This window comes from Lepisma saccharinum, chromosome 22, assembly GCF_977018435.1.
Source record: "Lepisma saccharinum chromosome 22, izLepSacc3.1, whole genome shotgun sequence".
Taxonomy (NCBI): Eukaryota; Metazoa; Arthropoda; class Insecta; order Zygentoma; family Lepismatidae; genus Lepisma; species Lepisma saccharinum.
In genome coordinates this window covers 30,731,035-30,791,982 of record NC_139250.1, presented here as the reverse complement: position 1 = coordinate 30,791,982, position 60,948 = coordinate 30,731,035, and the positions used below count along the sequence as shown (strand labels likewise).

The 60,948-nt window shown below is 40.4% G+C and overlaps 1 protein-coding gene across 1 annotated transcript; it reads right to left on the bottom strand.

The window, feature by feature from the left end:
• Positions 1-1,406: 1,406 nt before the first annotated feature.
• LOC146004800 (pickpocket protein 28-like) lies at positions 1,407-29,415 on the bottom strand. The gene is made up of 5 exons (XM_083143824.1): positions 29,299-29,415; positions 27,475-27,602; positions 24,812-25,082; positions 22,609-22,674; positions 1,407-1,546 (listed from the first exon to the last, which is right to left on the bottom strand). The coding sequence occupies exons 1-5, from the start codon at positions 29,303-29,305 to the stop codon at positions 1,407-1,409; spliced, it is 612 nt and encodes a 203-aa protein (XP_082999950.1). The 5' UTR covers positions 29,306-29,415.
• Positions 29,416-60,948: the final 31,533 nt, after the last annotated feature.

Genomic DNA, 60,948 nt, shown 5'->3' with positions numbered 1-60,948 from the left:
ATAACAGCACATATTCATTATTAGCTTACCTGTAATTATGATCGGCATTGTTTATAAAAAACAAGTGCCTGGCAAAGAAATCAATGTCAAATAGATGCAGAATTTAATATTTATTGGAAAACAAAGAAGGATGATAGATCCAGTTTGCGAAAAGTAAAGTTTCTAATTAATATTATATGCATATTATAAAAAAGTAGTGTGGAAGCATACATTTTTGGTATGTTAGTATCCTTCAAAGTTATATGATCTCAATATAATCCTTGCCTTCCAATAATTTCAGAAAAAGAATTTAAAAACATCGATTTTACAACAAATATTAAGCAAGTATATTTTCATTATTTAATTTAAGTTCTTGCAAAGTCTTTAGGGAGCTCTGGACCCCATGCACCCCCAAAATAAGTCCCTACATAATAGTAATAGTAAATATTAACTAAAATTTCTCTTAGATATTCACGAATAATTATTTCCAAATACTTTTCTATAAAAGATGTGACCTGAGGAACGTAAGTGAACATTATCAGTAGGTGTGTCCTGACTTACAACAAACAAATTTAAAACATTGAAGCATATCAAGTCTAACTTACCTAGGAAATCAATCCAGTTGTAAATAATAGTTCTCTCTAAAGATTGGACCATGTTGTCTCTGAAGTAAACCCTCAATTTGGCAACCCTGAATAAAATAAGGATACTGTTAAATATGAATTTCTTGTACATTATTTTCATTCATGATTTTGTATAGTTCCTGGGGTGTAAAAAATGTTAAAGTGGTTCAATGAAATGACGATATTAAGCATCGGATAGTTGTGTTCGGATGCTAACCCTCGCATCGTATAAGGTCCACAAGATTTAGTTAGAATGGAATAGCAGTTGTGTTGATAAGAAAAAGTCATAGTTATCACTTGGGCATACTTTTACAGAGGAAGTGTATCTATAAGAATACAAGATGCAGATAATGTTTGGCATTGTAAAAGTTTATTTTTTGTTTATTATGAAAATATAAGTTTTAACTTAATCATAAAACATTAACGATTCAGAAATTTGCAATTTTCGCTGTATATAGCGTTAAATATATCACTATACACTCTGAGTGTACACTTAGCGAGAGATTAAGGAATCTTATATTGTAACGTTTGCACATATATCTGTATTTTTGTTATCATCTATTTCATTGATATTCTTTCTAGTCATATTGATGAATGTTAATGAACGTAAAGTTATACACAGTGGCGGCGATTAGAGGGGGCGGGAGGGGCATTTCCCCCCCACTTTTTGCCACTTTTGCCCCCGAACTATGCTAAACCTTATCTAGCACGGGGAAGTAAACTGTCCTCACCCCACAGTTTTAGCACCTTGCCCCAAACCCCAGTTTTGGAACCCAATCGCCGCCACTGGTTATCCAATATATATTACACTAAAAAGGAAGAATACCTTCCACTTTCATAAATGTCTTCAGTGCTTAGCTTCTTCCAGTACATGTCAACGCTGTACTTGAGTTCCGTGCAGGAGGGTAAACATTTAGAGCATCCGCGTTTCCTTGTGTGAAAATCTGTAATTAAAATGAACATAATTATTTGAATAGTATTAACATTTTATCAGCGTGAACATGGCACAGACTAATTCAAAAAGATCTTCACACTTTTACAAGGACATGAGTATGAAATACAGTTATGTACTGCACGAAAATAGAATACAAAACTCTCAAAGTTTCATTTCGTCGTCACATGATCACAAGAATGATTTATTACACGGTACACATCATCTACTTGTACTTTAGCAAAGGCAGAAGTAAGTTAGAGAAATCCAGAAAAAAAGTCACACGGGGTTAGGTCCGGAGTTCCTTGTAGCCAACTTCAGAGCGATAGGTCATATTGGGTAGAATGTCAAATCTGGCAGTCTGCTTCCAATCTGGATTCAAGTAATGGGACAGATCATGTTTGTGCAACAGTCGAAACATCTACTGTTGAAACATGTCGACATATCAGATGCTGTAATTGTCTCCAAAGAAATGGTTGTACACTTTTCTACTGAAAATACCCTAAAAAGCACTCGATTTCTAAAGACTCAATAGTGATGAGATGAGATGGAACAGTTTTAACAGTTTTCCTTTCTGTCCATGTTACTGTATTTTACGAGGGTCACTACTTATATTTTGAGCCTAACAATGAAAAAATAGGAATTTGGCATTGAAAACTGCTTTATTGTTTTTCGAAGTATTCTCCTTTATGGTCAATACACTTTTGCATTCGTTCGAACCATTTGTCAAAGCAGTTTTTCCAATCTTCTTGAGACACCTCCATAATATGGTTTTTGAAGTGCATCAACGGCGTCTTCCGCCGACGAAAATCGTTGTCCACGCAATTTATTCTTGACATTCGGGAACAAGAAGAAGTCATTGGGTGCCAAATCAGGACTGTACGGCGTATGACCCATCAATTCGATTTTTTGACTGTTCATAAAGTTGTTTGTTAGACGAGATGTGTGAGAGCTGGCATTGTCTTGATGAAGAATGATCCGACGGCGTTTGTTTGTTTTCCGTATTTGACCGAAGACCTCTGGCAAACAAATTGTTGTGTACCATTCAGAGTTGACCGTTCTACGTTCCTGTAAAGGCACAGTTGCCACATGACCAGTTTTTCCGAAAAAACAGGCGACCATTTGTTTCGATGTGCTTCGAGAGCGAACAACTTTTGTTGGATTGGGTTCATCTTGAAACACCCATACAGTCGACTGCTGTTTACGTTCCGGCTCATATGCATATATCCATGATTCGTCACCTGTTACAATCTTATATACGTCTTTTGAAGCACCACGATTGTATTTATTGAGCATTTGTTTGCACCAATTGACGCGAGCGTCTTTTGGAGTTTTGTCAAATTGTGTGAGATCCAACGAGAACATACGTACCTTTCTCACAGCTAAATGATCATGTAATATTTTATATATGCTGGTGGAACTAATGCCTATGGTTGCCTCAATCTCACAGTATGTCACATGACGATCTTGCAGTATTAGGTTTTGCACAGCATCAATGTTTTCTTGAACAACAACTGATTTTGGACGACCTTCGCGAATCTCGTCGGTGAGCGAATGGCGGCCACGATTAAATTCGTTATACCAGCGTTTCACAGTGGCAAAGGATGGGGCTTCATCGCCAAATGTGGAAGTAAGTTGATCGATGCACTCTTGTCTTGATAATCCACGTCGAAAATCGTAAAAAATCATCGCACGAAAATGTTCACGAGTTAATTCCATTTTATTGTTGTCGCGCAATCACCAAGGCAACATAAACAACACAAATGAAGCTATTGACAAAACATTTGAAGTACGACGATTCCGTGCAAACGTCAAATCGCGCCTAACTTCAATCAGTGTTGCCAAGGCTCAAAATATAAATAGTGACCCTCGTAATTGATTCCAGATTCATGGCGTTTTAAAGGTGTAAAAATATTTCTGAATAACCCCGCGTAGCTCTTTGGTGAGTAGTATAAGTTGGGGAGTTCTGCGCCATCAAGTGGAGATCGCCTTAATGGATTTCTCTCGTAAGGCAAAATCACCACTTGATGGCGCAGTGTTGCCAACTCCTTACTCGAAAAAATCACCAAGGTTTTTGGTCTAACCTAACCTAATGCCTTAATGGTTTGATCTTGTAAGGCATAAGCCCCCCCCCCTATTTTCTCGCAGTAGTACCAACTTCTTACTCGAAAAAATCACCAAGGTTTTTGGTCTAACCTAACCTAAAGTCTTAATGGTTTGCTCTTGTAAGGCATAAGCCTCCCCCCCTATTTTCTCGCAGTATTACCAACTCCTTACTCGAAAAAATCACCAAGGTTTTTGGTCTAACCTAACCTAAAGCAAGGAGCTGGCAACTTTGCTGGAGGCTTGCCTTACAGTGCATAAAGCAAGGTTGCCAACCTACTGGTACTTTTACCATGGCTTTTTACAAAAAAAAGAGAGAGGAGAGTGGGGGAAGAGTTAAACAACCGACAGGTTACCTACAGCTTTTTTTTCTAACCTAACCTCAAGCAAGGAGCTGGCAACTTTGCTGGAGGCTTGCCTTACAGTGCATAAAGCAATTTTTGCCAACCTGCACACACTGGGCAAGGAGAGCCGGCACTGCCGTAAAAGAGAGAGAGATGGGTGGATGGCAACACTGCACGGGTTCAACGTCAGAAAGTGGAGCTCGGTGGAGCTCATGCCTTACAAGAGAAAACCATTAAGGCATGAGCTCTATTTTCTCGCAGTGTTATTAATTCCTACCTACATTTTTTTTTACTTGGCAAGGGCTAGAAAGAAAGAAAAACCTATAGCTGGCAACGGCGGTGAGCGAATGCGCCATATCGTAATTTTCCAACTCCGACAATGTTTGTATATCGTGATCTTCGTAAACCTCTCTCTCTCGGGGGAACGATGTGCCACACACACACACGCACACACGCACGCACGCACGCGCGCGCGCGCCTGTATTGTGACGCAAGCAAGCAAATAATAATAATTGTTTTTTAGGATCCCTGGCCCCTATAACCTCGCCAGGGTGCGTGGTGCCCAACCAAAAAAGTAAAAGTTCTCTAACGGCTGCGGTTATAGATTACCGCACCTCTATAGAGTTTCACGTGTTTTTTTTTCTCTCAAACCTCCGTAATGCATGCAACGTGTACTAACGACTCTAGTGTTATTTGATGTTGTGATATTTTTGGATATAGAGTTTTATTGTGAGATATAGATAAAAATAAATTATGTTTATTATAATACTTTCTTGATGAAGATGGAGAATGTATGTGTGTGTGTTACAAATAAGGTTGCATGCTTTTTTTTCTAGTGTGTGTGTATGTGTTTTTGATGTTTCGACAGCATCTGAAACGATAAAAAAAAAATTTATTGTTAATTTTCACGTGTAAAAACAACAACAAATTTTGTGCAAATTTCTGATTGTCTCGCGTTATAGTGATGTAACTGATAATTGATGAAATTGATATTGTAACTGATCTGAACTAGTGAAATTCGTACTGTGCCATTGTAACTGATTGTGCTATTACAAAAATTTCTTATTGTGCAAGAAAATAGATGTTAAAAACCTGTTAAAACTGCTCTGTGACCCTCTCGTTCTTCACGTCGTAGGCGAAGGACTTCTCTGCAATCAGGATGACACTGCATAGGGTATCCTCGGGCAAGGCATCGTGGAACTCGCAGACGACCTTGATGTTGGTTCGATCGTTGACCACCACCTGCTTCCTCTTAGATGTGTTGATGACGAACATGGGTCTGCGTGCTTTGAATTCGCTGGGCGCGTAGTACACGTCCACGCTTCCCTCGGTCACGCGCTTGTAAGCCGTGTAAGCTTCGTAAAGTTTGAGGTAATCGTTTTTGGTCATGTCGAGGTTGTAATTCTCGCGCGGGAACACTTCGTTGCGTCCATTCTTGAGATAAACGTTCTTGATCTTGCAGTCGTCGAATTTGCTGGAATCTTTCTCCTGGTTGTTATCGCGCCCGGTCTGAAAGAGCACCACGACGAAATCTGGCATGTCGAACTGTATGTTGTTGAACTGCGTCGTCACGTCGAATTCCATGTGACTTCCCGACGCCATCTTCTGCACGCACTGGTAACCGTGAAAATGAATCGGCACCTGCGGACTTTTCAAGATCTCCGCTTTGTACTTGAGGGCGTAGTTCGTTTCGTATTCCACCACCGGCATTCTCAATTCCATGCTCCGGATGACGCACTTGGCCGCTTCGGGTAAAGTGTTGGCTATCGGCGTGGTGCCGTCCGGACCCAAAGTAGCGTATCGCATCAGTGCGTCGTTGTCGTTGGCCGCTCTTCGAAACGTGACGCGCAATCCTCCCTTCCACATGATCTCCTTGTAGTCCGAGAAGAAACCAGGCAGCAGACGCATGGGAAAGAGCACCGTGTGACTTGTCGTCGATATTTTGGTTCCCGCTTCGAACCCCCCGGCTTGATAGTACGCTGCGTCCGTTTTGGATAATTTCAACGTTCCCACTGCCGTCGACGTGATGCCTGGATAATCTATTCTGTCGATGACGGTGTTGTGTTTCCTCACCTTCACCTGCGAGAACAGGTGAGGCACGAAGTTGTCCACGAGTATCAAGTTTGCTGCTGCGGGAAACGCGTCTCCGCTTTCCTTCTTCACCACGTCGAATTGAAGGTAGAGGTCCGCTCTGTGAGGATGAATGAACCCGTCGCCTACGTCCACGTCGTATTCGATCTCCCTGTTCGCCTCGTTCAGATTGGCGAACGTGCGACGGTTGGGAGGGAAAGATTGCAATTCGTAACTTTCGATTTGCTCCATTTTACATGTATGGTTATTTATTATACGTTGATCTCCACGATGGCCGTCGTAGTGGCACCTGCGAAATCCACCACGTCTCCTTTCTCGTTCGTCACCACCAACTCTATGTCGTCTATGCGGTTGCGACATACTGGAAAATAGATCGGCGAAGAGGGCGTGTAGATGATCGGTTCCATGAACTCGGAACTTGGTTTGAACGTGGCTATGATTCCCGTCTGCTTGTGACTTCCTAATAATCCGTCCGAAGATTTCGTGATCATGCCTTCGGCCACGTTGCAGTGTACGTTCAGAGTCTCTATGGCCAAGAATTTAGGAATGTTGGTTGCCGTGTGCTTGATGCCAGCTTCGAGTTTGGTGTCGTTCTCGAAACCTAAAAGTTCTCCCATGGTGCCCAGGTCCACGGTCTCCGTCGCGGATAGGATTTCCACTCTGTGAGTGACCGAATTTTGAGAAAGGTACGTGCCTTTGGGTAATTGAGCTTGCAAAGTGGAAAGATTGTATTGTCCTGGCGTGACGACGATGTGTTCGCTTCCGACGCTAATTTTGTTGTTGTGCTGCGTGACGTTAGGTATGAGGTACATGCTGTAGAATGCACGCAGAGCCACGGATTTAGGATAGACGATGTCGTCGTGCAGCGTGAGTTTCAAGACCGAAGTCTCGCTGGTGAGATGGAACACTCCCATGGTGTTTTAGGTACCACAATGCTTTCTGAAAATGTTCCACCGACGGGTTATTTATTTTAGACATGTATGCGAGAACGGAAAGGCATAGGTGGCCGCAGTTAACATCGGTGAAACCCTGGATGCGTTTGTCATTGTAGTAGAGGTTGGCAACACTGAGATACTTCACCAACCTGGCAGGCGGTGTGCCACCGAACGAATCGAAAACAAACGCATTGTTATCGTTAATTTTGAGATAGCATATCCAATGTGTACCAGGATTTTTGTAACTGTCCAGGTTGACCACGCCATACTCCTTTTTCTTCACAGCAGAGGGTAGAGAATCGGACATGAAAACACCCCTGAAGTTCCTTATTCCCAACGGTTCGATCAGAGATTCAATATCGAAGTTGGACAGGGCTTTTTCTTTTTTTTATATTTCTTCAAAGCATCGAGGTTGCTTTTTTGCTTTTTGGTCACACCTTTCCCCTTCTTCTCCATGACCAGGTTGTGACGTTTCTGTTCTTCCAGCTCGGCCTTGTTCTTCTTCGAGTCGATGACGGTTTTCGCGATGGCGGCACTTCCGCCAGCCAAACTTCCAACGGCCCCCAATGCTGCCAGGATGGCCGGGATGCTGAATATGAAACCTCCGATCTTTTGCTGTTTCCGCGAACGCTGCAAGCGTCTCAATTGAGGTGTGCTGAGCAGCAATTTCATTCCGTGTCCTTTCGACAAGCAAGAACGTTTCTTCCCGCGTTGTTTCTTGGTGAGTAACCCATCGAGGGCACCTAGATTTTTCAGGTTGGAGTATGGTATCTGGTACACGACACCCTTGGGCTTCATGTTGATGTTCTATGTGTTATTTTTACGGTATGTTATTTATATATATTCTGAGATTTTTTTGTGTAGTTTTTTTTTTTTTACGGTATGTTATTTATATATAAATGTTCTGAGATTTCTTTTTTCACGGCCTCGCAGTCGTTACACAAATTCTATTACGTGCTTCGTTTTCTTGCCAAGAAGTTCCTTTGTCCCCTTGTACACGATTCGAGTTTTGTTCTCGATTAAAATAGATAGCTTCTCGTCGGATAACATGCTAGCGTATCGATCTGGTAAAAATAGACTGTATTGTGCGTTGAGCAACAGGCGTACCTTGGGACCATACTGGGTAGAAACGATTGAACCGGAAGTTATCGTGTAAGGTTTGTCGACTTCCAATTCTTGAATTTTTACATACTCGACTGACAAATTTAGCATTTGTTTTAATGCTTGGAGATCACTCATTTTTTCAGTCGTCATATCAAAAAAATTTTCAGAGTGTTAGAGAGAAATTTAATTTATTCACGATGTGTGTTATTTATAAATACCGAAGATTATTTTTTTTCACGAGATTTTTTTGTATCGAATATTTTTTTAACAGAGGAAGAAAGTTCGTGCTTCCAAAAACGCGATGATGTGCGTGATGATTTCTTCCGTTTCCTGTTGGGACTTACGCCAATCATCGGTGTCCCGTCTTCTCCCCTGCCTCGCCTCGTACAGTTCGTCCAACCTCTCGTCCAATTTCTCCCCCGCGGCCGACAGAAGAGTGTCGAGATCACCGCACCTCATTTCACTGATCTCCCGAAGACGGTCCTTGAGAACCATTTCACAAGGGGTGCGAAATGCTGGCGTTGTTTTAGCTACGATCACAAGTTTATTAACATCTCCGTTAACTACCTTTTTGAATATTTTAGATAGTAGTTCGTGCGGCAAATCAGTTATGCAAGCCATGTTGTTTTTTCACTGTATGTTATTTATATACCCCACCCCAATTTTTGTTTCGTGTTCATGGCGATGGTGGTACCCAGTGCGGCGACCCGTTCACCCAGCGATGCGTCTCTGCTCACGAACCTTTCGAAAGCTGCGTGCTCTAACTTTCTGTCTGCTTCGTGACGTGCGTCCAGATCCGTCTGCGTGGTGTTGTAGGCGATGTCGTGATCTTTGCATGCCGCATCCAACGGATTCACACCCTTGTCTCCTCTCTCCAATCTTTTCTCGAGTTTGGTACCCGGTCCGCAGTACTGGTAGCCAGGTAGATGCATCTCGAAAGGTAACTTGTTGATGATGTCGTTCACGAGCCCCTTTCCTTCGTCCACGTTCCAAAATTTCGGAGGCAGCCTGTTGATGATTTTGATGAGGTAACCTATGCCCTTGTCGTCGTTCACGATGAAGTTGGAAAGTTTCGTGCTGATCATGTCCACGATGCCAACCTTCTCGTTGTAGAAATTACGGTTGCCTGCATTCTCTTCGCCGGCTATCACCAACAATCGGTCCACGAGTTTCCTAACGTCGTCCACCCAAACGAATTCTTTGGGTAACGTGTTGTAGCGTTTGACGCCGCTGCCTGTTTTGACCTGGTTCCAAATCGGTTTGATGAGATTCCTGTACTTCTCGCCGCTGCTCGATTTCACCCTATTCTGCGAGGCGTCGTTGTTCTGGTACAAGGCATCCGTCATGATCAGAATTTCCTTGTAACTTTGGTAATCTTCGTCGGTGTAATCTTTCGGCTGCTTTTTGGCGACGAGTTCCCACAGTCCCACCGTACCCGGATACCTGTTCCAACTATCCTTGTCGCCTAAATTGACTTTAATGTCGTTGCCTTCGAAGGTCACCTTCGATTTCCCAATCTTCCACACCACACCGCCGAATTCGCTGGTTTCCATGCTGGGATACAATCCGAACAATTCATCCTTGTCGAATTTCCCCGTGCTCAGGTAGTCTCGTGCCAAAGGTCCCAACTCGATTTTATCCGAAGACGACGACGTGCTACCTATAGCTCGACGTCGTGCCGGTGCATCCTTCAGTTCGAACGGCGTCGAAGGAATGCTCGAAATAGGCGTGGGTACGGCGTAACTTTTAGCTGCGAGCGGTACGAGTTCGTTGATCAAATTTTTATTTTGTTCCGTGACACTTTTAATTTCTTTACCTAGACCGCTGATGGCATCGATCGCAGGTTGATCCTGACGTTTCTTCTCTTCGTAGAATCCGCGATTCTCGGATTTCCAACCTTTGAAGCGTTTCGCGAGGTATTTTCGCAACTCGAGATTTTCGTCTTCGATTTTTCGTTTCGTCATGACGTTATTTATACACGTCGTTTCTCACAACGTTGCAACGTTTAGAAAGTCGTTGATTTTGTTTCTGTATTTTCCGTCGTTGGGTTTCCTCGTCATGTCGATCGTAGCGAATCCGAAATCGTCACCGTTCCAGCAAGTAGAGCAGCAGCGTTCCGAAAATTGATTGTAGTTCATGTCTCCGCCTACGTAGTCATCGTACGCGTGCTTGAGGTTGGTGTGATCTTGACGAAACAAACATATGAAATTAGCGTTGTCGCGTACTAACTGTTTTGGAATTTTGGAAAACGTTTGAGCTAGGTAGAAGCAATCCATTCCTTTGTGACGACCTTGCGTGAAAAAGTTGCGAATTTCATTTTGATTTTCCAGGATGGCGTCGTCGAACACAACGACTGAATTTTCACGACAATCGTCGAGTGGTTTTATTTCCGAGGCGAACGTTGCAATGTCCAGACCATCGTACAGTTTCATCAGTTGCTGGTATTTGGATTGCTCCAAACTTTTCGAGAACACGTACAGGTGCCTGTTCTTCCAATCTAACCAATTCGGTGCGAGGAGAAAATTGTCCACGAGCAGTGTCGTTTTCCCACACCCCGAAGGTCCTACGATCAGACAGCGGATGCTGTCGGGAAGCAACTCACCGTTTCTTTTTCTCGTTTGACTTTCCGGATCCGGTAGACGCTTCACCACGTTCCACGTACTCACAAGATCACTTCGTTCGCGTCGATCCAACTCTTTTCCGGAAGTCCCAGCCATTTGACAAACAGTTTGTCGCCTTTTCTACGCAATACTTTCTCGATGAGGTACGTGTCGGGGTGTTTCGTTTTAGAGAGTTCCTCTTCGTAAAATCTTCCTTTCAAAATCTCGCCGCTACTATCTTTTATTATATACGTGTGTCGCTTTCCGGGTAAAACTCGAACCACCGTAAAGAGTTCCGTGCTCCAATTTTTTGTGAATCCCTTCTCGAAGGTGCGTTTGAATTTGCTGATCCTCACCTGGTCTCCAATTTTGTATTTAGCTTTTTTTGTCGTGGGTGTGTACTTTGGACAGTAAACGGTAGAAATTAAACGCTGCTCGTCAGACTTGGTAACGTCAACTGGCTTCATGCCTATCGTTCTGTGTACCGTATCATTATAGTCGGTAACTAGTTCCGGCAGGATGTCGACCCATTTGTAATTTCCCCGAAGCGTGAATCGTTTCCACATGTGTGTTTTCAAGGTTCGATTGAATCTTTCCACGATGCTGGCCTTGACGTCACTGAAGGTCGAGTAATGTCGAACGTCGTGTTTCCGAATAAACTTTTGGAATACGGCGTTGTAAAATTCCTTCCCCTTGTCCGTATGCAGAAACCGAGGTCGTCTGCCGCCGCTTTCGCGAAAAATTGTCTTGAATGCTTCCGTGACGCATGTTCCTGTTTTAGCCTTCAAAGGTAGAGCCCACGCGAATTTCGAAAACGTGTCTATGACGGTGAGGAGGTACTTGTTGCCCTTGTTCAATTTATGTACGTTTTTCAACTTGCCGCTACTCATCTCGACGAGGTCGCTTTCCCAGAGGTCGTCGATGCCCTTGGTTACCACCGCCAAACGTTCGTAGTTGCGGCGTGCAGGTTTATGCAATTCTTCGACGATGGCTTGCCTAGACATTTTTTAGAGATTACGTTTGAAGAGAAGCACCAGCGTGATGGGATTCAAAGAAGGTGGCACTTCGCTCGTGTTTTGAACGATCAGCTTATCGCCGGCACTCACGTCGAAAACGGTAAGATCTTCGTCTTCGTGTATTTCGTTGCGCGTTTCGTTCCAACGTGCCAGAGGAATGTTTCCTGCTTTCTGAACACCACGATTCGATATTAAGGTCATGGTGGGAACGCTAGCTTTTCTACCGTGAGACCAGTACGAAAATTCGTTTATCTGAATCGTGCCATCGAGGAGAAACTTGTAGTACGGATGATAAGGATGCAACATGTACAGTTTGTTACCTTCGACGAACGTGGAGATTCTCTGTTGATTGGGTACGCTGTTGATTTCGATGGCTTGCAGAGAATGCAGTTTAGCGAATTTAGTATCGACGCTTACGAGGTTGCTGTGAAGCTGACCCAGTGTGTTTTGTACGGGCAGCAAATGCTCGACTATGGTATCCGTTACGGCAGAAATCGACGGTTTGATTTTCACTTCCACGTTCAACTGTTTGTAGTTTTCGTTGAGTTCTTGCAACTTGGCACCGAAAGAGGCCAGCGTCGATTCCTGAGTGGATTCCAGCACTCCAACTTGATCTCTGATGTTGACGACAATGTTCTGAAGGTTCTCGACTTGATTCAATTTCGAGCTCTTCTCGGTAAGATCGTTCACGATGATTCGCATCTGTGTAAACTGCGTGTGAAGGTCGGCGACGCTCTGCGAAGTGGGCAGCGTCGACACCATCGAAGCAAGTTCGTCTCGAATCTGTTCCACATTCGCCGTTTCCGTTTCCAGTCGTTTCAGCATACGTGATATGTTTCTTTTCAAAGCGTGTAATTCTTTGGAGGTGGGGAGATTGGCCACCCTACTCTCGAGATCGCTCAACGAACTTTTGATGTTGCTCGATTCGGATAGTGCCGTCACCGCCGTTTTCAATTTTTCCAAATCTTCGCTCGAAGGCACGCTCGTCCGTAACGATTCCAAGTCACCCTGTATGTTGTCGAGTACGTGATGAAAATGAGCAAGGTTGGATTCGACGTTCAAATTTTCTAAATATTGGATCTTCTGCTGAACCGTGCTTAACGTGTCCTGAATACTCGTCAACGTACTTGCTTCAGCGTGAATATTTTTAATTTCTTCGTTGATCAACTCCAGAGACGCCTGAAGCGTAGCGATGGTGGTTTGAATGTGTTCGAAATCTTGATAAGCCTCCAGTTGAATTTTTATGTTCGCAACGCTTTTACCGATGACCTGCAGTTCGTCCGACGATGGTAGGTTCGTCATGGTATCTTCCAAAGTCTGCAACTTGGATTTAATTTCTTCCAACGTGCCGGTGAATTCTTCTTGTAATTTGGAAACGACGACGTGCAAGCGTTCTGCATCTATATCGTTCACGACGGTTTGAAGTTCAGAGAAATTCTTTTCGATTGCGGAAGTTCGTTCTTCGATTTCGAGTTTCAATTTTTCCAAATCTTCATTTTTGGATTGAAATTGCTGTAATTTGGCCAAATCATTTTGAAGCGAATCCACGCTCAACTGTATATTTTGAACGCTGTCGTAAGAAGGTACGTCGACGTAATTTTTTATCAGCGTTTTCAGTTCGGAATCGATTTTCAGAATGGGGTCGAGACATTGCGTTTGGAGCGTAGCGATTTCCGACTCTAAACTTTTGTTTAAGGTCTCCTGCAAAGCGATCAAATCGGTCCTCAACTTCTTAACACGAACGTCCAACATGAGAATCTCTTCTGCGTGGTCCACACGCTTGGTGTTGCCGAAAATGTCGTTAGGCATTTTTGGTTAACGGTTATTTATAATAGGATAGACGATTCGTAATTCTACGAAGAGAGGAATGAGTTTGTCATAATCTCCGAGGAGTTCCATGTAAAGATAATCTCCTGCTGAAACATCGTACGCCATGTTAGAAAGCATCTTGTCGTGCTTGATTCGAAAAATGTTCTTGCCGGTAGAAATTTTGATTTCGCCTGCGTTTTCCGGATTCACGGTGATCCGAAGTTTCCCGTCGATCGGAATTTCGTAAAAATGTAAATTGTTATTAAAAACATAAAAAATCTTACCCACATCATCATCCAATTTCGTCCAAATGCTGTTGAGGTGAATGATCAACAGACCGTTGAGTTTAGGTAACACGGAAGGTAAGACTTCATGATCTGGTATGGTTTCCATAATGATCTGTTTTTTGAAACCGAACAAATTCATAGGCATGCTGGTTATTTAAGAATACGGTCAAAGTTTTTTTTGTAATGACAGCCAAAGTGTTTTTTTTTGTTTTGTTTTGTTTTTATGAATCTTCTGTTGAAGATGGACATATGTCGCAGGTTTTGCTTTCTGCTAAGCGATAGTGACCCCACGGCAATGTGTGAATACCACACTCGAGGACGCACCTCTTATCGTCATCGGGATCCAGCGCAATTTTTCTAACTTTGTTTGTGGTGGTGATATGGTCGACGCTCTGGATGCGCTGTTCTGCTCTTAGAACCGACGACCTGGTCTTGAGGCAATCGACAAAGTCATCGAATGTGAGATGCTCCCGAACCACCTGTCTGCCGACACCCTTGGCCTTCTTGGTAACGCTGCCCTCGGCTTTGATGGCATAGGCCTTGGCGCGAAGACCTGCAAACTCGAGAATTACATCACCGTCCTTCTCGTCTTTGAGTTTGCCAGGCACCTTTTTGTTGCGGGCCAGGATATCGTACTTGTTCGGCTGGGGATAGCCCGAGGTGTCGAAAAGGTTAACCAAAGATGGAACTGTGGCTATATCCCCGTATGCGTCGGCTGTGCGAACGTGGTACACCAAGCTGTCCGTGTCCGTGTAGAGAAGCGAGATGTTGTCGTTATAGTGCTGGCGTAGTATCCCATAATATGTTTGAAACATGTGCAGCTTGCTCAGGTCTAATACTGAGGCACCAACATAAATTGGCTTGTTGAGCTTCACCTCGCTCTTCCTCATATGCACCAGAGCAAGCTGTTCATTATAAATGGTCCTCGATTTGAATAACGGGTTTGCTACGAGCCTGCGACATTGTGCTTTGCTTGATATTAGCCTCACATCTACACGATTCCGTACATTCTCCATGGTTTTGCCAAACACCGCATTGTTCATGAGCTTGAAGAAATCCTTATCAAGCTCGGACGTGGCTGCGGTGCGGTGTTTGGTGTTTACTTCAATATATGGACGCAGCCACGGAGAATGCTCGAACTTGAGGATGCGGTGAACTGCGTGGACCGTGATTTCTTGTTGCATCAACCACCGGAGATTCTGGTAGTGCAGGACGTAACGCTCTTTGGGCTCGAAATCCATGACGAGCTTCTTCTGGTTGGAATCGGGTGGACACTTGAACTCGGGTGCAGGGGGAAGATCGCAGAACAAATCATGCAGCTTCTCGGAGAATTGCAGATCAACCTCTGCGAAGAACCCATGTTCCGAATCGTCGAAACCTTCGACGTCGAAGTTGGAGGGGTCAGCCCACTCGAAGCCTCTAAAGGGGAGTGACTGCATCATGGAGTGTCCGTAGAGGTTATTGACGTCCGTGTACATGATGTAGCTGGACGGTTGTGAGGGGTCGTAGCCGGTGGCCATGTGTTGATTGTTGGCGTGCGAGTGTCGCTGCGACACCTGGACCATTCCACCCCGCACGGCACGTTCTACAAACAGCATCATGTCCACGTCCGAAAGAAGCTCCAACTCGATCCTCGTCACCAGAAGCATGGCCGACCACGCCAGTCCGGGGAGACTGTAGAAGTAGGCAGGGTCCAGCTTGTAGATGGTCTTCGCAGTTGCACGGAACGTCTGGAACACGTCGGCGAGGAGCGTCACATCAAGTCTGAGGTAGGCGTCGTGGTAGTCCCCGAGAGTTCGACAGCCCAGCTCGCGCCACATGGACTGGGCATGGTGATATTCCTCGTCGGTGATGCCCGAGCCTCGCAGCTGACTGTAGAACTTCGCCTGGGGAGGTAGCGACGTCTCCGCGAACTTGGAAGGGTCTGTGACGTATTCGTAGGGATAGACCCCCTTACGCCTGAAGAGGCCGGCGTCCAAGTTCGGAAAGTTTCCGGAGGTGATGAGCATTTGCTCGTCGCTAAGCTTCCCCGCGAGAGCATCGAGGCTGGCCGGGAGGAACCTCAGGGAGTCGAGGAAGCGAAGCTCGACGGGAGAGCGTGATCCTGGGATCGACACTCGTTTGCTCACACTGATGTAACGCTCCTCGTTCTGCGCCAGGACGTTGATTCCCTCGTTGTCGTACCCAAGATGCTTGATGAGGTGGTGGAAGTCGTACCCCGAGCCGTTGTGGAAGAAGATCGGAATAAATCGCGGGTCCGGGGCATTGAGGTTGCATCTGTCGCACCAAGGACCAACATACCCACCGTTAAAGTGATCGTGGTGTTGGACTTTACGGTTGTTGGCGGTATACTTCTTGTCGCAGACAGGGCAAGTGGTAGCCTCGTCGTGTCTATGTTGATCGTCGGGGGACAGTGGGAGCATAGACTTGGGGGTCAACAGTACCTTCCCTATCTCGTTGGCCTCGACAACCATCCTCTCGAGGAAGTGTTTGGCTGCGTCGGGACCACGGTACACGTAGGGCTCGGGGGCGATGTGCTGGTCACGTCGCACCACAACATATGCAAAACTGGATGCCTCGTGGAGTTGGTAAGGGGTGGTGGAAGAAACTTCGGGGTCGGGATCGCAAGTGGACAGGGGTTTGAGGAAGGCTTCGAAATCCGCGATGATGATAGCGGGATGCTCTACCATGGCGCCGTGCATGTGGAAACGCTCCACAGTGCCAGGTTTGGGCAAGACTGCCACACCTGGCTCGTTGGCATTGCAGTAGCGCTTGTGGTGAGCGAGCTTCTCTGCAGCGATGTTGGGACCTTTGATGTGCTGATAATCCTGCTGTTCTCGATTATCAAAAGTTGACAAGCACCTTCGACAAACTTCTATGCTACCATGATGTTTGCTTTTTTGGCTCGACACCAACCGAGAGAGCGAGCGAATGAGGGTGTAATGGTGATGGGTCTCGTCCTTGATGAGCAGAAGATGAATTTCTCGAGCATCATCGTCGTCTACGTCGCTCATCCGGATAGGGTACACCACATTTTTGTCAGTGAGGCCATAAACGTTGATGGCCAACCGAGGGTTGTGTGTACGGACCTCGAACTTTCGAATGTCCGGGACCTCCACCGGGTAGTCGATCCCAGCCATCGCATCTTCCAGCTCTGGCTCGTAGGGTAGGTAGTGGTTAACCCGATGTGGATGGTTTTTTCGCTCAACTGGGTGTAATGCTGCCAGAACACACCATACGAAGCACTTGGCGTCACTGTTCTGAATGTTCAGGACGGCCTTCTTTGCCGCAATAGTAGATGGTAAGGGGACGTAGCTGGAGGCGGAGAGAGGCACAAACTTGCAAAGTTTGACGCACAGTTCGTGAGGCTCGCCGCACAGCGAACCCCCCGAGCCCTTAGCTTGATGTTCTTCTTGTTTGGTCACCAGCTCCTCTGCAAACTTGTTGTAGATGGCCTCGAGGTTGTCGACATCCGCCAGATGCAACGTCTTCGCCTTGGTGTTGTGGCAGAAGCTGTAAATTTCATCAGACGGCTTCTTGTACTGGCAACGTAGCGATGCGTAGAATTTGGTAGAGTGCGTTGCAAGCGCAACGCCGAGGATGGAAACTATCTCTGCTCGCTTCTCCTCCAAAAAACTACGCACGTCGCATGAGCCCTCCGAAGTGATGACAAAATCCTCTAACAAACGCTCGAAAGCAGACTGGTTCGCTTTCGCCACAGGCTTGACGCGTTTGGCGGATGGTGGCGAGTCGGCTTCCGCTTTCCTCTTGGTCGAGCTGGTCGACGGTTGTGGAACAGGTGCTCCGACGACAACTTTGCATAATGTTATATGCCTCTTCAAATTATTAATGGTAATATGTTTACCGCACCTGGGACATGGTTTTGTAGCGGTCACACGCTTGCCTGGCACGCAGGTGCGACAATGTCTTGCAAAATGTTGGCTTGAAACACCAGTTTCACAAGTGGGACAAATTTTTACCGATTGCATTTTGTTGAAAAAAATAATATTTGTGGGGTATGTTATTTTATATATATAGTAGAGTGCCACAAAATAAATGCTGTGCAATAAAAAAATATTCGATGGCTAATTCGCTATAATAAAATATTTGTGGGGTATGTTATTTTATATATATATATAGTGGAGTGCCACAAAATAAATACTGCGCAATAATTCACAATAGTGCTGGGTTTGGTGTGAGTGTGGTATTTATGTATATGCTACTTCTTGCTTCTTAATGAATCCTGTAAATAATTAGAAAAAAAATAATTAAGCTTGTGTATAGAAAACACAAAAATATTATGTGTGCATAATTCTACCAAACAATCTTTTTTCTAACCCTCAGCCCTCTCGGCATATGAAGTATAAATCATAATTTCAGAAAAAAAACATAGTTATTTTCCGGTCGCCATTTTAAAAAATCAAACCATAACCATTATTTATGTTTATAGTATTCGTCGAGCGATAGCAGATAGAGCAAGAATCGTTTTCCTACAACCCATAGTTGATGAATTACAAAACATCTTAGAAATTACATCTTGAAATTTTAATCCAAAATAACTCGAAAACAGCAGGCAGTAGTCATCACCCCTCCAATAAGTTGTAGAGTACTTCTAATTTTGTATCGAATGCTATTAAAATTTTCGAATTAGGGCAAAAACTAAGCCTGCAAATCAAGTTTCTCAAAAAAATAAAAAAATTGTCTGTATTTCCGAAACTTCGAGGGGGTGGAATCGATTTTATTTGCCAGTCGAATAGTTCTCGTCGAATCCTATCCAACAAACCTAAAATCATCATTCTAGCTCAATTAGGAGTCGAGAAAATCAGTCTTAAAAAACGTCTTAAGATTTTTGTCTTAAGAAAATTTTCTTGACAGACCGGAAGTAACATCTTGAGATACCGGAAGTCGACTTTCTTAAAGATTGAGATATTTGTCTTAAGACGTTTTCCAAGACATTGATTTTCTCTTCTCCTATGGGGTCTAGAACCATGTAACTTTGGTCTATGTATATACCAGCACTTGCCCGACCCTGTGGCCGAGTGGTTAGCACATCGCGCTGCGATGTCAAGAGTCCCGGGTTCGAATCCCAGTCAGGCTTGGTTGTTTGTGAATATCTATTTCATCACTCATCCCTAATCTTCGCAAATTAGCCAAGAGGTACAAAACGTAAAGTAAAATAAACTAAATCAATCATTAAGTTCCGTGTTACAATCATGAAATTAAATTTTAATTAACTTTTTTTTTCATCCATCTCTCTCTCAAATCTATATAGCCTGCTCATATTTGGCATGTCAGCCATTTTGTTTACGTAGCAAAAAAAATCTCAAGCCATATTTTTTTGCGAATGCTCGTTGTAGCCATAAGTATAATTGGATATAATTGCCGGATTTTATTTAATTTTAGGTTTAAAATCAATAAGCGTACATAAAAAAAAAAACTAAATATTTTAAATAAATAAAATTCGAATAACTATGTACTTCCACTAGCGTTTGCGATGGCGCAGCGGTAGGTTTGTATTCAAGGGTTCGATACCCGCACAAGTGGTTCTTGAAACTGTAGGTCCAGTCCCGATTAGCCTTACTGTGCATAAAATAGACTTAAAACATCAAATCAATCAGTACTTCCACTAGCTTCTGCGTTAGCACAGCGATAGCCTTGTAATCAAGAGTTCGATACCCGCATAAGTGGTTCTTGAAACTGTAGGTCCAGTCCCGATTAGCCTTACTGTGCATAAAATGGACTTAAAACATCAAATCAATCAGTACTTCCACTAGCCTCTGCGATGACGTAGCGATAATGTTGTTGTCTTGTAATCAAGGGTTCGATACCCGGTGGGGGCATAAGTGGTTCTTGAAACTGTAGGTCCAGTCCAGATTAGCCTTACTGTGCATAAAGTGGACTTAAAAAAACGCCAACTCAATCAATCAATCAGTACTTCCACTAGATATCAAAAACACGCAACTCTCCTCCATTTTTCCCGTCTTCCTCTAACAATTTAACACATTTATTTTTTTGAAATATGCCCCGCACACATATTTCCTACCTACCAACAACGGCACACGGAAGAAAAAAATATTCCAGCTACCAAGATGCATGCTTCAAATATATAAAAGCAGAGAGAGACATGAAACACCTTCTATATTCTTTCTCTTTTTGCATGTTTTTGTGAGTATATTTTCTTCCACAAAAGCAATGCCATACTTATAAATCAAAGCCATCTCATGCAAGCTAAGAAACAAAGTTACTTACTTTTAGAAATTCTGTGGAAATGCTCTTCACTGACGTTGAAAATAAAACAGAACTTTCTGCACCAACGCTTTAAGTTTTTATACGGATTTCTAATAACGTTAAAAATGATATGTTAGCCAACGCAACGTGGACCAATAGAAATCCAGAAACCAAATTCTCTAGAACATTCTCTCTTTTCTCTCTCTCTCCACATTTTAGCCACGTTATTTTGCATCGCATCATTGTTACCTATGCTGTTAACTGGCGTCACTAAAAAACATGAAGTATAACTTCCGTCGTCCCAAGGCCTACGGCAGATGGCAATCTGTGACGCACGCAATGACTATCAGGGCTATGAAATAAATAACCGGAAATTCATTGTATTTTTTCTCTGCCACCAAGCATATAGAAAGCCAATTTCAAACCCACGCCTCTGCACGCAGATCGTTCATTTGTTTGTCACAAAGTTGATTACGAAAAAAGATTCTGAAAAATACACATCGTAGTCAGCAGTAGTGTGCACTTGACTACGTATTGTTGAATTTGCGTCATTGTGTCAACGTTGATAGCATATGCAGAGAGAGGGAACAAAATTGTCGTTTTTCTAGATATCCACAGGCAAAAGCGTAATATTTTTTTCAAATACAATATGACAGTCGCTTTTCGATACCCGAAAAACTAAATACAATAAGTATATATATATTTACAATATTAATATTTATTTAACAATATCTACCTACGAATTTGCCTCGAACAAAAACATGTCATAGAAAAACATTTTTTCCAGCCGTAAATTCAAAAATTTTGGCCCCGCGCGCGCGCGTGCGTGCGTGCGTGTGTGCGTGTGTGTGTGTGGCACATCGTTCCCCCGAGAGAGAGAGGTTTACGAAGGTCACAATATACAAACATTGTCGGAGTTGGAAAATTACGATATGGCGCATTCGCTCACCGCCGTTGCCAGCTATAGGTTTTTCTTTCTTTCTAGCCCTTGCCAAGTAAAAAAAAATGTAGGTAGGAATTAATAACACTGCGAGAAAATAGAGCTCATGCCTTAATGGTTTTCTCTTGTAAGGCATGAGCTCCACCGAGCTCCACTTTCTGACGTTGAACCCGTGCAGTGTTGCCATCCACCCATCTCTCTCTCTTTTACGGCAGTGCCGGCTCTCCTTGCCCAGTGTGTGCAGGTTGGCAAAAATTGCTTTATGCACTGTAAGGCAAGCCTCCAGCAAAGTTGCCAGCTCCTTGCTTGAGGTTAGGTTAGAAAAAAAAGCTGTAGGTAACCTGTCGGTTGTTTAACTCTTCCCCCACTCACCTCTCTCTTTTTTTGTAAAAAGCCATGGTAAAAGTACCAGTAGGTTGGCAACCTTACTTTATGCACTGTAAGGCAAGCCTCCAGCAAAGTTGCCAGCTCCTTGCTTTAGGTTAGGTTAGACCAAAAAAAGGTTGTAGGTAACCTGTCGGTTGTTTAACTCTTCCCCCACTCTCCTCTCTCTTTTTTTTGTAAAAAGCCATGGTAAAAGTACCAGTAGGTTGGCAACCTTGCTTTATGCACTGTAAGGCAAGCCTCCAGCAAAGTTGCCAGCTCCTTGCTTTAGGTTAGGTTAGACCAAAAACCTTGGTGATTTTTTCGAGTAAGGAGTTGGTAATACTGCGAGAAAATAGGGGGGAGGCTTATGCCTTACAAGAGCAAACCATTAAGACTTTAGGTTAGGTTAGACCAAAAACCTTGGTGATTTTTTCGAGTAAGAAGTTGGTACTACTGCGAGAAAATAGGGGGGGCTTATGCCTTACAAGAGCAAACCATTAAGGCATTAGGTTAGGTTAGACCAAAAACCTTGGTGATTTTTTCGAGTAAGGAGTTGGCAACACTGCGCCATCAAGTGGGGATTTTGCCTTACGAGAGAAATCCATTAAGGCGATCTCCACTTGATGGCGCAGAACTCCCCAACTTATACTACTTTGGTGCAAAATTTTCTTGTGGTTTACGAACATTTATAATGTTGAAAATACAAGAAAGTTACTAATCCTTATGTATATTTCCATTAGTTGATAAAGATATTTTAACACGTGGTTAACTAAGGCATAAAATCTACATCAATGTATTGGAATATATTATGTACTGAATAATATTTAACAATATCAAAAATAAAATAAAAATATTAATAATGCGTACTGGAATAATATTATTATAGATCGAGCACAAGGAAAAAACATTGCCCGAAAAGTCCCCGCGCAGCTTTGCCTTCTTGCCTTCAGTTAGGGCCATAAGGAAGAATGGTCCACTCTCCCCCTCCCCTCCTCGCGGGAGTACGGTGTACAGGAGTCGCGGGTCTGCGCAGGTTATTTTGCTTGTGGTTCCACTATACAGCGTGGATTCAAGTGAAGTAATTTCTGAATTTCATCCATTACAAATGTTCAGTTTGAATTATTAATGACAGTACAAGACATCTTATTTGTAGAGATGATATGGATATTTGACTTTTGCAAAATAGCTAATATTCCAGCAATATTTAACTTGTTATTCACTAAGATGGAATTTTATAATTAAGTAAAGTTACCTGCTAGAATATTTCTTCTACAGTGCAAGTCCTTAAATGCATTACAGTAAGGAACAGAACTTTTACCTGAAAAGCAATATAATATTTTAATGAAGAAATGGTTATATATATATATAATTTAATGAACCAAATCAGAAATTTGTGTATAGTCATGAAATATTTCTTGATTATGTTTTGAATTTTGAATACGATATCATCTAGTCAACGATAATCCAGATGGTTTCTACTATTAAAAAAATGGTTTCAGAAATTTCAAGTAGGTTCAGATTATTTAGTCTAGGTGCTGGGAATATATCTATAGGAATTTTGAGAGGAAAAAGAGAGTTTGTATCGTTGGCCATTTTCTACGTCTGTTGGAGGCATAAGTCACATGTTCTCATTGGTCTCCATTTTTAAAGAAAATGTCGCCTTGTTCAAGTTTTATCAAAATCGCCAATCGTGAAGCAATGTTGTGCCGTTCCTTTCCAATGTTTCTGGGTGAAAATTCCAAGCATACAACCAGAGGTAGATGTAGGGTTTGGCGAAATCGAGCCCCGCCAAGGGCGTCAAATCACCCTAAAAATCCGTCTATAATCACGTATACATGATCTTTAGTTTAGGAAAGAGACGAGAGATGAAGGGAACCAAAATGTTTGAAGCTTACAAGAACTTTTACATCTTAACAAGTTAAAAATCTGCAAAAATACAGAATCTGCGAGGCTCACATTATGCTGTAGAGTGAGATTACTTTCGTAACATCTCTGGAAGTTCTACATTTGCAGCTTGCGAGCGAGTCGTAACTTCTGAAGCAACCAATCCACAACCAAAGCAAGGACGTCATCTCAACCCAGTACCTATCGCTATGCATTTTGCTCACGCTTTAGACTGTTGGTAGGTTCACTAACTGGATTCGCGCTGTCAGCTGGAGTTGTTATAAAAATAATCTGACTCTACTAAAATACAGTAGTTCTGTTTCTGTAAGAGGATCATTATTTTCACTTTCAGATTTGTTAACATCACTGAAAGAAACCATTTATGTTAATTCAGCTTAGTTACTGATCTGTGGTGGTTGATTCAGGATGAGTTGTTTGGAAGTTTTAACAACTCAATTTGGTTACATACTCACATATTTATGTACACACACATGCACAGCGGTGCAAGGGATGAGACCCTTTCTCTAGACGCCTGGACCCAAAGCCTCTATGGGGCTTGTTTCTTGCGCTGTCTATATATGTGTGTTTGTGACTTTTCCTTCATCTATTTCATTTTATCATTATTCACCCTAACCTTGGCAATTAGCCAGAGAAGCATTTTTAAAAAATTATAAAAGCTTTGCAGCACAGTAGAGACATAGAAACTATGATTTTCTTACAGAAGAATAACGCATTTTGCATGAGCGTGAACGTTTGAAAAGTATTTTGCAAACATTGAAAGCAAAGGACAGTTTTATCAAGAAATTACATGAGTTTACAAAGACAGAGAAATACTAATTTTCACCGTCAAATAGTAACTTATTAAAGATGGTTTTGAAGGTTGAAATACCTTAAATGTTCTTGCATTTCTTAATTCATCTGAGGCTGCTTCCTCAAGGATCGAATTGGCCCGGTATGAACCGGTATGGCATACCGGTAGTTAATGAAGTTGCCGAAAAGCATACCGGAAGTAAATTTTAAAACTTGGTACTTATTTATTGGAGCTGAGCTGAAGTATCTAAGCAAATGCCAACAGTGTATGTCTAGAAACGCAACAAGAGTGCCGGGAATGTGCTAAAAAGTTCCAAATTGAACAAGAGAAATCACTTAACATACTCAATCAATAGCCATAGAATCAACAATCAACGTGTTTAGAATTGTATATAATATTCGTAAGAAAGGACGGGGCCTCTTACAGATTTACCACATGACTTGCAATAAATTTAACAATGTATCAGTTGGCAGGATAAATAACAGTGATCATGCATGTCAATTTTGTGGCTGATTTTTGTGGTCTTAGGAACTTCTGCAGTACTGAGTGGTTTAATGTATAATACATTATTAGTTAAATAAAAGACAAGCGCAATTAGTGGTGATAAAAAGAGCATGAGAATCGATAATAAATCGCACGAAGAAAAGAATGTATCAGAAGATAGGTCAGGCATAGGAGCATACCGGTAGTAATTTATTTGCAATTCAGCCACTGTATATATGCCACTGATATTGTTCTATCTTGATTGCGTTGTACTCACGCGGTAGGAAAATGCCAACGCATCCACACTCCCTCTCGGATATCTCCTCTAAGCACTCCGTCTGGCAATTGGTCTGTGTGTAAGTGTTGAAGTGCGAGAGCCTCATCTCGTCTGGAAACAGGCAGCCTCTCTCCCCAGAGGAGTAGCTCCTCAGGAGAGATTGAGCGGACGATATGGAAGGAGAAACAGCAATCCTCAGCGACTGATTCTCCGCCAACTGGACTGCATCTTCTAGAACATTCGGTAGCTCTGCAGGATTGTGTACAACTACCTGTACAAAATAAATAAAAACTTGGGGATAATTATTTTAATCTAATGTTTGGAAACGAGCTGTAGGCATGGGCGTTGGGAGGGGGTCGAACGGGTCGTTCATTTAAAGATATAAGAAAGCTGAAACTTTGTTACGCTTATTGTTAAGAACAGAAATAAAGTCCATTTACTTAGTATCAGAACAGAATAATCAAAGTAAAAATGTATTGGATCCAAAACATTGAGTGAAAAATAAAGCAGCAAGGTTATATTCTACAATTTCATCAAAAGAACAAATGGTTTCACAGTTTTCAAAATTCTAATAATTACAGTTTATGAAAAAAAAACAACTAACATTTAAAGTCTTTTCTTGAACGAGACCTACAAAAGTTAATATCAAAATGCATTTCAGATAATAAGTGCATAAAATGCGAAATAAATAATGCAAAAATGGTTGTCCTGGTATTCACTCGTTTGGTGGATCGATATTGTAATAATAATAATAATAATTATTATTTGGGATTAAATTTATTTGTTAGTTTATAATATTTATTATTGTATAAAAATATTTATAACCATGATAATAATAGTTATTATTTTTCTACTATTAAATTTTTATAATTTGCCTGAACCCCCCTGCAGAAATTTCTGGCGACGCCCATGGCTGTAGGGGATGGTTTTCGCTCAAGGCACTCAATTATCAACATGCACCTGAACCCACAGTCAGGATAATCCAATAGGCGTTTGGTTGCATCTCCCATACAAGCGAGTATGACACAAATTTCTCACCTTGATAGTTTTCGTGTAAGTGAAGCAGGTCACGTGTACTCTGTCTCTTGAATCAGTGGAGCAAAGTGGCACATAACTGTAGAAAAAGGGAAAAAAAGAGTGGACAAAGCAGTGCACACTGCTTCAAACGACTAGTAGCTGTAGCCACATCTTCCCCGCCATGCACTCTATTTCCCTCTCACGCATTCATTGGTCGAGCCCTCTAGAGTCTTATTTTCGCAGAGTACTTCTTTTCGTTTGCTAGCTCCAAAGATTCCATGGACAGAGTGTAGAGAGCATTTACAAAATATAATATAAATTAGGATGAGTTTTCCTTCAGATTTACGTAATTATAACTTACCATTCTGACCTTGAAAACTTGACTTCTAAACGACTAAATCTGATGTATTATTTTGAAACAGACTGTATTTGAAGTTTTACACATAGTAACCGATAGAACGTTACAAAAGCATAAGAATAGTCTATGTATAGATGTGTTCCACATACGCCACAAACTGTTGCATTGTGGCTTCGGGCAGCCACGATTGAGGACAGTTCTTGTAAGCATACGGAATTCAAGAGGGCGGGTAGAAGATACTAACACAAACATTAGTGATTTTAAACAAACATGCAGTTGGCGCAGATGTAACGAACGCTATGTGGTGGATATTTTCTTGCAAAGGACAAATAAAAATGGCCGCAAACATGGAGGGTGTGCGCATCCTGACGTCACATGAAACCCATGTAGTTCCACGAATGTTGTATTTATATTTTAAACGAAGGACATATACCTTGTTTCCTTTACTATCCGCGCTTTCCAGATTTCACCGGTGGTGCACCAATGCTTTCACCAGGTTAAACCATGACGTCATGAATTTACACCAGCCTCAAGCGCTGGTGCGGCTGGTGAATCAAAATGGCTTCGTCAGCACTGAAGCTTCTTCCGATTCATGATATGCGTTCTGCAGGCAATTGTACGGAATGTCACGTCGATTTTTTTGCACGGTGGGCTAATAAACTGGATGCAGGCATAAACTGTCGACATTTTAAATACTACTGCTCCTTCATTTGCACACAAAGTGAAATAAAGTATGCCGATGCATCGAAACATGCGTCCGTCTTCTGCTGCTGCATGCAGGAAAGCATCCATTGGCAAAATTTGATATTTTTACAAAAGAATACCACTTAAATTCGTACTGCACATGCGAAATAAGATGTCGTTAAGTGAAAATATATAATATTCATGAAATATCTTCTGTGATTTAGTCATTGATGATGATTTGTTCCTGATAAACGCGGATATGCGGGCTCATTCCGAATCTAACTTTCATTTGTTTTAGTATGAAGCTTTCCGAAATTCACCGAATTTGACGTTATTTTTGGTGCACCAGTCTAATGCACGCTGGTGAAACCTGGAAAGCGAGGAAAGGATGAAAACTGTGTGGTGACGTCATTCAATATTGGAAAGGTGGGGAAGTCAGAAAAAATCTTCTGGGTATTAGTTCAAAAATAAAAAGCGCAGAAAATTTTTAGAATCAAAATCATATTACTTAAAGCAGTTCCGGATTTATAAGAAATTATTTTTCGTCAAGCACTGAAATGATTGCTTGGTACTTATGTTGTTAATACAACTTTTACGTGATTACCATAAATCCACCATTGCTAGCTTTCAGAATTGGCCAGATATGTTCGTCCACCATAACGCTCAATGATAGCCCACTATGAGGTCCAACCGTAGCCGTTCTTACAGGGTAAGTAGAAACGGGGTGGGTTTCTGAAATGAACAAATTTTATTTAATTCTTTCCTAATATATCAGTTTTTATATATCAGAGTTAACAGTGTTTCTCAGTAATTTACAATGAAATAAATTATATGTATGTATATGTATATATATATGAATTCAGATTTGTTTGGCTTTAATTGCGGTTAAATAACTCTTAACGACAAACAGTGAGATTTAAATTGCCTCTTAAGAGACCACCTCAGACGTGGGGAAAATTATGATCCAATACTATAAGTATCCACACTACAGAACATATATCTCTCCCGAGAATGAAGCAAGCGAACGAAAGTAAGTATCTGTGCAAATAGAGAGCTCGACCATTGAACATGTGCGAGGAACGGGATTGCGTGGAGGGGAAAAGCGACTAAGCTACCAGCCTTTGCAGGAGCGTGTACTGCTTCGCTCCGCCCACTCGCTTTATCCCCTTCTCTACCTTCATGCGCGGTCTTGCTCCAGAGATTCTCTGGAGTAGCTACGTCATCGCCTTGTAATCACGGTTCGATACACGGCGGAGGCACATTGCGGTTCAGATTCCACTTTAAACTGTAGGTCCAGTCCCGTTCCAGTTAGACTTTCTGTGCATAAAGTGGATTTAAAACCAAAACTCAACGTAGTAACTCTCGTACATCTTTGAACCCTGCTTCCACTAATATTTGTTATATAGGGTGTTTCGTATAGGACGCCGAATTAGAAAATTAAATAAAAATAGGGAAAATATCATGAAAATAGTTATAATTCACATATATGTAAGCAGTAACATCTCCCATTTATGCATGAAAGACAATGTCAGGCGTATGTCCACCCCTACTGAGTCTGCATGCATTTATACGCTCCACAAAATTATTGATAACCCTCTCGCAGATGTCTGTCCCGATGCCTCCAATCACCCGTATGATTTCCACCTTCATTTCCAAAAGGGGTTCGTGGTTGGCATACACCTGTGATTTCACAACCCCCCATAAGAAGAAATCACACTCCACCTGCCAAAACCCACACCACACAGTCGTTCTCAGCGGATGGATGGATTTCACGCTCCTGAATTATTCGAGGATTTTCGGAAGGAAACCACAACAAACGAGTCAAAACAATTGAGGCTACATTAATCGGCATGACAACAGATACCAACATTGGTAAGAACAGGTCTGCCAACCTCGGAACAAAACAATAGCACTCGATTCAAATTCGGCGTCCTATACGGAACACCCCATATATACTTCACAATGAAATAAATAATAACAATATTGAAATTTAACAACTTTTCTTGATTTACAGTTATAAAAAATCCACCAACCAAATAACCACATTAAATCAGAATACCAGCACGTATTAATTTCCAAACATACATTCCCTTAGTAACCGAAATTATACAGGTGAGTCCCTGACTACGAAATTATGAAAATGCGTCACATACTAGGATTGGCGTCATGCCGTTCTAAAAATATTACATTTTAATCATATCACTTTAAATGTTCAAAATCAATCATGCTGAGTTGAAACAACTGAATCCAAAAATTTATAATCAATCAACTTGTTTTTCAAATTATTAGCTCCCCTATCTGAACCACGGTTTCTAAACAAAATCTTTGCAGGACTGCTTCTGACTCCCTCAAAAGCAAAAAGTTCAATTCACCCACTTATTGTATATCTTAATAGAGTTCAACAAAATTATGTGAGTTATACACTTACTGCACATGCGCGGATCTTCGTCACTTTTATCCCTACAATCCAGAACGAAGTTGCAAGTCCAGTCTTTCGGTATGCACTCACCAGTGTTGCATCTAAATTGCGATCGAGTACAGCCATTGTCTTCTGTGTAGATATAAAATGTAATATTAGCATCATTATTTTAGCATACTAAAATAGAATACGCAGTTATTCTCTTTAAATAGTTACCGTGCCACGACCACACATGGCGTCGTCGCCTTATAATCAAGGGTTCCCGGGTTCGATACCCGGTGGAGGCACAAGTGGTTCGGATTCCACTTTAAACTGTAGGCCCAGTCCCAATTAGCCTTACTGTGCATAAAGTGGACTTAAAACAACAACTCGACTTGACAACTCAACTCAACGACCACACATGGGAGGTGTTTTGGTACATCACCATGCATTCTTAATCTCAGAGATGAAATCAACACCACGCTTCAGTCGCCTTAACCCCCAGAGCTGCACCCTTTCCTCAAGTACACACAGAACCAATAATGTGTCAATTGACACATCTATGTTGACTCCAATGACACATTAATGTGCATAAACTGTAAATGATGCACTTTTTGGTGCATATTCTACTTTACTTTTATCAGCTGGTGTTCCGTGTGATGCACTATAAATGCATCAATTGAGAAGATCAGGCAAGTTTATTTCAAAGATAACAAAATTTCACTTTTAATGCATCAGTTAACACTGCTAAATATGTACCCGTTGGTTCAGACAGGGTGAGCAGTTTTATGAAGATTTATAATCAGGACCTGAGATGACCGAAACTGGGAATCGAACCCGGGTGTACACTCTCGGACAGTTCTAGATTGTAACGATTCCATTGCAAGTTAATGGGATCGTTGCAACGCAGAAATGTTCTGGATTGTACCATGGGGTGGTCAAACAGACATCCTAACAATTATACAACTGCGACTGACCTTATAGGGAATCTTGTAAATGTAAAGAAATAATTACTAGTTAAGTACAATCAGATGACGGCTTTCATAGTTCGATTTATTTTCTTGGGACAGTTTGAAGAGACATGAAAATTACTTAGATTTGAGTTTGGTTTGAGTTGTTGTTTTAAGTCCACTTATGCACAGTAAGGCTAATCGGGAATGGACCTACAGTGTACAGTGGGATCCGAACCACTTGTGCCTCCACCGGGTATCGAACCCGGGACCCCTTGATTACAAGACAATGACACTACCAATGCGCCATGGTATGGTATTCTTTGCAGGGCGGGCTCAAGATCGTGACTACTAAGATACGGTATCTCTATCTGTCCATTTACTTGCTACATACTTTTTCTCCTCTTTCTGTTTTCTATCATTCTCTCCCTGTTTCTATATTCCCTCTCTGTTCTTTTTATCATTTTTATTTCTCTCTCTCTTTCTGTTATCTTATTCCTACTTTTCATTTTCCTTTGTTACTCTGTTTTCTCTCTTTCTTTCTCTGGTTCTGTATTGCTTTCTTCTCTTCCTAACTTTTTCTATCATTTCTTTGTCTTGCTCTATCTCTCAATATTTTCTCTTTGCCTTTCTCTTATCTCGGTCTGTTTTGTTCTCTTCTTTCTTTCCATGTTTCTGTATTTCGTTTCTCTTTCACTCTCTCTTTATTTCTATCTTATTATCTCTTCATTTTCCCTACCTTTATTTTTCCATAGTTTCAATATTTTCTCCATTTCTATGTTTCTGTCCTTTTATCTCATCTCTCCATTTCTTTCAGTCCATTTCTCTCCTCTTTCTCCCTTTCTTTTCTCTCATCTTTTTCTTACATTTCTCATTTCTGCTTCTGTTTTGTCTGTTTCTTTCCCGATCTTTTCTTTCTCTCTGTCTTTGCCCTTTCTTATCTTAATTTTTCCTTTGTTCCTGCTTTCTTTCCCAGCTTCTGTATTTTTCTTTCATCTTCTTCTCTGTCAGCTTCTGTATCAACCTCATTCTTTCTATATATCTCTTCACATGTATCTCTGTCTTTCTCACTCCCTATCTTCTCCTTCTCCCTTTCTCTGCTGCCTTGTATCACACACAATTCTCTCTCTCTCTCTCTCTCTCTCTCTCTCTCTCTCTCTCTCTCTCTCTCTCTCTCTCTCTCTCTATGTGTGTGTGTGTAATTCTTACTCAACAATAAAAGACAGAATACTTTCTCACATGTGGTACTCTAGAAGATGAGCTAAGACAATTTCTGGGTAAGATACAGCCCACCCCTCTCACCCAAAAGCACAACCCCTAACTCAGCTAGTTTGCTGTGTTCATTCCATGCACTGTTAACGAAGAGATACTGAGCTCACACTTTTATTCACAGCTGATATTCCGTAGAGTAGATTACTGCCTCTGACTAAATTGGGCAAGGGAGATTCTTATGTTTGTAAAAATTATTGTAAACATATGTCATATGTAGTAACAATTACCAGTAAATACTTACTGCAGGCTTGTTCAGTCTCATCACTGTTATCACCACAATCATCCTTATGATCACATAGAGACATTCTTGGAATACAGATTCCATTGTTACATTTAAAGTGTGATTTTTCGCAAGGGGCTGTAAATGAAAACAGATTAGTATATTTTGTGAAGTGAAATAATAGGACATCTTATTTACAAAATAGAACAGTAAAAAATTGAAGGAATTAAACGTACATTTATTTATGTATCAACATCATTGTTCATGCTTTATTTCGACTGTTTTCTTTTACAACTTTCTAATGTAACTATGAAAACACGACAACAAAGCAAGCTAAATTAACTGGACGTTACACGATAGTACGTTCATATGAATATAGATAGGAGTTTGAGTTCTAGCTTATGTTACGAGAGATAAAGATGGTTTGTATAGATATCTGATAATGACTTATCGGTCGCTATCAACGGTGTTAGCGTACCGATTTTAGCGATAATGGTATTCGCACTCGAACATGTTGTGACTTGCTTTGTTTATTTTTAACGTTTTAATTTTTTGGTTAATGATATCTAAAAGAAATTTCATCCTGAACGCCCCTTTTTGTATCTACCAAGATATCGTTTGTGGAAAAAGATGTACGGTAACTTAAATGAAAAATAAATGTAAGCATTAGTTTGTATCATAATAGTAACCCATGATTGAAAATATTTTTATGTTTGTATTGCATCTTTCGTAATGTATATTTCCTTAAAATAGTTTTAAAACGCAACATTGCGAGAATATGTCGCAATTGTGCAAAACGTGTTATTTCAATGTTGACGTTCATCGGTAGATCACAAGGAACCTTCAATTATACTAATCCAGGGTTGCTAAATGTCCAGGAATCCATAAATTCTAATGGGTTCTATTGGGTTCCGCTGCAGGACCGGAAACTTTTTTCTCGCACAATTTAAATTCAGTCCAAGTTGCGTATTGTTTCATTGAAAAAAATGTTCCTGGACCGTATTTAAAATGATTCTGAAAAAAATGTTCCTGGAACATATTTAAATTGAGCCGAAAAAAAGGTTCCTCGACCGTATTTAAATTCATCCGAAAAAAGGTTCCTGGACCGTATTAAATTGATCCGGGAAAAGAAGTTCCTGGACTGTATTTAAATTCATCCAAAAAAAGATCCTGGACCGTTTTTAAATTCATCCGAAAAAAAGGTTCCTGGACCGTTTTTAAATTCATTCCAAAAAGGGTTCCTGGACCGTATTGAAATTCATCCGAAAAAAGGTTCCTGGACCGTATTAAATTGATCCGGAAAAAGAAGTCCCTGGACTGTATTTAAATTCATCCAAAAAAAGATCCTGGACCGTTTTTAAATTCATTCCAAAAAGGGTTCCTGGACCGTATTTAAATTCATCCGAAAAAAGGTTCCTGGACCGTATTAAATTGATCCGGAAAAAGAAGTTCCTGGACTGTATTTAAATTCATCCAAAAATAGATCCTGGACCGTTTTTAAATTCATCCCAAAAAAAGGTTCCTGGACCGTTTTTAAATTCATTCCAAAAAGGGTTCCTGGACCGTATTTAAATTCATCCGAAAAAAGGTTCCTGGACCGTATTAAATTGATCCGGAAAAAGAAGTTCCTGGACTGTATTTAAATTCATCCAAAAAAAGATCCTGGACCGTTTTTAAATTCATCCGAAAAAAAAGGTTCCTGGACCGTTTTTAAATTCATTCCAAAAAGGGTTCCTGGACCGTATTGAAATTCATCCGGAAAAAGGTTCCTGGACCGTATTAAATTGATCCGGAAAAAGAAGTTCCTGGACTGTATTTAAATTCATCCAAAAAAAGATCCTGGACCGTTTTTAAATTCATCCCAAAAAAAAGGTTCCTGGACCGTTTTTAAATTCATTCCAAAAAGGGTTCCTGGACCGTATTGAAATTCATCCGAAAAAAGGTTCCTGGACCGTATTAAATTGATCCGGAAAAAGAAGTTCCTGGACTATATTTAAATTCATCCAAAAAAAGATCCTGGACCGTTTTTAAATTTATCCGAAAAAAAAGGTTCCTGGACCGTTTTTAAATTCATTCCAAAAAGGGTTCCTGGTCCGTATTGAAATTCATCCGAAAAAAGGTTCCTGGACCGTATTAAATTGATCCGGAAAAAGAAGTTCCTGGACTGTATTTAAATTCATCCAAAAAAAGATCCTGAACCGTTTTTAAATTCATCCGAAAAAAAAGGTTCCTGGACCGTTTTTAAATTCATTCCAAAAAGGGTTCCTGGACCGTATTGAAATTCATCCGAAAAAAGGTTCCTGGACCGTATTAAATTGATCCGGAAAAAGAAGTTCCTGGACTGTATTTAAATTCATCCAAAAAAAGATCCTGGACCGTTTTTAAATTCATTCCAAAAAGGGTTCCTGGACCGTATTGAAATTCATCCGAAAAAAGGTTCCTGGACCGTATTAAATTGATCCGGAAAAAGAAGTTCCTGGACTGTATTTAAATTCATCCAAAAAAAGATCCTGGACCGTCTTTAAATTCATCCCAAAAAAAAGGTTCCTGGACCGTTTTTAAATTCATTCCAAAAAGGGTTCCTGGACCGTATTGAAATTCATCCGAAAAAAGGATCCTGGACCGTATTAAATTGATCCGGAAAAAGAAGTTCCTGGACTGTATTTAAATTCATCCAAAAAAAGATCCTGGACCGTTTTTAAATTCATTCCAAAAAGGGTTCCTGGACCGTTTTTAAATTCATCCGAAAAAAGGTTCCTGGACCGTATTAAATTGATCCGGAAAAAGAAGTTCCTGGACTGTATTTAAATTCATCCAAAAAAGATCCTGGACCGTTTTTTAATTCATCCGAAAAAAAAGGTTCCTGGACCGTTTTTAAATTCATTCCAAAAAGGGTTCCTGGACCGTATTGAAATTCATCCGAAAAAAGGTTCCTGGACCGTATTAAATTGATCCGGAAAAAGAAGTTCCTGGACTGTATTTAAATTCATCCAAAAAAAGATCCTGGACCGTTTTTAAATTCATCCGAAAAAAAGGTTCCTGGACCGTTTTTAAATTCATTCCAAAAAGGGTTCCTGGACCGTATTTAAATTCATCCGAAAAAAGGTTCCTGGACCGTATTAAATTGATCCGGAAAAAGAAGTTCCTGGACTGTATTTAAATTCATCCAAAAAAAGATCCTGGACCGTTTTTAAATTCATCCAAAAAAAAGGTTCCTGGACCGTTTTTAAATTCATTCCAAAAAGGGTTCCTGGACCGTATTGAAATTCATCCGAAAAAAGGTTCTTGGACCGTATTAAATTGATCCGGAAAAAGAAGTTCCTGGACTGTATTTAAATTCATGCAAAAAAAGATCCTGGACCGTTTTTAAATTCATTCCAAAAAGGGTTCCTGGACCGTATTTAAATTCATCCGAGAAATGGTTCCTGGACCGTATTAAATTGATCCGGAAAAAGAAGTTCCTGGACTATATTTAAATTCATCCAAAAAAAGATCCTGGACCGTTTTTAAATTCATCCGAAAAAAAAGGTTCCTGAACCGTTTTTAAATTCATTCCAAAAAGGGTTCCTGGACCGTATTGAAATTCATCCGAAAAAAGGTTCCTGGACCGTATTAAATTGATCCGGAAAAAGAAGTTCCTGGACTGTATTTAAATTCATCCAAAAAAAGATCCTGGACCGTTTTTAAATTCATCCGAAAAAAAAGGTTCCTGGACCGTTTTTAAATTCATTCCAAAAAGGGTTCCTGGACCGTATTGAAATTCATTCGAAAAAAGGTTCCTGGACCGTATTAAATTGATCCGGAAAAAGAAGTTCCTGGACTGTATTTAAATTCATCCAAAAAAAGATCCTGGACCGTTTTTAAATTCATCCGAAAAAAAAGGTTCCTGGACCGTTTTTAAATTCATTCCAAAAAGGGTTCCTGGACCGTATTAAATTGATCCGGAAAAAGAAGTTCCTGGACTGTATTTAAATTCATCCAAAAAAAGATCCTGGACCGTTTTAAAATTCATTCCAAAAAGGGTTCCTGGACCGTATTGAAATTCATCCGAAAAAAGGTTCCTGGACCGTATTAAATTGATCCGAAAAAAGAAGTTCCTGGACTGTATTTAAATTCATCCAAAAAAAGATCCTGGACCGTTTTTAAATTCATCCGAAAAAAAGGTTCCTGGACCGTTTTTAAATTCATTCCAAAAAGGGTTCCTGGACCGTATTGAAATTCATCCGAAAAAAGGTTCCTGGACCGTATTAAATTGATCCGGAAAAAGAAGTTCCTGGACTGTATTTAAATTCATCCAAAAAAAGATCCTGGACCGTTTTTAAATTCATTCCAAAAAGTGTTCCTGGACCGTTTTTAAATTCATCCGAAAAAAGGTTCCTGGACCGTATTAAATTGATCCGGAAAAAGAAGTTCCTGGACTGTATTTAAATTCATCCAAAAAAAAAGATCCTGGACCGTTTTTTAATTCATCCGAAAAAAAGGTTCCTGGACCGTTTTTAAATTCATTCCAAAAAGGGTTCCTGGACCGTATTGAAATTCATCCGAAAAAAGGTTCCTGCACCGTATTAAATTGATCCGGAAAAAGAAGTTCCTGGACTGTATTTAAATTCATCCAAAAAAAGATCCTGGACCGTTTTTAAATTCATCCGAAAAAAAGGTTCCTGGACCGTTTTTAAATTCATTCCAAAAAGGGTTCCTGGACCGTATTTAAATTCATCCGAAAAAAGGTTTCTGGACCGTATTAAATTGATCCGGAAAAAGAAGTTCCTGGACTGTATTTAAATTCATCCAAAAAAAGATCCTGGACCGTTTTTAAATTCATCCAAAAAAGGTTCCTGGACCGTTTTTAAATTCATTCCAAAAAGGGTTCCTGGACCGTATTGAAATTCATCCGAAAAAAGGTTCCTGGACCGTATTAAATTGATCCGGAAAAAGAAGTTCTTGGACTGTATTTAAATTCATCCAAAAAAAGATCCTGGACCGTTTTTAAATTCATTCCAAAAAGGGTTCCTGGACCGTATTTAAATTCATCCGAAAAAAGGTTCCTGGACCGTATTAAATTGATCCGGAAAAAGAAGTTCCTGGACTGTATTTAAATTCATCCAAAAAAAGATCCTGGACCGTTTTTAAATTCATCCGAAAAAAAGGTTCCTGGACCGTTTTTAAATTCATTCCAAAAAGGGTTCCTGGACCGTATTTAAATTCATCCGAAAAAAGGTTCCTGGACCGTATTAAATTGATCCGGAAAAAGAAGTTCCTGGACTGTATTTAAATTCATCCAAAAAAAGATCCTGGACCGTTTTTAAATTCATCCGAAAAAAAAAGGTTCCTGGACCGTTTTTAAATTCATTCCAAAAAGGGTTCCTGGACCGTATTGAAATTCATCCGAAAAAAGGTTCCTGGACCGTATTAAATTGATCCAGAAAAATAAGTCCCTGGACTGTATTTAAATTCATCCAAAAAAGATCCTGGACCGTTTTTAAATTGATTCCAAAAAGTGTTCCTGGACCGTATTTAAATTCATCCGAAAAAAGGTTCCTGGACCGTATTAAATTGATCCGGAAAAAGAAGTTCCTGGACTGTATTTAAATTCATCCGAAAAAAAAGGTTCCTGGACCGTTTTTAAATTCATTCCAAAAAGGGTTCCTGGACCGTATTGAAATTCATTCGAAAAAAGGTTCCTGGACCGTATTAAATTGATTCGGAAAAAGAAGTTCCTGGACTGTATTTAAATTCATCCGAAAAAAAGGTTCCTGGACCGTTTTTAAATTCATTCCAAAAAGGGTTCCTGGACCGTATTGAAATTCATCCGAAAAAAGGTTCCTGGACTGTATTAAATTGATCCGGAAAAAGAAGTTCCTGGACTGTATTTAAATTCATCCAAAAAAAGATCCTGGACCGTTTTTAAATTCATCCGAAAAAAAGGTTCCTGGACCGTTTTTAAATTCATTCCAAAAAGGGTTCCTGGACCGTATTGAAATTCATCCGAAAAAAGGTTCCTGGACCGTATTTAATTGATCCGGAAAAAGAAGTTCCTGGACTGTATTTAAATTCATCCAAAAAAGATCCTGGACCGTTTTTAAATTCATCCGAAAAAAAAGATCCTGGACCGTTTTTAAGTTCATCCGAAAAAAAGGTTCCTGGACCGTTTTTAAATTCATTCCAAAATGGGTTCCTGGACCGTATTTAAATTCATCCGAAAAAAGGTTCCTGGACCGTATTAAATTGATCCGGAAAAAGAAGTTCCTGGACTGTATTTAAATTCATCCAAAAAAAGATCCTGGACCGTTTTTAAATTCATCCGAAAAAAAAGGTTCCTGGACCGTTTTTAAATTCATTCCAAAAAGGGTTCCTGGACCGTATTGAAATTCATCCGAAAAAAGGTTCCTGGACCGTATTAAATTGATCCGGAAAAAGAAGTCCCTGGACTGTATTTAAATTCATCCAAAAAAAGATCCTGGACCGTTTTTAAATTCATTCCAAAAAGTGTTCCTGGACCGTATTTAAATTCATCCGAAAAAAGGTTCCTGGACCGTATTAAATTGATCCGGAAAAAGAAGTTCCTGGACTGTATTTAAATTCATCCGAAAAAAAAGGTTCCTGGATCGTTTTTAAATTTATTCCAAAAAGGGTTCCTGGACCGTATTGAAATTCATCCGAAAAAAGGTTCCTGGACTGTATTAAATTGATCCGGAAAAAGAAGTTCCTGGACTGTATTTAAATTCATCCAAAAAAAGATCCTGGACCGTTTTTAAATTCATCCGAAAAAAAGGTTCCTGGACCGTTTTTAAATTCATTCCAAAAAGGGTTCCTGGACCGTATTGAAATTCATCCGAAAAAAGGTTCCTGGACCGTATTAAATTGATCCGGAAAAAGAAGTTCCTGGACTGTATTTAAATTCATCCAAAAAAGATCCTGGACCGTTTTTAAATTCATCCGAAAAAAAAGGTTCCTGGACCGTTTTTAAATTCATTCCAAAAAGGGTTCCTGGACCGTATTGAAATTCATCCGAAAAAAGGTTCCTGGACCGTATTAAATTGATCCGGAAAAAGAAGTTCCTGGACTGTATTTAAATTCATCCAAAAAAAGATCCTGGACCGTTTTTAAATTCATTCCAAAAAGAGTTCCTGGACCGTTTTTAAATTGAGCCGAAAAAGTTCCTGGACCGTATTTATATCGTGTCATTCTATAGAATGATGGGATCAGAACCAGTCTTCGCAATTAATTGCTGGGTGATGTAACCTATTCATCATTCATCCTCTATGATGAGAGCACTCGTCATTGGCATGACGAGTTAACGCTTGGCAGTACGAAAGGTACAAGTTAGATTTAGGAACTTAACAGCTAGAAAAGATAATGGTCACTCGTTGGGTTTTATGAACCTTTGACCCTGAATCATGGCTGGGTTTAGGATAGTTACCTGTCTATCTGACGAATGAAGATAATTTCGAAGAATAAAATAAACTAAGTCCTCTGTTGGCTTCTCTATCGGTTGACCAGCGCGTCGTCTCACTCTTGCTCCACTCTCTCCTAAGCCCTCCTCTCTCCTCAATCCCAATCCAAAGTCAGTCCCCTCTCAGCCTGTCTCGCCTCTATATTACCCAGGCCATGGAGCCCTTCCTCCACTATGCAAACCGCTGACTCCATAGGCAGAACTACCTATTTCCTGAATACCTCAGGAGGTTTGCATAACACAACACTGTGCCTGTGCATTACTAACATGCCTCAGAGGTTGAGACAACTGAGATAAACAAGTGATTGCCCTGGACAACATGAAGCATTCAGAGAGGCTTTTAAAATAAAAATATAATATTATGGATTGATACGATATTCATCCGGAAAAATGTTCCTGTACCATATTTAAATTGAGCCTGAAAAAAGATTCCTTGTCCGTATTTAAATTCATTCGGAAAAAAGGTTTTTGTACCAAATTCAAATACTTTACAGATAAAAAGATTATTTACGGTCCAGAATCTATTTACGCTTGCTGATTTTCTCTCCTGGACCGGAATTGAATTTATTTAAAATCCCTATACCTTTAACAACCCTGTACTGATCACTGACTTCTCGTAAATACATGTTCACATCAGCTCCCCAAATTAGGGAAGAAATTTTTCGAATAAGAAAAATCCCTCTGCCCTTTCCTCTCAGAAAATATGGTTAGAGTGTATCTGTTCCGAAGATGAAACAAATTACATTACTGTGGAAATAAACCTTCAGGTTTAAGAGTGCTCGAGAGTAGTCAGTTAGTAGTATTGGTTTAAATTTCAAAAGAGAATCATACCTTGATGCATATAAACATATCGCTCGCCTGTGCATACACGCCAATTGCAATGGCAAACAAAAAGTAGGTGTTCTGAATTTTCTCTCCCCGTTCGTAATGTTCTTTTATTATGTTTCGATGTATTTTGTATTTCGGTAAATAATAATAGTACGTACGTCAATTTTAGTGCCAGATGATGAGATTAACCTTGATGTAAAATAAAATATATTAATAATCACTGGGGAACAGTGAAATTGCGGCACAGTGTTTGAGAGCTAATTTAGGGCAATTTTATGCTGCTGAATAATGATATAATAATATATTTCCTGAATTGGCTCTAATTTATTAAATAAATGCAACTAAACCAAAATGGCGGAAACATAAGACATACGTATAAATGAACTTCCAACAACAATTTAATATTTCTTTTTGTGATTACAATCATTATTATAAAAATAAATTTATATAGGCCTATGATCATAATAATTAAGAAAATATGTACACAATGAAGTAACAAGCTATGTGAAATGTTTTCTATACAATTTCCTGCTGTATTGCTTTTTAGGACAATCCCTCTGTAAGCTCCAACAGTGGTCGTCCATCATGTGGCGATTCCACCGTCCCTGGTACCTTTCTTCCATTATCCTTATATCCTGATGGAAGCTTTCTCCCTGTTCTTCACTAAAATCACCAAGGTTCTCAGGGAATCTGTCAATGTAGCTATGTAGAAAATGTATCTTCACACTCATATTAGCTCCCAATTTCTCAAAGTTCTCAACATAATTCCAACTATATCGCGGTAGTTTTCTGCTCTGTGATTCCCAAATAAGTTTTTGACGACGGACACAAAGCTCAGCCAGGCCTCAGATTCGATGTAAGACATGTAAGTTGTAAAATTGGCATCATTTATAAGTTTACGAATTTGTGGTGGTCCGTCAAAGATTCCTTTCTTCAATTTTTCAATGCTTAGTCCTGGAAAAGTGTGGGATATATGTTTGAAACAATCACCACTTGTATCTAAGGTCTTGACAAACTGTTTTATCAACCCAAGTTTAATATGTAGTGGCGGAAGGATGATTTTGTCCCTATCTATCAGCGGTTCATGAATGATATTAGCTTTTCCCACTAATATTTTCCCTTGGGGGCCAAACTTTTATCGTCCAATGCTTTTCTCTAGCACGACTATCCCACAAACATAGCAAACAGGGATATTTTGTGAACCCACTTTGCTGTCCTAGTAAAAAATTCACCATCTTCAAATCCACACACACACGAGCCACTTATGTTCAGCATATTCAATTTTTTTCTAAAACAATTTTTATGTTTTGGTATTCTTCCTTAAGCTTTGCTGAGTGTCCGATATATTGCCTACCAATGCTTCATAAGTTGCCTAGCAACAATTTACAAATAAATAAATAAGTTTCTTTATGGGAATTTCAGCCCATTATCAAATTTTGATATTACCGAGAAAAGCGTAGAGTAATTTTACCTCCTACATTTTACATGGTGTGTTTATTTTTATAACTGGAGTCAATTCAACTGAACCAATCATACAATTGGCAATCACAGCTGTTTTGTGTGCTGAAACTGTTATTAAACTTTATGCCACAAAATAAAATCTTTTTTTTGTTCCCCAGTGTATTATAATACGTATTAACCCTGCTGTTGTGTTCGGGTCATATTGACCTGAAACTGTATTTTATGTGTATATAATTCTTGTATTAATTTTTGCACAAGTCTGTACTCCCGTGACTTTATGTTTATAGTTATTGGTTATTCAAAATAATATATATATATATATATATATTTTATTATCACTACATACCCTTAATGGTGTGTTCGGGTCAATATGACCCGAAGTCGATATATGAACTTTTAATGTATATATAAATATATTATTATTACTAATAAAATTACGAAACAAAAAAAACACGAAACAAAAATAAAAAAAATACAAAATAAAAGCTACGGAAAGCAAATGTTGCCATATTTCTTTAAAGAAATAATAAATATGTCACTCGGGTCATATTGACCCGAACGCTACAAACGTAAGCATAATTTGCACACTACAGCACGGTTAAATCAACTGGTGATGCTTCTATCATTGCAGATAAAAATACCATTACACATATTGTTATCTGAGATACATTGACCACTGAAGCACCGGGTTTGGTCAAAGCTCTTTCTGATAAATAACGATAAAGCTAAAAATTGAAACTTCATTTACGCGGTTTTCTCAATTCTACCTCATTTCATTCGCGATATGTGAATCAACGTATACAACTAAACTTGCCACGAAACTTCTATCCAGTATTTAACTCTTTGAGGAGGTCAATAAAATAACTTTTGAAGAAAATGTTACACCAGATTTATCGTACGTATCCCTTATGCTCATCGAGCCAAATTTTTCTCCTTCTTTCGTCAAATGAGCCAGCAAGAATGGGCTGTGTGCCTGGGTTTTACTGCTTCAAGCGTCAAGAGCTGAGGGTATCTGTAGGCCTTGCAAGCAGGATTGTTAAATGTCCAGAAATTTTTAAAATATTCAATTCATTACGAGGAGAGAAAATCAGCAAGCGTAAAAGGGTTCTGGACCGTAAATAACCTTTTTATGTTTAAAGTATTTCAATTCGGTCCAGGAACCTTTTTCCGGATGAATTTCAATACGGTCCAGGAACCTTTTTTTTCCGGATCGGTTTCAATAGGGTCCAAGGTCCGTACACAACTTGGAGCGAATTTAAATTGTGCGATAAACAAGTTTTCGGTTTTATTACGGAACCAAATAGAACCCATTAGAATGTATGTGTTATTGGATCATTAACAATTCCAGGGTTAAGGGGGGGGGGATAAAAGGTCCTGGAATTGTAAATAAATTAAATTCCCGACTGGGAGAGAAAATCAGCAAGTGTAAATTGGTTCTAGACTGTAAAGAACATTTTTATGTTTAAAGTGTTCCAATTCGGTCCAGGAACCTATTTTCCGGCTCAATTTAAATACGGTCCAGGAACCTTTTTCAATGAAACAATGCGCAACTTGGACCGAATTTAAATTTTGCGAGAAATAAAGTTCCGGTCCTGCAGTGGGACCTAATAGAACCCATTACAACTTATGAGTTCCTGCACGTTTAACAACCCTGAATCAGTTAACAATCACATTAGTATTCAATCGAATTAGAACCCAGAAGTGCCCGTGTCTGTACACACAGAAAACTGAATTCGTCAAATGTATTTAATACACCAGAAACGCATCGATTGATCCGCTAAAGTGCGACTTTGGGACTTTGTCAAGAATCCAGTTCACAGTTTGGTTTTATGAATTTTTGAATATCGTTTCTAAGGATAACACCAAGGTGCGTCATACACTGCAAGTGAGTATTTACTTGTATGTCAACATGTACTTAAATGAATCAACTGGTGCCGTTCTTGATGCACCTTCCTACATCTTTCTCGATGATGCACTTATACATTTGGTCTGAGCAACAGACTTAATGCATTTACTTTTATGTGTGTACGACGTTATCCTGTATGTGTATAAAATTTGTACCAGTAATTACCAACGTTTCCTACATACCGGGTTGTCCAAAAGTCCCGGAACGGTCACATATCATGAGAAATACACATCGAATCAGAAAACAAAAAATATGTGTTTAATAAGTGAAAGAGAGCTCTTCAATGATATCACACTTGATTCCCCACCCCGCCCCCTGGTGGTGGGGCGGGGGCACTGTGAAATTTTAAATGGAAACTCCCATTTTGTATTGTAAAATCGAGAAGAGGACTTCATTCCGAGTCCAACGAGCTATCAACCACCCTCCTAGCTCAATTAGGAACGGAGATATGGCGATTTTAAATTTTCATAAAACCCCAAAAAATCTCTGCCCCTAATTGAGCTTGAATGAAAGCGATTGCAGATTCGGAATCTGCATGTGATCAAAGACGCCCCCCCTCCCCCATCCATATACTCTATTGAAAGGTCTTGACGCCATATCTCCGTTCCTAATTGAGCTAGGAGGATGGTTGATAGCTCGTTGGACTCGGAATGAAGTCCTCTTACCGATTCTACAATACGAAATGGGGGGTTTTATTTAAAATTTCACAGTTGCCCCCGCTCTACCCCCAGGGCGTGGGGGTGGGGAATCAAGTGTGATATTTAATAGCTTTCTTTCATTTATTCAACACGTATTTTTTTTCGTTTTCCGATTCGATGTGTATTTCTCACGATATGTGACCGTTCCGGGACTTTTGGACCACCCAGTATATCATATTCCAGGTTCAGCCTCTTCCAAAGTATAAGGTTTTCCAAAAGTTCTTCCCACATTTAAATTACTTTCTACGTACGAGACCATTTTGTGAAACACGCTGCTGAACTCTATAGGGCGACCACAAGGAAAAGGACCTTCGACGAGAAGTCTCAGCGCACCTTTCCCTTCTTCTGTTCAGCTCGAGCCATAAGGAAGCATGCTCCACTCCCCCCTGGCCTCTACGCGGGAGTACGGAGCACAGGAGTCGGGGGTGTCCCACCATGCAGCGTTCGTTACACCTGCGCTAAGTGCACGTTTGTTGCTAGTACAGTGTAAAATGTCGGTAACATTGCATAAAAATGCAACCAAAAGGCCAACTCTAGTTCACCTGTTTATTTACTTGAACCAGCTATATGGAATCAGTTTGTTTTCGTATTTCTTATTGTTTCGGATTCTGCTTGAAATATTTACATCCAGTAAGTAACATATGATTCCCGCTCGGGGTGGGAGAAAGTGGTCATCGACGACCTTGAGTACAGACTAACTTAATATTCCAAGACTCAGCCAATATCTTCTATGTTTTGTTTTAACGTTTGTTGAAGCGCAGTAATTTAAAATGTTGAGTTGTTCAAAAACAGTAATTTCACTACTTGCTTTAACAATGTTGGATATGCAAGTCTCAGTGACGGAGTGGTTAGCACAACGCACTATGATGCTAGGGATCCCGGATTCGAATCTCTGCCTGGGCATGACTGATCTTAACGACTAGCCAAGTATAGCAGATAAACAAAGTAAAATAAACCAAATAAATCAATCAATTTGAGATACTTTGATATCATTAACATGTTTTAACCAAGCAGTGCTTTTTTCTGACAGTATGCAAAACCTACTACCGGCACCTTTTCTCATAAACAATTATTACAGTTTGTGTTAATGAATTAAATATAAATAATCTAGTACAAGCGTGCAATTATCAACATGAATTTAACTTTCAATGTTATCATTTTTATCGTCAAACTTATCAACACCTTTCTACCAAATGAAACAATAACAAGGAAACGCTACTTGCAAGTATGATAAAAATCACCAGTTCAATCCCTTTGTACTAAAAAGTCACAGAGAAATGCGATATATATGAACTTACCTGAAAAGAAATGTTCACCCCACCGCTCTGTACCGTTTGTCTTGTTCAGTAATGTTGGCACGATTTATTCTCGCCATGACGGCGTATTCTAATCAACAATCGGAAAATTCTGTCCCGTGAATTACACCTTCTGTTCTTTCTCGGAAAATTCTAGGATAAACGTGAGTGTCTGTTAGACCTAAACAACATATTACACAAAGTATACCAACGTAAACAAGGTTCAAATCTCCCGCCCGCCCGCTGGAATCATGGCTGCTCGATCCCACAATGCAAACAGTTTGTGACGTAGGTGAAACGCACCTATAGAACGCACGATTTCAGCTCTGCGTCTTAGCCTGAATCGACGCGATCTTGGTATCACCTGATCACTCGCAGTCAGGTGATCCTCTCAACGCGCAGTGTTATCAGGTAAAACTTTAAAGACTGCTGTGCAGTACAAACTTTATTTCACTATTAATATAATTGATGCTATTACTGGGACACAAAAAGTATGACCCCCTTCAGACTGGTTTTGGCTACACTTAAAACTAGGTTGTAATGATGCGATCATTACTGGATCCTTACTGGATCCTTTTTTATGTTATAAATTGTGTATGGCTATGTATTCCTGTACTTTTGGGTTCTTGGCCGTTGGGGGAGCGGTAAGTTTCCAGTAACGGTTTAGGTCATTAGCGGGGCCTATAAATAGGAAGGGCAGGGGAGCCGTCGGCCTCAGATGTTTGGCGGAGTACAGCAATGTAAGAGGTATTTTTTTCTCTGAGGGGAGCGGCTGGGCGAGCTTTCTTTCCTTACTATGTGAACCGACGGCGGGGATGTTAACTTTCTTTCTTTTAATACACACACTTGCTCTTTTCACATTATTCCAATAGTTTATTTCATGTGGGAAACCGGGTACACAACACACATACCTTCAGCCACCTTTTTTGGTACTGAGGGTTATATTTTTTTTTTTACTCGTGGAGTCAGTGGCTACGCGAGTCTACACACTCTCTTCGGGAAGGGGGGACAGGGCACACCGGAATGTAATTTTGTGAATAACGGCCAAGAATTAACTTCTGTAAATATAATATGAATAAACCTATATATATCTAAAAGGAAATGGGCGTTAAGTTGTAATTTGAAGAGGTACGTGTCTATTGCCTAAACTAGCATCCACAGAACTTCAGGTACTGCAAGTTTTGAACCTCGGGACAAGGATTCAAAAATGTATGGTTGTGTATATTGTGTATGTTGCTGAGAATCAGCTTAAAAGCACAAAATATACCGTTACATACTGGGGGCTCAGAGTCAGGGATATTTTTTTTTTGTGAGAAGTACTGAAGGCATATGTTATTGCGAAGTGGAAAGAAAGTAATAGAAGACAAAATGGCAATTCAAACAGACAGGGAGCTCATTAGCAAGTTGCTAGGCAATGCGAACTTGGAAGGAAGGCCTGAGGAAGATATTGTGGGGGAACTTGAGAGACTTTCTCTAAATGTTACACAAGGAACTTCGATAAGGACCGGCGAGGAAAAAATGAGCAAAATCTTGGAAAAAAGCAACATTAACATTCCGATCTTTAAGGGAAACGTCGGCGATGTAAGTCCACACGATTATTTGTATGAATTACGCAATTATCAGGAAATCATGGAAATTGGGGATACTTTTCTCTTAGATAGAATCTTGCCGTTTTCGTTGAAGGAAATCGCTGCAGATTGGTTCAGATTTTCGAGACCTTTCGGCACTTTTAGGGAATTCGAGAAGGCTTTTCTTGAGGAATACTTTAGTGTCGATTATGATTCGGAAATAGCAAGGATCATTCAGAACAATTACCAGTCACCAGACCAGTCTCTTCTTGCATTTATTCGACACACCAGGAAGCTTTTTGCAATGAGGGAGAAACGGGGGACAGAAGACGAGATAATCCAGCATGTTTTGAAATTTTCCCATCCTAAATTCAGAACGCACTTGTACGGTAGAACCTTTGCAACCTTGAAAGATCTGGAGATCCGCGCTATGGACATTCAAAAGAGATTGTATTCAGAAGCCCTGTACTATTGTCCAGAGCTAAGAGATAGCAGTTTACCACTAGCGTCAACTTCAGGGAGTGTCGCAAGGCAATTAGTAGCTGCGGGGGCAACAAACCCTTTCGGCCGCGTGGGAACAGAAGTATCAATGAGTGCCATAAACCCGGGTCTTTTCAACCGCTTGAGCCTTTCCGGGAATTTTGGAACCCCGTCGAGAGCAGAAGAACCGACGAGGAGAAGGGGGTATGATGGTGCGCAGAAAGGCGCCACCTGTGCCGTCTCTGAAGATATCGTTAGACCAGAACAGATAACTCCGGTTCTTGCACACGTAGAAGGAAAGCAAAACAGGGGGAGGAATAGGGAAATACGCAAGTGCAGAAATTTCACTTCTGGCGACAAAAAACCGTTAGTCACCTGTAAGGTTCAGGGAAAGGACTTCTCGCTATATTTGGATTCTGGTGCGTCTGTGAGCACCGTGTCTGTTGAGATCGCAAGAGAACTGGAAAAACAAGGAAATAAGATTAACAATAAACGTATTAATATTTCTTTGGCAGTAGGTTCTGTACAATCATGTGGGGAAATGTACCTTACTGTACATTTGAATGGGATGAAATTTAAGCATAAATTCGTCGTTCTGCGCAATTGTTTCACGGGATTTATCGCAGGTCGTGGGTTCATAAGGAAGGCCGGCATATCGCTACATTTGAAGCAGGGAGGCTACAGTTTTGAGAACAGTAACGTCATTCATTTATTTTCTGCGGAGAAGAGGGAAGTGGGAAAGAGGCTTCCGTTCTCGCAGCAGGGGAGGACGTCGACTGTGGAAGCTGGAGCTGGGCTAACTGCGACGATGACTGCGACGATGGAAAGAAATGAAACTGTTGCTGAAGCAACCGCGACGATGGGAAATTGCAAACCACACCCCGAAACTGAGGACATGATTGACCGTGTTGAATGTTCGACTGACACTGTGCAGAATTCAGTTGCAGATTTCAGCGCTTTGTGTACTGCAGATAGTGCGAAGCAAATGAGGAAGAAACAGAGGGAAAATTTGCTTCGGAGCACAAAACTGCCCATGCTTCGTCTCTCTGGAAGTAAAGATATGGAAGATTCTTCATTGTTGCCATTCTCTGCCACTGAGGGAAATGAAGAATACAATTCTGAGCCACGTAGGCTTCTGGACACAGCCTCCCTCATTTCCGAGCAAATGAAAGACAAGTTTCTTGCTGACGTAGCGAGGGTTACAAGGAATGAGGAGGTGGAAGGAACGAAGAAGTACAAGGAAAAGGTGAAGACCCAGGCCAAATCTTCGTACTTCGACAACGAGGGAATTCTTAGGAGAAATTTGCCTACGGAAAAGTACAAAGAGAAGGGAAAAGGGAAAATATGGGCACCTGCATCTCTACGTTCGCAAATTCTCGTGTCGTTGCATGATAATGCATTCGTTTGTCATCCTGGGAGATTGAAAACGTTAGCGAAGGTTAGGGAACAATACACTTGGATAGGCCTAACTAAAGACGTTATCCAGTATTGTAAGTCGTGCCAGCCATGCTGCGTATTAAAAGATGACAGGAATAAGCAAGATTTCATGTCAAGTAAGGAGGAAACGAAATTCAGGATGGAAGACGCCAAGAAGAAAGCTTGTGATAAGAAACGCCGCAAATGCACGTTTGAAGTGGGGGATAAAGTTTGGCTTAAGGAACATCCTATCTCTGGTAAGGCCCGCAGAGTAACCAGTAAATTCTTGGGGAAGTCCTCTGGATCACACGCAATTGTGGAGCAAACTTCGGCAAATACTTTCAAAATGAAACACAGCGGGGACGGAAGAATATTGAGAGCCAACAGTGACCAGTTGAAGCCTTATTCTTCGCCACCTGACTTTGCAAGGAAAGTAGCCGAACCCAATTCAGCAAAGAGGGCGCACATAACTTCGGCAGGAGGAGCAAGACGAAGATATATCCCGGATGCGTTGAGAAACATATTCTAGTCTAATTTCAAAAGGGGATTTTTTGTAAATATTGTATATAGGGATTTATCTATCTTTTCTTTATTCTATCTTTCACTTATTTTCTCTATCACATACCTCATACAGTACTCATACAAAAGTGTCGTTCCGCAGTCAATTTCATCGCGAAAGTAACGCAAAGTTAGTGCGTATTCTTTTACCGTGTAATTTCGTCGAGAAGTCGCAGTTCGGTGGCGAGTGAACGCAGTTCTAGCGCCGGGCATAGCAGTGACATCTTCGGATGTAGAGCCAGTTCGATCCATTCATGTGAAAACCGGTCGAAGCGGTGACTTCCGATCTCGGCAGGAGCGCAGAGCAGTGGCGTTGCCGGGAGTCGAACCAGCAGCCTTGGAGACTTGGATGGATTTCCAGGAGACTGTCTCTCATTGGTCCAGGAGGAAGGATGGAAGAGGTGCTGAGTGGGTAAGAATCGACGTGGGTTAACCAGCTCCAGTGCTGAGGGACGATCGCGGATCTCGAATTACACTTGTGGACAAAATTAGAGTGAACATTGACTGTCAGTGTCGTGTGATCTAATGGAAGTGTGTTTGTAGTGAACAGAAACTGCGAACAAGTGCTTTGTGTATATTATTATTATTATTTTTCTAGGTTACAGAACTTTGATTTTTCTCTCTTCAGGAAGGGGGGACTATGTAATGATGCGATCATTACTGGATCCTTTTTTATGTTATAAATTGTGTATGGCTATGTATTCCTGTACTTTTGGGGTCTTGGCCGTTGGGGGAGCGGTAAGTTTCCAGTAACGGTTTAGGTCATTAGCGGGGCCTATAAATAGGAAGGGCAGGGGAGCCGTCGGCCTCAGATGTTTGGCGGAGTACAGCAATGTAAGAGGTATCTTTTTCTCTGAGGGGAGCGGCTGGGCGAGCTTTCTTTCCTTACTATGTGAACCGACGGCGGGAATGTTAACTTTCTTTCTTTTAATACACACACTTGCTCTTTTCACATTATTCCAATAGTTTATTTCATGTGGGAAACCGGGTACACAACACACATACCTTCAGCCACCTTTTTTGGTACTGAGGGTTATATTTTTTTTTTACTCGTGGAGCCAGTGGCTACGCGAGTCTACACACTCTCTTCGGGAAGGGTGGACAGGGCACACCGGAATGTAATTTTGTGAATAACGGCCAAGAATTAACTTCTGTAAATATAATATGAATAAACCTATATATATCTAAAAGGAAATGGGCGTTAAGTTGTAATTTGAAGAGGTACGTGTCTATTGCCTAAACTAGCATCCACAGAATTTCAGGTACTGCAAGTTTTGAACCTCGGGACAAGGATTCAAAAATGTATGGTTGTGTATATTGTGTATGTTGCTGAGAATCAGCTTAAAAGCACAAAATATACCGTTACAAGGTCAAGATGCTTATATAAGCTTATTGCTCACAGATTATTTTAATGTTTGTCCTGTCATTAACTACAACCTGCTTGCGTTTTGAGGTGTTGATGACAAACATTGGTCTCTGTGCTTTGAATTCATCGTGTGAGTAATACATGTCGGTATTGCCAGTAGTGACTCTTTTGTATGCTGTGTAAGCCTCGTATAATTTAAGAAAATCATCCTTGGACATGTCTAAATTATAGTTTTCTCTAGGAAACACCTCGTTTCTGCCGTTTTTAAGATATATGTTCCTGATATTGCAGTTATCGAACTTACTTGAATTTTGTTGCTGGTTGTTGTCTCGACCAGTCTGAAACAGCACCACTACAAAATCTGGCATGTCATATTGTATACTAGAAAATGAATTCGTAGCATCGAATTCGTAATAGCTACCAGTGGCAGGCTTCTGTACACATTGATATGTATAAAATTGTAAAGGCACCTGTGGATTTTTTAGTATATCTGCTTTGTATTTAAGAGCATAACTGGTTTCGTATTCAACAACCGGGATTCTTAGCTCCATAGTCTGAATAACACATTTGCTTTCGTCAGGTAGGGTATTAGGCAGAGCTGCCCCAGTAGAGTTTAATGAACTGTACCGCATTAAAGCATTATTATCATTGGAGGCTCTTCGAAATGTGATTCTTAAACCACCCTTCCACATAATGTCTTTGTAATCTGAGAAGAATCCAGGTAACAGGCGCATCGGAAACAGTACAGTGTGGCTCTTAGTTATTATTTTATCGCCAGCCTCAAATCCACCGATTTTGTAGTACGAGGCCTCGGTCTTGGTTAAATTCAGTGTGGCCAAAGCTGTAGATGTAACACCAGGATAGTCTACTCTGTTTATGACAACACCATGCTTTCGGATCTCGATTTGAGAAAACAGATGCGGTACAAAATTGTCTACTAGTCTTATATTTGAGTTAGCAGAATAATCTGTGCCGTCGAGCTTGACAACATCAAACTTGATATATAGGTCTGCTCTGTGGGGGTGTATAAAGCCATACCCTACGTCAAGGTCAACCTCAATCTCTGTGTTGGGCTGATTCAAATTGGCAAAGGTCCTACGGTTCGGAGGGAACAACTGTAGCTCGTAGCTTTCGATATGCTCCATTTTTTAGTATGTATTTTATTTATATATTAGTCTCTATGATGGCGGTTGTTGTGGCTCCGGCCAAATCAACTAATTCTTCTTTTTCGTTAGTGACCACCAACTCAATGTAGTCGATTCTATTATGGCACACTGGAAAATATAATGTTGGTGACGGAGTGTAGATGATTGGCTCCATGAATTCAGAGTTAGGTTTGAATGTTGCGATGATGCCAGTTTGTTTGTGAGTGCTTATGCCATCTGAATTCGTATCATACCTTCGGCTACATTACAATGAATATTCAGTCTCTATGGCCAAGAATTTAGGTATATTAACAGCAGTGTGTTTGATGGCTGGTTCAAGTTTTGTGTTGTTCTGGAAGCCTACTAGCTCTGCTATAGTACCCAGATCCACTGTCTCTGTAGCAGACACACTCTTTTTTGAGTGGTTGTTCTGGTAAAGAATCAGACATGTACACACCTCTAAAAATTTTGATGCCCAGTGCTTCGATTAAAGCTTCAATATCTTGGTTAGTAAGCGGCGCTTGTTTTTTTAAAACTTATTTATGACTCTTTTAAGACTTTTGCCTTGTTTTTCTATGGCCAGATTATGGCGCCTTTGTTCAGCTAATTCGGCCTTATTCTTCTTGGCATCTAATACTGTTTTTGCTATGGCAGCCGATCCCCCTGCTAAGCTACCAACTGCACCGAGTGCTGCTAAGATACTAAATATCAAGCCACCTACATGTGATTTTTTTCTGGATTGCTGTAATTTTTTTAATTGGGGGGGTACTAAGTAACAACTTCATACCATGGCCTTTGGCAAGACAAGAGCTTTTCTTCTTTCGCTGTTTTTTGGTTAAAAAACTATCGATAGTGCCAAGAGATTTAAGACCTGCATAAGGTATCTGATACATAACACCCTTGGCCTTCATCGTAGGTTTATTATATACATATTCTGGGATTACATAGCTTAATTAAGTGGTTTAAATTTAAGTCGTAACACTTATTGCTGGGCCAGTTTATCTAGTCTGTTACAACCCCCACGCCAGTTTTTGTTTGGTGTTCATAGCTATGGTGGTCCCTAATGCTGCTATTTTTTCACCCAAAGAAGCATCTCTGCTTACAAATCTACCGAATGCAGCCTCTTCTAATTTTTTGTCTGCCACATGTCGCTTGTCAAGATCGGTATGTGTGTTGTATGCTATATCATGGTCTCTACAAGCGGCGTCTAGGGGATTAACACCAGGGTCCCCTCTGTTTAGTCTATGGTCTAGTTTGGTACCGGAATCACAATACTGCTAGCCTAGTATGTGTAGCTCAAATGGCAGCTTGTTTATGACGTCATTAACCAGCCCCCGACCCTCAGAGATATTCCAAAATTTAGGCGGTAGAGTATTAATAATTTTTATAAGATATCCAATCCCCTTAGTTTCGTTGACTATAAAATTAGACAATTTGGTGGCTATCATATCCTTAATTCCGACTTTTTCGTTCTAAAAGTTGTGGTTACCGGCATTTTCTTGGCCAGCTATGACGAGCAGCCTATCTATTAGTTTTCTTACATCGTCAACGCAGACAAATTCTTTAGGCAGGATGTTGTAATGTTTGATTCCGCTACCTGTCTTAATTTGTGTGCATATGGGCTTGATTAAGTTATTGTATTTTGCTCCACTGCTAGACTTGACTCTTTTTTGTGTAGGGTCGTTGTTTTGATACAGGGCATCCGATTTTATTAGTATTTCTTTGTAGTGCTCATAGTCTTGAGCTGTATAGTCGTCAGGCCGTTTACGAGTCATCAGTTCCCACAATGCAGGTGTTCCAGGATACTTAACAAAAGCGCCTCGTTCTCCAAGATGAGATTCTGAATATACAATCAGATCATCGCCCATAAACGTAACTCTAAAATTGCCAATTTTATGTATGATGCTACCGTCACGCTCTGTGTCAGCATATAAACCAAAGACCTCGTCTTTGTTGTCTTTAGGTGTGCTTAAATATTTTTGAGCAAGAATGCCCAATTCAATATGATCCTGACTAGCTTCGATTCTTTGAGGACGAACAGGGCTAGGTGTATGAATACTAGAAAGGGTGGATAATCTAATATGTTCCGAGCAGCTACCGGCACAAGCTCTGTGATCAAATTTTGATTTTGCTCTGTAACAGTTTTGATATTTTTACCCAGTTCACTAATAGCATCAATAATAGGCCGTTCTGTGCGCTTGTGTTGTTCATAAAAACCTCGGTTCTCTGATTTCCATCCCTTGAATCGTTTTACAAGATAGTCTCTTAATTTAAGATCGTCAACGATTGGTCGTTTCATGGCTGTTTATATACGTCTCTACGTCTAGAAAATCATTGATTTTACTCCTATATTTACCACTATTGGGTTTCCTTGTCATATCGATTGTGACAAACCCGTAGCTGTCCTTGTTCCAGCACCTACCACAAAACTTAGAAAAATCGTTGTAGCTTAAGTCTGCACCTACATGCTCGTCATGTATGTGTTTGAGGTTAGTATGATCTTGACGAAACGCACATATGAAATTGCTGTTGTCTCGTAGCAGCTGTTTCGGCATTTTAGAAAAGGTCTGCGCCAGGTGAAGCAATCTATCTCTTTGTGCCGCCCCTGTGTAAAAAAATTTCGAACCTCGTTTTGATTATCTAATATAATGTCATCAAACACAACAACAGAGTTATCGAGACAGTCATCGAGTGGCTAAATATCTGATTCAAAAGTGGCTATATCCAGTCCATTGTATAGCTTCATCAGCTGCTGATATTTTAATTGTTCTAAGCTCTTAGAAAACAAGTAAAAGAGCCTGTTTTTCCAGTCTAACCAGTTAGGTGCCAGTAAAAAATTATCAACCAGTAGCGTAGTCTATACCGCAACCCGACGGCCCAACAATAAGACAACGAATATTATCAGGTAGCAGATTGCCATTTTTCTTAGTCTGCTGTTCGGGCTCTGGTAGTCGCTTTATAACATCCCAGGTGTTCATAGTATCACGTTGTCTCTTTGATCCAGCTGTTTTCCGGACGACCTAGCCATTTGACCAGTAGCTTGTTGCCTTTTTCGCGGAAGACTTCTTCTATGAGATATATGTCAGGCTGTTTAGTTTTGCTACGTTCTTCTTCATAGAATCGGCCCTTGAGGATTTCGTTGTGATGGTCTTTTATTATATAAGTGTTACGGGTCCCAGGTTTAACTTGAACCACTGTAAATAATTCAGTGCTCCAGTTTCTAGTAAAGCCTCTTTTGAATATGTGTTTATATTTACTAATCCTCACTTGATCACCTACCTTGTATTTAGGTCTTCTGGTTGTTGGCTGATATCTCGGATAGTAAACAGTGTTGATCAATTGCTGCTCGTCAGATTTGGTTACGTCAGATGGCTTCTTATTAATTGTGGTGTGGACCGAGTTGTTATACTGATCTAGAAGTTCTGGTATCATAGCAACCCATTTATAATTACCTTGAAGCGTAAATTGCTTATACATATGACTTTTTAGGGTCCTGTTGAATCTTTCTACAATAGAGGCTTTGAGATCGCTGTAACTTCAGTAATGTCGTATTGACTGGCTCTTAACAAATTGTTGAAACACCAAATTATAGAATTCTTTACCGTTATCTGTTTGTAGATAGCGCGGTAATCTGCTACTCTGATTGATGATTGTCCTAAAAGCTTCTGTAACACATGCTCCAGTCTTGGATTTGAGCGGCACAGCCCAGGCATATTTCGAAAATGTATCTATGACAGTAAGTAGATATTTGTAGCCCTTGTTGATCTTGTCTATGTTTTTCAGCTGTCCACTTGCCATCTCAACCAAGTCAGCCTGCCACAAATCGTCTATGCCTTTTGTAACCACTGGCAGTCGCTTATAGTTACGTCTGGCTGGTCTGGGTAGCTCGTCAACTATGGTTTGTCTAGACATAGTACGTAAACAAGAATATTGCAACTATGGGGTGTTCAGCAGCTGATACTACAGGATTTTCTAAATACAGCTTATCCCCTATTTGTATGTCAAATTCCAAAGAACCATCATCTTCAGCATATTCTGTTTCTAGTGTATCGGGGTCTGTAAAATCCTCTAACTCCACACTGGTGATTTTTGGTATGTTGTCAGCATTGGCTATTGATAAGGTAGGGTACTGGTGGGCCTGTGGTTGTAACCAGTATTTGATCTTGACCGGTCTGAGAGTGCCCCTTACGAAGAACTGGTAATAACATTGTGCAGGGGACAACATATACAGTTTGCCACCTGGTGTAAACGGTGATTCGTATTCTTTGTTGGGAACACTGTACAATTCAAGGATTACTGTGTGCTTAGGATTATCGATTAGGCCAGTTATTTATTTTTCTGCTGTAAGCAATCTATTTATTACAGATTCAAGATGCTCGTTGATAGTCCTAACAATCTCGTCGTGGCCTGGTTTGATTCTTATGTCCACATCAAGTTTTTTGTATTGTTGCACAATCTCTTGAAGCTACGTGGCAAAAACGGACAGAGCATTTGCTTGGTTGGATTCCATGGTCCCTAGCTGTTGCTTGATGTTGGCTACAATTTGCTGTAGATTTTCAACAACAGCCAATTTTGAACTTTGGGCTGTAAGATCATGGACTTGTTTTCTGATATCTTCAAACAGGGCATGCAGTTCGTTAATATGCTGATTGGTTGGAAGAGTAGCCACTGTCTGAGTAAGCTGTTTGATCTCTGTCTGAATATTCTTTATGTCTTCAGATTTCAATATACGATGTACGTCTCTTTTAATATTTTTAAGTTCCTGTGATGTAGGCAGATTGGCCACCGTATTCTGCAGAGACTCAAAGGCCAATTTTACATCATTGAATTCACTAGCGTCAGCCACACTACGCATAGCATCTTGGAGCAGGGTTATGTCTGCCTGAGTAGGTGTCGATTGTTGTAAAGTTTCAAGCTTTGTTTGAATATCATCGATCAAGTGATGAAAATGTGATAGCTCAGATTCGGTATTAAGATTTTCAAGTTTGGTGATCTGTTGCTGAACACTGGCAAGAGCGTCTTCGATACCAGGTAAACGGGACTCCAGAGTTTCTTGTACATTTGTCAGATCGTTGCGTACTGCTGCTATGGTACCCTCAAGATGGCTTATGGTACCCTGAATTTTGCCACAATTCTCGTATGTCTCTAGTTGTAGCTTGATGTTGGCAACACTACGAGTAATAGCACTCAGAGCATCCGAAGATGGTAGGTTGTTCATAAAATTTTCTAGTGTATCGATTTTTCTTTCACCTCGGCTATGGCATTGTTTAAGGGGTCCAGATTAGGTATCTGTAGTGATTGAATCTGTTCTTTTAAATTAGAAATCACTAGATCAAAATCATCTTGGGACTTTATGCTTTTGACAATTGTTTGGAGCTGTGTCTGGACACTACCAATCTGCTCTTCTAGTTGCTGTTTTAGTTGCTCAGAGTTGGTGGACTGAGTCTTAAATTTGGCTTGAAGAGCTGCTATGGCCTCCTCTAAACTCTGAAAATTATCTAGTGTAGCCAAGTCTGTGTATTTCTGAAGCAGCAATTTAAGTTCTGAGTCTATTTAGAAAGAGGGTCCATGCATTGTGATTGTAAATTGGTAATCTCAAGTTGAAGACTGGCATTAAGTGTGGTTTGTAGAGCTTGTAAATCGCTTCTTAATTTTTTTACTCTGACGTCAAGCATCAGAATCTCGTTGCTGTGATCTTCGCGCCTTGTATGGCCAAATACATAGTTAGGCATTGTGTTTTTTAGCGGTTATTTATTATAGAGTATCTGATTCTTAATTCTATAAAAAGAGGTATAAGCTTGTCGTAGTGTCCCAGGACCTCAATATATAAACAGTCACCGGCAGAGACGGTATATACAGTGCCAGAAACTATGTTTGAGTGCTTAATTCTGTAAATATTTCTGCCTACTGAAACCTTGACATTGCCCTCGGGGGTTGTAATAAATTGTAATTGACAACCTACAGGTAACTGGTAGTGGTTTAAGTTATTGTTAAATATGTACAATGTTTTACCTGTATTAACATCAACATCTGTAAGTATGCTATTCAGATGAATAATTAACAAACCACTTAGTTTAGATAGCATAGACTGTATATCAGGAGAGGGTGCTGGTGTTGGCAGGTCCATAATAGCCTTGTTTTTGAAACCAAATAAGTTCATTGGCATGTTTATTTAATGCTAACCATGCTCTGTGATTGGGCATTGATTGCCACTTATCAAATCGCAATGACCCCATGGTAGAGTATGTATGCTACATGATAAAACACATCTCTTATCGTCATGTGGGTCTAGAGCAACCTTTCTTCCAATATTTGTGGTCAACAAGTAATCGATACTCTGGATTCTGCATTCTGATGTTCTGATTGTGCTACATGATTTGAGACAATCTTCGTAATCTTCAAATCTGAGCTCTTTGTCTACAGTTACTCTACAAACGCCCTTGGCTTTTTTAGTAACAGCACCACTGGATGTTTCAAAGCTGTACATCTTGGCCCTTAACCCAGCAACTGCTACAATAACATCGCCAAGTGTCTCGTCTTTTAACTTGCCAGGCACATTTTTGTTGTGTGGTTGAATATTCAGATGGCCAGGCAATTCGCTAGTATCGAAATAGTCAAGCATGCAGGGTCTGCTATATCTTCATAGACATCTTCTGTCTGAATATCAAGGATAAAGCTATCCGTGTCCATATACATCAGTTTTACACGATCACCATAAAAAGGCTTAAGCACATCGTAATATAGCTCCAGCATGTGCAATTTGGCCAATTCTAATATTACAGCCCCTACATGAATAGGCTTATCAAACTTGATCTTTGTTTTATTCATGTTAAAAAGCGCCAGATTATCGTCATAAATTCTTCTGTAATTGAAGTTGGGCTTTGCTACCAATTTTTTGCTCTGGCTGGGGCCAGTAACCAACTTGACATCAGTATGTTTTCTGACATTTTCTATGGTCTTACCATACACCGAATTGACCATCAATTTGAACAAGGTCTTATCAAATTGGGTTACCACACGTGTTCGAAGCTCGGTATTTGTATCAATATATGGCTTCAACCATCTTGAGTGCCTGAACCTTAAGACTTTGCCAACCTTGGTCACTTTAACACCATGACGCATCAGGAACTGGAGGTTCTTGTAGTATATGCCATAACCCTGTTTTGGCTCTAGAGTCAACATCAGCTTCTTCTGTTTAGAGTCAGGTGGACACTTGACCTCAGCAATTGGCGGCAGATCAGAAAACTGGCTGTGCAAATTATCAGGAATTACCAGATCGACCTCTAAGAACAGGCCATAGTCACTGTCATCAAAATCTTGAAGATCCTCAATGTTGAAATCTTCGACCCACTCAAGCCCTGCATATGGCAGTTTTTTCATCATGGCATAACCATATAGGCTGTTGGCATCCACATAAAATATATAGTTTGATGGTTGTGCAGGATCATAATCAGGAACATACTTGTTGTTGGCTTTGGTAAATCTTTGAGAACATTGTACTATGCCCCCTCGTATAGATTGTTTGATGAACAGATACATGTCCTGGTTCTGGATCAGATCCAATTTTATTTTAGTGTTTAGAAACATCGCAGACCATTCTAGGCCTGGAGCACTGTAAAAATAGACCGGGTCAAGGTAATAATTTTGTATTGAGGATGCTCTAAATGCCTCAAGTACATCGGCCAAGAGCGTCACATCGAGTGTCAAATAGTATTTATGATAATTACGAAGATTCTGACAATTTCAGTTGGTCCACGTCAACTGGGCATGGCAATAATCATCATCACTAATTCCTGATGCTCTGAGCTTGCTGTAGAACGCTTCTTGCGGTGGCAGAGCACACTCGTCAAATTTAGAAGAATCAGTAACATAATCGTATGGATATACACCCTTACGCCTAAGCAATTTCAGGTCCAAATTTGGAAACGTGTCAGACGTAATTTTGAATTGGGCATCAGATAATTGACTGGCCAGAGTGGCAAGGCTAGCCGACAGAAATCTATAAGAATCTAGAAACCTTAGGTATATGGGCCTGCCATTAACACTGATTATTTTGCTAATAGCTATATATTTTTCGTAATTTTCTGCTAAAATATTTAAATCCTGCTTGTCAAACCCTTCGTATCTGATCAGATGATGAAAATTATAATTCGATGCACCGTGGCAAAATATCGGGACAAATTTTGGTCTCTGGATCTTAATATTACAGCTACTACACAAAGCCTGTTTATATCGACCGTCCGTATGGCGATGATGACGCACCTTGATATTTGTATCCGAAAATTCAGAATTGCATACCGGGCATTTTTCTGTACTGTTAAAATCTTCGATTTGATCCTCTGTTAAAGGTAGCATAGGTTCTGATTTTAATAATATATCATGGGCTATGCGACGGCACTCATTTTCTATTTTACGTGAAAATTTTTTAACAGCATCTGGTCCCATGTATGAGTGTGGTTTGCTAACAACACCATCCTCTACAACTATATAACAAAAACTAGAATGTTCATGTAGCTGATACGGTGTACTTGAAGACTCTTCGGGATCTGGGCTGCAGAAAGCAAACGGTTTGAGATTTGATTCAAAATCACGAACTATATACGCTGGGTGCTCCAACAAGGCTTCGAATTTTTTGAATTCGGCATTTTTGTTTGGTTTAGGCATAACCATATGAACAGGTTTATGGTTGGCACAGTATTTTTTATGTTCGACCAACTTATTTTGAGCAATTTCGATATTCTTTTTACGAACGCCATTTACCATTTTTGACCATCAAAGACAGTCAAACATCTTCGACACAACTTGTATATTCTATTGGATTTGAGTAGTTGTTTTCTGACTAAAGCCTGAAGATTGCATATCAGAGTGTAGTGATATGTACCATCCCCCTCCATTAAGAGCAGATCAATCGAGACAGCAGAGTCATCATCAAGGTTGCTGATTCTAAGAGGCTCTATTAAGCAATCGCCACGACTAGCAGAACAAATAAACACATTAATAGATAAAGGCATACCATTGCTATCTTTGGCCCTTTTTTTCAAATTTATCGATATTCTTGACAGAC

Excerpts from the sequence above, each read along its gene's own strand:
- LOC146004800 (XM_083143824.1), bottom strand. Across the intron at positions 25,083-27,474 it reads CTAGCAATGGTGGATTTATG|GTAGTTGTACACAATCCTGC; the intron begins GTAATCACGTAA and ends TATTTTGTACAG. Across the intron at positions 22,675-24,811 it reads CGTTGGCATTTTCCTACCGC|GTAAAAGTTCTGTTCCTTAC; the intron begins GTGAGTACAACG and ends ATTGCTTTTCAG.